Source organism: Falco cherrug, chromosome 4 (assembly GCF_023634085.1).
Source record: "Falco cherrug isolate bFalChe1 chromosome 4, bFalChe1.pri, whole genome shotgun sequence".
In the NCBI taxonomy this organism is placed as follows: Eukaryota; Metazoa; Chordata; class Aves; order Falconiformes; family Falconidae; genus Falco; species Falco cherrug.
This window is the reverse complement of record NC_073700.1, coordinates 58,424,532-58,488,537: the sequence shown is the minus strand read 5'-3', so window position 1 is coordinate 58,488,537 and position 64,006 is coordinate 58,424,532. Positions and strand designations below refer to the sequence as shown.

At 40.5% G+C, this 64,006-nt stretch overlaps 2 protein-coding genes across 3 annotated transcripts in view; one reads left to right on the top strand and one right to left on the bottom strand.

The window, feature by feature from the left end:
- Window positions 1-4,886: 4,886 nt before the first annotated feature.
- Window positions 4,887-31,767, bottom strand: ACTR3B (actin related protein 3B). The gene is made up of 12 exons (XM_055709032.1): window positions 31,574-31,767; window positions 23,998-24,053; window positions 22,033-22,157; window positions 20,960-21,070; window positions 20,470-20,565; window positions 20,196-20,303; window positions 18,749-18,892; window positions 17,968-18,141; window positions 14,675-14,767; window positions 6,745-6,870; window positions 6,209-6,292; window positions 4,887-5,603 (listed from the first exon to the last, which is right to left on the bottom strand). Exons 1-12 carry the CDS (start codon window positions 31,615-31,617, stop codon window positions 5,508-5,510), a joined length of 1,257 nt encoding a protein of 418 aa, XP_055565007.1. The 5' UTR covers window positions 31,618-31,767; the 3' UTR covers window positions 4,887-5,507.
- Window positions 31,768-54,064: 22,297 nt separating this feature from the next.
- Window positions 54,065-64,006, top strand: part of XRCC2 (X-ray repair cross complementing 2) — an 18,323-nt gene continuing 8,381 nt past the window's right edge. For both annotated transcript variants that reach the window (XR_008732001.1, XM_055708916.1), the window contains exons 1-2: window positions 54,065-54,207; window positions 58,750-58,831. Coding sequence is in view for 1 of the 2 variants with exons in the window: in XM_055708916.1 (XP_055564891.1) it covers window positions 54,169-54,207; window positions 58,750-58,831 (121 nt within the window). In the remaining variant the exon portion in view is untranslated. The remainder of the gene's footprint in view (window positions 54,208-58,749; window positions 58,832-64,006) is intronic.

The window sequence follows — 64,006 nt, the reverse complement described above, 5'->3', positions numbered from 1 at the left end:
ATAATAGGGCACCACTTCTTAAAGTGGAAATGTACGTGATTGCAAAGGCATCAGAAACTCAAGATGTATGGTGGCAATCACTCTCCTAAATACCCTCTATTTTCTGACTTTTCAAATCCACATCGCTCCTTTTGTCTCCCATGTGGTCAAAGGGTTAAGCACCTCTCACTACTGGCAGCTTTGTCACTTCTTTGCCCTAATTACAGAAGAAGATAAATTGAAAATGAGAAAAAAATCCTTCGTGATTTTCCATATATTCATTTATAAAACTAGATGCTGTGTTTGTTGGGAAATGTACGATCTTTAATTTTAGAAGAGCTGATGTAACTTGGAAGATGCAAGAGTTTCCTGGGACCACAAGCAAAGCAGCACCAAACTTCAAACTAGACACAAGTGAGAAACAATGACTAATAACATAACCTAGTTACATTCATTAGCTCAAGAGAACTTAAAAAGGAAACAGCACTAGAGAAGCAGGTGAAGTGACAGGGAGTTTAATTATTTACACATACTTATGAACCCCATGCCTCTCCCCAGCACAACACCTAGCTTTTATTGTAATGTATTGGTAGAAAAAAATTCAAGTCTCATTTAAATTCCTAAGGAATTAAAAAGCACTCACTCTTCTTCCCAATCTCACCAGAGGGAAAGCTGAAAAATAACCCAAATGTCCTATTTTATTATGACCTCTACTTCAACAATAGCTGAAGGCAGCAGACAGATTCTTCGACTGGCTCCAGAGCCTTTCATCTGCCTGGCAGGAGAGCGCTGCAAGACACAGGCACCACTTAAATCGCACTGCATCTGGAGGGGTCAAAATTTCCTTCTGGAACAATGTGACAAGTGCTGGTAGACATGAGATAGCCATGGCCTCACAGGAGCTCTGCGCTGAATGCTGTGAGAACACAGCATGGCAGCTGTTAGTGTTTCCTGAGGCACCTCTAAACTGCCGTGCTAGCACACCCTTACCTGCACGTAAGTTGCAGTTCACAGGAGTTACCCTTAAACCATTCATAAAAACAAGTAGAAAGTGTAACCAACACCTAACAGGTTGGCGCAGTTAGACTAGACCTGTGAACATGCAAGTAGGACTGCAGAGGTTGTTCATTTAAATAATGTTAAGGTAAAAAATCCTCAAGTCGTTTGGAACCTAAAGCCAGCGTAACACTCATCCTTCATCACTTTTCATGGGTATAGTGCAGTGAACTCCATCAGCCCTCCTCCTCAGTGAGTCCGCCTCCCTCAATCACACTGCCTGAGCATGTACTGTCCATAGCGCCCAAAGACCAAAATCAGGGTGGAAATTTTTTTTCCTCTAACTTTGAGCCCTTAAGAATGAGATGCAACATCTGTGTAGGCATCACAGATTTTTTGTAGTCAACTGAATGGAGAAAGCACCACCAAAGAAACCAACCTGAGTTAGATGCATATGCTAGGATGAGGTGCCTTACCCTCAGGACATAATTCTGCTACTCTCTTTGAAGCCAAAGTGCCCATGTCAGACATCTGCCCTAAAGATCGGACAGTTATGTCAGAGCAGACAAAGGCATTGTTTAAGATGCAGTCCTAAGGAAAAGGATGAGGGAAAATGCATACAGAAATGAAGTGACTTGCCCACAATGATGCAGCATGGTCAAGACTGACACAGTAGGTGTCGGTAAGAAGTGGAATCTAGAACATTACAGGTTTGATAATGCCAAAGAGAAGTCTCTTCCACTGACTTTGGGTCAGGCCCTGAGTGTCTGCAGGAGAATCATCAGATGTGAAAAAGCAAGAACAAAAGGCCAGAGAAGCAAGATACAAATACATACTGTTCTGCCTCTTTCTTGTATCATGTACATTTAGCTTGCAGAAAATAAACCTAAGTAGTTGAAAAATCACACAGACATTCCCCTTCACTAATTTCTTTCTGTTTTTCCTTATCTTTTGCAAAAATGCTCTTGCTAGAGACCAGTGTGTGTAAACCGGCTATTCCTTTGACATGGTTTTACCCGAGTTTTCATTGACCGTAACTGACAGCCACCACACAGCACTCTTTAATTGCAAAGTGTATTGCATAATATTAGGCAGAGGCCTATGTATCTCTGCTCAGTGTTCCTGGTGTTTTTAAATAAGGTTTTCACTTGTTCCATCTCCAACGCTTGTTTGACACAACAGTAATTTTTCCAGATGAGAGAGGACCCAGTGATCATAAAGAATGAATTATTTACAGGAAGATCAGTACTCCAGTTCATGTCAAGACTTCACTAATTGTAGTTAAAGTACCACACTGAACATATACACAATGCTCTTCAGGTTCATAAAAGCCTTAAGTGCTCTTAAATACTACTTTAAAAAGGAAGAGGCTCAAAGGATCAGTAGCAGGAAACAATACCTTCCACTTCCAGATCATTGACTCAAATCAAGTCAAAGTTAATCAATGCTCAAACACGTTATCTGCTAATTGGTTGATGAGGACAGCTAATCCCCTTTTCTAATGGGCAGATGGTATCATAAGCCATCAACAAAGTCAGAAGCCCTAATTATAACTATGCAGATCAGGCTGAACTTCTTGTTGCAGTTTAGCTTACCTATGCTCTGTCTTTACGCATTCCCACCATGGAAGCAATGCTGTTCACCTAGATCTTTACAGTGCTTTTCAATAGATTTTCAAGGTATTTTACAAGCCAATAACAAAAAAAAAAAAAAAATACACACCAAAGCAGAGGAACAAACTTCACAAGACTCATTTAGCAACCAGTAGCAAAGCTCAAGACCAGTTTAGGTGCGGGTTCATTCTTCTATTCAGTAAACTTGCAGTTTCACCAAATATGGTGCACCAATCTAATGGATCATTGCATTCAAGAAAACTGGGGTCGGGGGGGGGGGGGGGGGGGGGGCAGTTTTCTGCAAGGTTAAAATGTCAAAGCATCTCACAGAAGTGTCCTGTGATCACCAGAGCCTGTTCCAAGGACAAAGCAGGACCACGACTCCTGCAACAGCTATTACAGCAGCAAACTATTACACTCAGCAAGCTCCAGAAATCTGCCCTGATGCATTAGGCTTAGAGACAGCACTCTTTAAGAAGTCACACTTTGCAGAAGTGCACTCGTAACTGCTGGTGCTCCAGTGTCTGGAGGTAGACTAGACACCTTCTGGCTTTAGGTCCTGGGTTCAATTCCTTCCTCTGTCCAAGAGGATTCAAAGCCAATGCACAGGCTCCTTCTCAGGTGAGGGAAGCATTTTCAACTTGCTGTTCACAGGTCATTGTGATTATTCATTAACTGTTTGCAAAAAACTCCATAAACTGTAACTGAAAAGGCAAGCTTACTTGCCAACAAGCTTAAAATTAACCCAACAGCAGTCAGCAAGACAAAAGAAAAGGGGCTAACAACTCACATCTGTATTTGTCCTCCAACACATCACACATCTTTAATTGTTTTCTGCCCAATTACTTTTTTAAACTTATATGGTCTGTAGTGTGGTAGGTAGGTCAGCCTTCCAATAAGTTGAAGAACAGAGACTCAGCTTCAGGACATTCAAACGTCCTGTATTAGCATTGTTGCTGTCGATGGGGTTTTTATGAAGAGTGAACATGACCACATTTCCTCATTTGTTTCTAATGCAGGTCTTGCCTACTTTTTGAAAAAAATTCCACCCACCCCAAAAAAAAGGGTACCCATGGCTTGTGTCAGAATTGTTTAGCAAAAATACCACCTCCTGCTAACTGTTAGCTCAATGCCAGGCTAAAACTGGTTGCAGACCACATGTAACTATGCCACATCCCCAGCATTCCCTATTTTGTAGCACCAAGTGAGCATGCCAGTGCTTTAGCCCACACTTACTCAGTGCACAAGTAAATCTTCCTCTGAAGCCTCACTCCAGCCACATTGTGCTCATGGTTCTGGATTCTGCTGCACAGGCCAAAACCCCAAGTAGCCAGCAGTGCAGTGACAAACTTGAGACAGATTTCAATATAGACAAGCTGATGCGACACTGGAACAAGCTGAAATAGTACACATTGTGTTAGATTACCCACTTTTTCTTAGTGAGAGGATTGAGGAAAGCATGCTTCAGTGTGTTTCTCCTGAGAGCTGAGCTTTAAGTTCAAAAGCATTTGGAATCAGGCTTGAGTCGTGGAGTCCTATTTGGTTTAATTTCTAATTTATGGTGAACAAATAATTGCTTGGTCTCAATCCCTCCACGCAAGTTAAAGCCAAATTGATGCGTCTTACAAAATTCTTACTGGGCTACACGAACTGTTACAAAACCTCTGCTGAGAGATCAGAAAAATATCAGCACAGACTGAACAAGTAAGATTTCCTACTCTATTTAGGTTTAAACCACAGAACAAATGTGTCCATAACGAAAGAACATGAGCCCATGTAACCGTACCAGAGTAATTAAGCCCTGGAACAGGTTGCCCAGATGTTCAGGAACCTCCATTCACAGAAACTTGAAATTTGACTAGTCCTGAGCAACCAGATCTGACTTCAAAGTAAGCCCTGCACCGAGCAAGAGTCTGGACCAGAAATCTCCAGAGGTCCGTTCCAACTTCAGTGTTACTATGATTCCACATACACTGACATACAAATGGCAAGCTAACCTTGTGCGATGAAGTGGAGGAGTATGTAAATCAGACTACCACAAACATTTGTAAAGATGTTAACAGCTTTTATTTCACTGGTGCAAGGCCCGTGCGTCATCCACCACTCACCAACATCAAAACAAAACATCATCTTCTATAAAACAGTTTCAGAAAATTCAAAACAAAGTAACAGTGGCTATAATGAACTTCATACAATACTGTAAATCACTTTGTTTGTGTCATCCAAACATGAACACATCAGTTTCTAGCATACATGGCTTGCTTGTTTTTGTTTTTTTTTTGCCCCAAAAAAATACCAGCACAACTCCAATACATGCCTCACACCTGGAAATGTGTAACATCACTCCATGACATTGATAGCTGTTCGTGCTTAGAACTAATCATCAAATCATCCTACCGATATCATAAAATACAAAATTATATGAAAAACCTACATTTACAAAGTACAGTCCCAATCCTGCAGTCTGAGCTATTTGGGCAGGTACCTGCATCCATTCCAACTCCCCTGAAGGCAATGTGGTATTTAGTGCTCCATTGCTAAGAGACTTGATTGCAAAATCAGGGCACAAGTGGGAAAGGCTTCAATCTCTCCACAAGCAGTAAAACACTGCCTTCTTCTTCTTCTAGATACAGTTTCAGTAGTATTTGCACAACCTCCTAAACTGAGACTTACCTATTTTCAATTACCTCACATTTAGGAAGAGAGAAGGATAGGCTTTAAAGTAGTCAGCAGAGAAATGGCTTTTACTGAAGTGACTTGGGGCTGTAAGTTGTGCTTTAGTGCACGGTGGTGATCCAAAAGCTTCCAAGAGGTAACCACATCTTGCTTCAGTATTTACAGTATCTGCTGCCTTCCTCTGCATTACATGAGTTTCTTCACCAGCAAGGTATCAGCGATCTTGTTTCCATTAGACGAGCATTATGACATGACTCCAAAAACAGGATTATGACGACAGATACTAGGGCCATACTCTTCATAGTCTTTCTTGGTGTGACATACTTGGAAAAACTCTGGCTATGAAAGTATAAAACAAAACCCCTCAACAGCATAAGAATATATAAAGTAGGAAAACCAACAAACAAACGCCTTAATATTTTCATAAATTGCAGCTTTACGATGTTGTATTACATTTTTTAAATGGAGTAAAACGAGAAGTATTAGGATGTGAATACAATTAATCAAGAACAGTTTGTCTGAACAGAAGACTGCTTTTAAACACAGTAATGAGAAAACCCACTTTGGAGGGGACAGGAATTACTCCCATTTTCCTGTATTTGCTTCTCTCTCACGTTTAAGACCATTGATTTGGATCCTATATTCCTGAAGTCCTAACTAATCCCTACTGCTGACTTCAAGAATAAAGGGACTACGTTGCAATTATCATATAAAAACTACTTCAGAATTGTGTCAAGTCACAATATCCTTACTCAAGTAAAGCTCCCACTTGCCCTGTAAAAATTTTACTGAGATAAAAGTTGGGTAAGGATTCCAGAATGTGACACAGTTTAGGCTGTCACAATGAAAAGGTTTAAAACTTAGCACTTCAACCAAATATAGCCAGAAGACAACATAATACATGGCAATATAGAAAAGACAGAACAATTTTGATAAAGACTTACTGTTGAAGCCAGCATGGAACCACCGAACCAAACTGCATAACGCTGCATGTGATGTGTTATCACTTGAACTTCAACTGGTTTGGGCTAAGAAAAACAGTTTGTATTTAGTTGGTTTATATTTTCTGGCAAGATACTTACAAACAGAACATACTCAGGCCCACACATCTTCACCCTTCCATTCACATCACTATCTCACACTAATCACTCAGTTTGTCATGTTCCCTAGGAGACTAAGTCATAAAACTCTTCATGATTAGTATGCAGAAGGACACAACAGTTAAATCCCTCTTGCCTACTGCTAAAGATCACGTATCTCCTAGAAGGAAACCAGAATTGCCCTTAAAAGACTACAAGAATCTTACAGTTACTGTGAACAAAGACATATGTCATACATTGCAAGGCTACCAATGCATTTATGACCACAAACATACACACTATTAATTTTACAACACTGCATTTTCACTAGTGAGGTGAAAATTTTCAACTGTATTTCTTTCACTACTTATGTAATTAATGCACTTGAAATGCTTGCTTACTTTTATCCGACCACCACTGAGCTCTTCGCTAAGCCGCAATCTCGCGTCCACTACTCTTTTCAAATCCCTTTGCAGTCGTCGTCCAAAGTCCCTGAACATCGTGGATCCTCCCGAGAGGACCACATTCTGTGCAGAAATTAAAGACACATTCTTTAAATCCATCTTCAAGCAAGTTTTGCAAAAAGCCAACACTGCAGAAGTGACTATTTGGATTGTAACATCATTAGGAAGCTGACAATCTACACAGAAGACCTTAAGCACTGCTCAATTTCTGTAGGAGGTCCATTTTTTTTTCTCCTTTAAAGAGTTTTATGTAGAACATGTTATTACAACAGAGAAGGATTTCATTAAAACGGTGAGCTAGTACCCTACATGTGCAGAGCAGCAGAAATAAGACACTACATCAAGTTTCCCAGGGATGCTCATAGTAAGCAGTTTTAGCCCTGATACCAATAAGGCTCTAGACGCATCATATTACTCTTAGTGTCTTTCAAAAAGCTGTCAAGTTTTCCAGAATTTATTTATTTTTATTATTTTAAGAGTTAAACTTCTAACATAGCAACCAGCAAGTCCAATGATTCTTCAGAAAGATACCACACCTCCAAAGAGGACTGCAGTACAGAGAAAGACACAATGCCTTTTCATTTGTCTTATCTATACCTACTTGCCTGGTATTACATAGTTTTCAGAGCAGAATCGAAAGCCTCTTCTTCTGGACTTGGATTCTAAATAGGGGGTTTAGAATGTCCCATCCTTAATTATGATAATGTTGCAGGGTCATAGAATAATGCAAAAGTCATTTCAAAGGTGGGGCAATTCAAAACAGAAACTCTAGAACATAACATCGGTGGCAGCAAAAACACAATTCATAATCAGAAAACGAACCCTGTAAGACAAAAGTGCATGTGTGCCCTTGCATATTGATGCAATTGCAAACCAAAGTGCCCATTAGCACTTACCAACACCACTTACATGCCTTAGATACGTGTCCACAAGGAACTCAACTGAGATCAAGAGTTCATTATACCCAGGTTAAGCGATTATCTCTCAGTAATAGTTTTTGACACTACAGACCAACACTGTGCAATGTAACAAAAGAATCCCTGAACCAGTGCTTTCAGCCAGAAAGCCTGCACAGAGGTATGCAGAGTTAAAGACATGCTTAATAAGCGTTCACACTTGCAGGGTACAGAAGTAACTGCTTGGATTTTAAGCAGCAGATTACAAGTTACAAACAAGATTTTCCTTGTTAAGTGAGAAGAAAGCTGTTTTGTTTTTACAAAAAAAATTATCTCTCTGCGCATCATAAAAACCATTACAGTCAGAAAAACTCATTTCTTCACAGCTTCAGATTATCTACAGTATAAAAGAGTGCATAGCAAGGCAGGTATACTTAAAAGAAAAGCACACAATCCCCATAACATTACTGAAATATTTCCCAAAAGAAAGCAAAACGGGAACAGAGAAGAGCAAAGGAGCCATACGTATAAGCAGGAGCCAGAAACCACAGCTGGTCCTAAAATTTAAGTAGGAGGGAGATTCCCACTGTTCCCCCCCATACACAAGAACATCTCTTCCCCTGCCTCATAGTGGTCATGCACTCCACATGGGAAAAGAAAATTGCTAATGTGGGGGAAGACAGCCACCAACCTGAGTGATGAAATAGCAATTAAGGAAGATGCCATCAGAAAATATTACCTGGAGATAATGAAGTTGGCAAAGATGCTGACAGCAGTAATTCTATTAAAAGCAAATTAAACTTAAAGTGTATACTCCATAAAGTGGACAATGCTACCACTAAAAATAGATTTTACAATATACCTGGGAATAATAGTTTGAATACATCTGAGATCAACTCATGTAACTAAAGATTTAGCAGTAATACTGGGAGAATCTTTTATCATTCCAGGTTAAAACTAAGAAGTTATACTTTCCTCAGATTACGGTTATTCAAGTACTTCTAAACACTGAAATAAGTTTAACAATAATACTGGTCAAGGAGAACAGAAGCACTAAGGTATATTTGTTGAAAAGGTGAGTCATCTCATTATCACGTATTCGGACAAGCCAGGCTAAGCAGAATTTTGGATATAAGTACCTAGGTGACACCAACTGCCATTATAAGATGGTTAATTATACAGTTCACAGTTCCCCTGCTCCCTGCACTTCTTGTCAGCACTGGGCCGAATCCGTGCTCTTTAGCAGCAGGCTGCTCACATATGGGCTTCAGTAAGTTATCACAACTCAGCAGGCCAGACTTCTGCAAGGAGATCAGAAGCCAGGTAGTCCTCACTCGCAATGAAAGCGGAATCCATACACATTCCCCACCCCTCACTTACAAAAGACCCAAAGAAGGTGGGAAAAGATGGTCAGATAAAAAAAAAAAAAAAAAAAAAAAAGCACACAACAAAAAAACACCAAGAAACCACTCCCTACAGCAAATACCTTCCCTAGAATAACACTAATTCCAGTAACTACTTAATGAAAAACATAACAATGAAGCCTGCTAAATATGTCTGTGGAGAAAGCTTACGAGTGATGTGTGGACTTTCAGTCTGCCTGGGCATTTTCTGGCCTCTTGTCAAAAAAAAACAATCAAGGAAGTTATGATTTAAGTATCTGTTTCCAGCTGATTCCTTTAAACAAGACTTCTGATCTTACTCGGCTCAAACACACTTTGGCTGGTTTAACAGCTCTAAGCAGACCTCAGGTTTCAGAGCTAACACTAATTACCATATCATCTGATGGAAAGCTCCAGCTGATTTCTACTTTGATAGCTAACTGGCTGAAAATTTGTTTCAAAAGAATGTGTTCCCTTAGAAGAGAGGGATGAAGACCTTTCCACACACCTGAAAAAGCTAACCACACTAAGTAAATAATGAACGTAGGCCATTTCTGGAAGGAAAGCGAGGGGGGCAGTGGGGGGGAGGTAAACACCACAGAGCTGGCAAGAAATTCCTCACTTCTCATCCATCCCCTTTGCTTCTCTTATGAACTCTAGGATACTGAGTTTCTCTCCATACCATTTCTGGTACTATGTACAGTGTAATGCTGCAGAGATATGAAGCTACCTAACCAAAAAAAACCAGCTACGGTAACAAAAATCTCTAAAGTTTACATTAGAATTCCAAAAAGTAAAATTAGCTTCTGCAGAGCTCATCTCCACCAAATACAAAATGCAGAACTGGTATGTCCATCTTTACACCGCATCTGGTAATGTGGCATAAGCAAACTCTCAGCTGGACACTTCAGATTTCACAGCACCAAACTAAGAAGCATCCACTGCTTTTGTGATAAATATGAACTTAAACAACACATCCGTTTCTCTTCCATCCAAATGCTAAATTAAAGTTGTTTAACGTGACACAACCACACCACCGCAGAGATTTAATGAGAACAATGTATAACCGTTAATAAAAATTACTATGGGTAAAAACTGGAATGTTCACAAGCTGAGCATGAGCAAGTGAATCAAGGTACATGCCTCTTAATTTAGTTAAAACAGGGCAAATATTTCCTAACATTGTATGGAAAGCACAATGAGAAATACTATACATATCAAACAACAAACATTATTAAGAAGTAAATTTAGCATGAGAAACTTTAAGTAAGTTTGACTTTTAATGATGAGGAAACAATTTCTGTTTCTTTAAAATCATCATTTTCCACGTTCATTTAAGAGTTTGAGTAACAGCAAAAGATCTCAGCACAACTTATGGTTACGCTGTTCCACAGAAATATGCCTGCACTCAAGACACAAAAGTAACCATGGAATGCTGCAAATGTACTGAGCTACTGTTAAAGCAGCTAGCACAGCTAATATTACAAATTTAATTACAGCCGGGACAGGAATAAACAGGGCTTCTCCTCAGTGCTCCTGTGCTACACCAACAGTTAGTTAATCACTTGGAGCGTCCGCTTGAACCAGCAGGAATACCGTTGCTTTCCCATCTCTTACATCAGTGCCGGTATGACGCAGATCCAGTGGCCCGGCAGTCTCTCCAACCTTACCTCCCCCACAGAGCCTCCCCTCTCTCCGCTTAGTAATTACTAGCAAACGCTGTCATTCTGCTGAAGCGTAGATAAGCAAAAGTCAGTTGAACCCTACCCAGTCTTCTGGTTGGGGATACCTACAGTTTCAGAGAGGAAAGGCAAGAACCGATCCAGCAATAAGCCTGCCCCCCCCGCGGCTCCGGGCGGCACGGCACGGCGGTACGGCCCGGCACGGCGGTACGGCAGCGCCATCTACTCACCGCACAGCGCACGTGAAGCTGTTCTCACGCACCCGATGTACCGGCAACTTAAGGCAGAAGCGATAGTAAAGGAATATTTACTATTCCTTTAGCCTCCTGCACCCCCGAGCTCCCCAAGCTTTAAGGATGGTTCGTTATAAGCTGGGCAGTCAAGCTCAGCCTTCCAAGGGAACACCAGTACAGCAAGCGCAATCCAAATCCTAACTGTATCAGCAAGCTCAAAAGTTCACTGTCATCCACAACAGCCACACACCCAGCTAAAACATCTCCTCCTCTAAGGAAAAGAGCCAACATAGTTAAAATCCTGTCTCCACGCACCTGTGTTTCTACTAAAAGCCTGGATGATTTATCTACAATAAACTACCACACTTGCCAACATGCTACAGTCCCCACCTCAAGCAACGTTTTTCAGCTTGAGAAACTAGCTTAAAAGTTTGAGGTTGAGGGTATTCTAACTTGATCCACCACGATTTGCATCATGAGTATTTAAATATGCTTGGCTAGGATCTTACAGAGGTATTTCTGAAAAAATTTGCCTGGTTTCAGATGTCACTTATCTCAAACTCTCTCAGCCATGTATTTGTGCCAAAAACATAGCAGAGAAAATTGAAAGAAATCGATTGTTGGGACAGCCCATGACCCTACACTTACATCCTTTCCATCAGTAGAAGGCACAGGCCTCGTAACTGTCAATACTGTTCTCATCTCCTGTTACCACCTGAACTCTTGAAGTATCTGGGGACAGGCTCTGGATGGGGAAAAAGGAAGATGAAGTAGAGTTTGGAGAAAAAGTGACAGTTTTTGAATCTGTTACCAACAAAAAATACCATTTACTAGAATATCAAACAGTTTTTAGAATTTCTGAAAGCCCTTTGTCTACCTTCGAAGCTATTATTACCATCTTCACTAGGTGGCGACTTAAATTCAACTACTCTTTTTTTTTTTTTTACATTAAGTGTCAGAAATTCATGCCCTAACTGACAAATGTTAGGACAAGTTTCAGAGCATTTCCAGGTTGAAAAGATACTTTTTAATAGCATCTAGTATTAAAAACATCCAACACTAGCATCTGTTGTGGCTGTACCACAAAACACGTTTCCTACTGATGCAAGCTAGGTGTGCATTAGTTACACCGTGTTTAGTAGTATGCTCATAGTAACCTGAAAGCTGGGGGGAAGGACTGTGTTATTCTGCAGACCATAGTCACCATCATGCTACTTCTCTCTCCCTCTAATTTCTCAGCATTTCTGTGATATCAGTTATGCTATGTGTTTAAAGATAAGTGTAAGGAAAGGTGTGGAACAGTATTTTAAGAAAAAAGGAAGCTACAGAATTCTTCCAAAAAACCAGAACTAGACAAACCACCCACCATTTTTCCCAAAGAATGCCAAGGGTGATGTAATGCCTCACAGAGCCCCACAAAAGCATGGCCACATTTCTAGCTGCACACAGGATGGCTCGCTTTTCAGTGGGATTCAACACACAGGAATGATCAATATTCACAAGGATGCCAGATTATTTCAGCCATGTGGCAAGACCCAAAATTCCTGCTCTACCATTTCACCTGAGCACTCACTGTAAATTTCATTCCACTTGCTGAAGATTTGGGTTTGTTTTAAAAAAAATACAGTCCACTTATTTCTTCAAATTTCAATGCAACTCCCTTGGTTCCAAACCCAGCAGCCTACGTCTCTTCTTCCATTTTAGCAGAAAGCAGCTCATCCCAAGCAATCCAGAACTCTCAACTCTGTGTTACAGACACAGAATAAGAATATAAATCAATTCTTCCAAGCAATCACATTAAGATGGTGTAATCCTAAGAATTAGAAGTGTGCATTGCTGGCAACCACTACATAGTTACAAAAGGCTTCATCACATGTGAAAGAATGTTTGTGCCTGGTATTGAATAGCTACAGGCTATGGGGTCTGGCTGAAGAAGTCAGTCTTCTGAAGGTCTTGCTGGTCCAAACATCAACATAAGGTAAGATAACTGGCTTCATAAGAGAGACGTTGATTAGACTGGGGAACAGGGATACTGGCAATAGAACTGAAAAAGAAACACAGGACATCAAAAGTTGGGTTATGAAGCAATGCTTCAAAGGCTACCTACCACATATAAACTGCAAGGATACTTGTGGGTATTTTCTGGATGAACACTGAGGAAGAATCCAAATACATTTGGTGGAAACCCAGCTCCAAAGCCCAGGGTCTTGGCTGGCCACCATGCAGCACAGTGGGCAAGTGAAATTGATAAACCACAGAAAGCAAGAGAAAGTGTGAGTGGTTTTCTGCACCTATATACTTCTAAACAATGAGAACAGAGATGCTCGAAGCTTTGCAGTGAGCTTGCTCAAAGAAGACAGTAACTATTAGCATTAATAACTACTGACATCTATCATTACATTCAATAGATAATTGTGTAACACTTTTAATTAAGCAAGTATAATGAAAAGCAAAATGGAAAAACAAAGTCTCATTCAGTGGTAAGCCAAAGGAAAGTTATTTGCCCACTGATTATGGTGAGGAAAGAGTAACGTAACCTCAATTTTTAAATACCACATTTCAGAAGCCAGTACTAACCCCTGCCCTACCAAGCAGTTAAGCTATACTGTATGGCAACTTTGGTCTTTCAGGAAAAAAGCACAGACCCCAAGCACAACCAGACACTAAAGAGTTTCCTATAACCTTCTGCAATACACCTAAGCTTGAAGCCATTGAAGACATCTACTGCAAAATTCACCCCACATACAAGCCTGTTAAGTAGTTTAACTTCCCGTTTTAAACTGCTCCACGGATTTGCTCTGAAGCAAATGTCTCCTTTGCTATGTCTCATTCTAGATTACACAGTATGTTTACTAGACAAGTAGAACAGACTGCAAAATTGTACTAGTTATGAATTACCCTGAGATACGATTTAGTTGGAACTTAATACTCATTCTAATAGGTGAGGAAAACTACCACCTTTTACATGAGCAAGCAAACTTGTCCATGCTATTACTTTACACTGTGATTTCCAAAAGGATGCTGCTGCACAAGCAGAGAACAACCGGGAAGCATAGGATGTGCTGCCAATACAGAAGGAGCTTGCCACAGGCTATGTCTGTCAGTACCTACCTTTTAATTCCTTAAAAAAATCAGTGACTGAAAGTACTCTCTGGACTACACCCCAGGCAAGTTTAAGCAGGCCTAATTATTGTCTCCTAAAAGATTTTAAGCCTTCATGTACTTTAATACTGGGTTCAGTACCTGGCTAAAACGGCAGAGAATGAACAGATACAAGTCAAGACCATGAAAAAAATAAATGTATTTGAAACCACTGCTTGATGTAAGTGGGGGGGTGGAGGGATGAGACCATGATGTAACCCTTAAACAGGCGAAAGCCAAAAACCTTAATGCACAAGAACTCACATTACAAACATCAGATACAAGTAACATCTGTCTGCCTCAGTTCCTCAGGGATAATACTTCAAGCCACCGTCACAGATAACCCTTATTTAAAAAATAAAAAGCAGCAAATACCAAGTACTCTTCATTCAGAAATGGCACCTTTTTTAACCTGAACTTTATTTCTAGTCAAAGTTCACATTTCTCATAGTGGGCGAAGTGATAGCTATGCATATGCTTCACGATGATGATAGTTTTCAAATAAGTTAAATCTTACAACAGAAAGACCATACCTTATATAATGGACGTCGAACATCAATAGGACAGTTCTGTATAACTTCATCAACTACATCCGAAATGGATTCCATAAAGTCAGGATTAGCAAACTAAAATGAAATAGAATAGGCATTAGATTTTCCACCCAAAGAATGGAGAAACAAAAAGGCAGAAGTGAGACTGCAGAGAGATTTTGTAATAGCACTTTTAAAGGGAGCAGGTGCAAATCAAAGGCAGTATTACTACTGCTCACCACTTATTCTACATTATAACAAACCCACTTCTCTACACAAGAAATGCGAATTCCTTTTCCTGCTGAGAAATTCAGATTCTCTTCCTTGGTCATAAATTCACTGTTCACGATTTATGTACTATGGACCTACTATTGCATGTGACATGAGTGAGTTCTCCTGAAATATTAAACATACCGTTCCTTTGCAGTGTGATCCTGTCTTTCCTTTTAAGTGAAATCAAAAACATCAGTGTGCTAATCAGAATGTTCCCCTGGAAAAAATTTTCAACCCTACTGAAATAATTCTGTTAAATTCCCACCAAAAAGTTGTTTTTCTCCTAAACACACAAAATCTCTAGTATTCAAAAAGGCATAAATACTCCAAGATGTTGAGTGGAAGCCCCCATCAATGCAATCAATACAGTGCTAATGTAAATTTCTGCATTTATACATACGAGAGAGTCAGAGTTGCTAAAGCTGGAAAATATTCTTGGACTAGTGGCAATTTTCCACTTAAAACACAAGCTTTAAAAAATAAAACAGTTCATAGCCTAGGGTTTGCCCTTTCAGAGATTAAAATTTGAGAAATTAATTATTGATACATAATAATATATTATTATTTAACTTTAAAACTTTCCCAAAGGTCTAGAAACTATTTGGGATTTACAACTAAACAAGATAAAGTATCTAACTGGATGAATAACAAAAGCCAGAACACAAGTATACATTGAACTGAAAGAGAAATTAGCAAAGGAAGTTGGCTTGGAGATCAGGAGCCATAAGAATGATGTGAAAAATCCCCAAGAATTCAAGCTAACTTCCATAGTAAGAATTAATCATGCAAGAAGCTAAAACATGAAGCCGCATAAATTAAAAGAGAAGAAAGAAGCGGTGTTGTTTCACACAGAGTTCTCATCCGAACAAGCTACAGCTTGAAAACTTCTCCCAAAGCCCTGTATAAAGATATTGCTAAAACAGCGTGGCAAAAGGAGTAAGTAGAAATGAGAGTTATGGCATCCAAAGCAGAGTAGAACATGCTCCAAGAATGGGGACAAGAGAACTGGCATGTGAAATTGCAGTCTGCTACCATATGGTTGGAGAATAGCAAGTAAAATACCTAATTTTAAAAGTGGAGAAATGATCTGGATAACTACAAACCCCAAAGCCTAACTTCAAGAACATTAAAGACTTCAGAACAAATTTTGTAAACTAAAAATAGGAAAAGATTACAAGACAGCTTTACCAAAGGCAGTTTTTACCTAGCTAACTCGATACCCTTTGAAGTGAGGAGTTAATGAAGTCCAGCGAGAAATTCTCTTTGGATGCAGTACGTATCATCTAGTGTTTTTCTTGTCTAGAAAGTCAGTTCAGTGTTTGGTGTTTTGTTTTTTTTTCAATACAGAGCCAAGAAACTATCAAGAAATGAAGAAAATGGAAATTAGTCCTTTATCCTGTTCCTAACAGTCTTTGAAGGGACTATGGAAAGAGGAACCATTAAAATGACATCTGACATGGGATTCAATGCCTCCCTGTAAGATCACATCGGTAAACAGCAGGGAGCACAAACTATATAGCCCAGAGGTTTAATGTTGGCACAAGATCAGATGGCTACAAACTGACCACAAAGATATTAACAGTGGAATTTAGACAAAAGGTGAAAGAATGAGGGTTTTAATACTTTTCCAATAGAAGGAGGGTAGACAAAGGGAAAGTTCATCAATGTTAATGGTGGATCTTGATTAATTTTTTTAATAGTATTACAGGTTATGGGTGCCTGCAATAAACTCCATGGACTGCACAGGAATGGAGAAAACCTTTTCTGCTATGCTGTAACATATTAAAAATGGACTCTTTCCTCTCCCACAATATCACAATAACCTGAAGCTCACTCAAACTGAACTACCAAAACCCTGACAAACTAGGTATTGCAATGTTTCCCAGAATGTTACTTATGTACCACATCACCAGAAATTTCAAAGGACTTCCCTCAAGGACAATTTTAGCATCCATGCTTTAGAAATTGACTCAGTATCAGAAGTCAGTGTCCAACATTTAGATTATCATCAATGTAATGCTACCATGCAGAGTAGTGACCAAAGGGACTGGCAACATAATCAGATACACAGTATAAAGGCATACTGGTTTAAACCAACGCTGAAAGAATGAACAAAAATACTATACAAAACCTGTAAGTTCAAGCAAGTTCTCAATTTTAGGTTGCCTTTAAAGAAGCGGAGGAAGATGTTTTAAATGTTACATGGGACATTAAAAAAAGTATTTGTTTGTACTGGTTTTGGCTGTGATAGAGTTAATTTTCTTCCTAGTAGCTGGTACGGTGCTCTGTTTAGGATTTAGGATGAGAATAATGTTGATAATACGCTGATGTTTTTAGTTGTCACTAAGTAGTACTTACCCTAAGTCAAGGACTTTTAAGTTTCCCGTGCTCTGCCAGTGAGGAGGTGGACAAGAAGCTGGGAGGGAACGTGGTCAGGACAGCTGACCTGAAGCAGCCAAAGGGCTATTCCATACCACAGAACACCATGCTAAGTACATAAACTGGGGGGAGCTGGCTGGGGGAGGCCCCTGACCGCTGCTCAGGGACTGGCTGGGCATCAGTCACCAGGTGGTGAGCAACTGTATTGTGCATCACTTGGTTTTTCATGAGTTTTATTCTTCTCTCTCTGTTTTCTCCCTTTCATTATAATTCTTCGTAGCAGTAGCAGCAGCAGTATATTTTACTTTAATTATTAAGCTGTTCTTATCTCACCCCACAGGTTTTACCTCTTTTCCTGATTCTCCTCTTCATCCCACCAGGGGAGCGGGGCGGGGGGGAGTTAAGAGAGCGGCTGTGTGGTTCTTAGCTGCCGTCTGGAGTTAAACCAAGACACTGCCCGGCTCACATTCTTCTGTGCTTAAATTCTCTGAGGCTGCACGGGGCTCACAACCGGGAGACTCCCTGAAATCCTTACTTCCACCTGATGGCGCACTGGCACCAAAAATGATAGTGCCTCCCTCCCCCCTCTCTTCACTCCCATAGTAAAGTTTCTATAACTTAATATGGCTAATCCCTATTCTTACCTCAGGATGAAAGAAAATTTCAGGTCCAAGGAACCTTTCATAACCGACATCTATAACAAACTTGGTTTTGTTGATTGCATTGATGCCAGTATACTGTTTGATCCATTTCCGAGGATCTCCATCGTACTTGGCAAATTCTTTCACTATGTCAGGGCAAATGTAACAGTACTTCTCCTGTTAATAAATACCATCCATTTAAAAATGTCAAAAAATGATTCCATCATTAAAGCATAACGCAGTCAAAACACAAGAATTCTCACCCAAATGACTACCGAAGACTCAACCCTACAAGACAATGCACATTTTTTTGAATTTGTGAAATTCCATTGAAATTCAAATTCATTGAAAAAATTAAACTTTTGTTTCAAGCAGATCACATGCTGACTCATCTAGTCTCTCTCAAAATGAAAACATCGCAACCATTAGGTCTGTGACGATAGAGAAGTTTAATGGCAAGCCTTCGTTGCAAGATCAGACCCACACAATCACCCTACTAACATTACATACATTTATTATATTAAAAAGCAAACTTTAAACAAATCTAAAGCTTAAAATGCTGATTTAATCTGCAGAACATACTCACTCTGAACAGTCTAGCATGAAGATTTTCTTCCTCTTTCTCCTTCCCCCGCACTTGATTGGATAAACTAACAGAAGCTTGTGTAATTACAATACACTGCCTACATTTGCATTTTTAAGAGAGCCACTGGCAACTTACTAAAGCCAAAAAATTAGCTCAAGTTTTATTTATGTATTTATTAAGAGATAAAGAAGGGTGTACCTTTATGGCTTTTGCTGTCTCCAGAGATTGTTCAGGAGGAATTCCCACCTCCCTTTCCCTTAGGAGCTGTTGAATAAAGTAAGTAATATCTCTACCTGCAATAGGAATATGTTTGATGCAACTTCCAATTACGTAGCCTTCTGCCTATGTAGGAGGAGAGGAAAAAAAAATACTTAGGGAAAAACCTACCATGTATCAATCATTAACAACAAAACTAACACTCATTTTTATAATATTCTGTTTTCATTTTTAATTAGAAGTAAAATCTTGAAACTGTATAATTACTCTAAAAATGTGCAACCCACTGCAAAATGGGTATTATTTTTATCTAAAGACCTTGACTTCACATATAAAGAGATATTATCTAATAGATACACATGTGATAAGACAAAAAAATCTTGCACATATTAGAAGACAGTCTGATCAGATGGTTTCTTTTAGGCATAATCTGAAAAACAAATGTAACAAATACATCACTTGTGTCCTGTTTGAGAGTGAAAATTAATAGGAAAATGTATAAAATTTATTAAAATTCTCAGACAAGAAAACCAAAATTAAGTAGTATCTAATTATAAGCACAATAAAAACCTAAAAACAAGAAATCTATTTGCGGAATTTTTTTCAAGACACATTTACTGAAAACAATGATACCACTGAGCCAACATTATTTCCTCCCTTGCTTTTTTTTTTTTGTTTGTTTGTTTATACTTTTCAGAGTTTCATACAGTAAATGCTGGTTTTTTCCCCAGTATTTCCCATATGAAGAAAATACTGAGACCAGGTTAATACCAAAATGCAAGACAGAGTTAAAGGGAATCAAATTTTCATTTCTAAAATAACTGATCATTCAAGCATACTATATGCTTCAGAAATACACGAAATGACATCAGCAGAACAGATGTCAGTATGCACAGATAACTATATTTTTAACATCATAACTTAATTAAGCTGTATGAGATTAACCATGTGTATGAACATGCATCTGTACAAGCTTGTACTCGTTTCCACACAAACAGAGTTCACTAACTTCTATGGTACAATAAAATCATATAAAAAGCACACGTTATCAGCTATATTAATCAAAACGCAGGACATCAAACAGTTAGGACATTTCTTGTCAGATGCTGGTGGCATGCAGGAGATCCAAAACTGTGATAAACATTATTACTAAACTAAGAAACCACAGTAACAGAAGGCAAAGTTTTACATAGAAATAGCCTTTGAAAGATGGCCTGACAATTCCTTACTTGTGACCTTTCTATAATGTGCAAGCTACATCAGCTGCATAAATAAGCTCACATAATACATACTTTTCAAAACATCTCATACAACCAAGCAACACTAAAAATTTAAAGTTTCATTTCACACTACTTATTTAAATTTATAGTAAATAAACCCTGTAATTGTCCAAACCACTAATAATTTTAAATTGCACCCTGCTACCTACCACAGGAATTACGTGGGTCACTCCATCACCACTATCAATGACAATTCCAGTTAAAGTACGTTCTCCAACCTGCCGTGACGTCCAAGAGGCTGCTAAGGCCAACACTGCCTACATGAGAAAGCGTTTATATTTAGAAGAAGGCAGAGTGTGCTAATTTACAATCAGTAATATTTACAAACAGAAAATACTGTTTCAAACATTTTAGATGTGTGCCTACGGACTATACATACTGCAGCCATACTGTTCTTTAGAAGTATGTATTTGCTTTGTTCACCTGAACAGCAATGTAAAGTCCTGGTATGTTAAATGATTCGAACATGATTTCTGCAAGATACTCTCTGTTTTCTGGTGTGTTCAGCGGAGGCTCTGTCTAGAAGAAAAAAAAAAAAAATTAAAAGGGAGTTTTGAAAAAGCACCCCAACAGAGTCCTAACAGTTCATGCATTGATTAGCTTGGCATGGTAATCAAGCTTCTAAAATTCTCAGTGCACTCAAAATAGAAAATTTCAAACAGAATTTAAACTAAGTGACTGAAGCTTCTCAAAACCAAAATCCAACCTGTAGCAGCATGCATCGCAAAATGAACGAAGTTTAGTTATAATGCAGCTTCATAAATTACATTTTTCTCCCTCTTTTCACTGCTCCCCCCAGCTGCTGAAGAAATAAAAGACAAAGAGAAAAACTCTCCAACAGAGCCTTGCACTTGCAGTATTATTTAGTTATCCTCTCACAAAAATATTTTCTTGCCCAGGCTCATTAACTCACCATTAAAAAATAGTGATCCTCAGGTTCAGCTCGTAGGTATTTAAAAATGACCTGCTCCATGAATCTCTCCATGAGGTCCCAGTCTTCAACAATACCATGTCGTATAGGCCACTACAGCAAGAAAACTTGTCAACACTCTAGGCCACACAAGGATAAACAAACCCAGACATAGGAACAGCCTAAGTCCCCAAACCCTTACATCTTCTGCAAGAATGAAAACACCTCATCTCATGGTTATCTTATCAAATACTCCATTTTAATTTTAATTTAGAGGTACTATGAGAAGTTATCTCCTGCTCCCAGGTACTTCAAATTGTGATTCTATCTTACAAGACTAGAAGCCAGAATCCAGACTCTATTCCTAATACTGCTATTGCTCTATTGCAGCACTGTTTTAATCTCTTTTTGTATAAATTTCATCATTTATAAAGTTAAGAATCATACTTTATTTCAGTACACCTTCCAATCTATTAAAAAAAAAAAGACCATATAGGCTATTTTAAATTAAAATTCTCGCAGGGATAATGTTTACATTTTGTTCAACGTTAAGAACACAGCTGACATTTAAGTAATACAGTAGGATGTATAAAATATGATTTCTTCCACATAATTCATAAGCTGGTAACATTTTGTAAGCTCAAGAAGTCCTTTACTAAAGCATGGAAAATGTGATTCACAGAAAAGCTGCATTGAAGACAGCCCTCCACAAAACAATTGTGACATTCCTTGAAGCAAAAGCATCCAACACATTCCCCAGTTCATATGCTGTGTTAAGAGGATACACTTTTAGCAAGATTTTAAATATTCAGTGTTTATGGCTGCACTGTATCAATGGATGTTTACACAAGGGTTCAAGCACCAATCACACAGGACAGCACTACTAAAACAGACATTTTTTTTTAAAAAAAAAAAAAAAAGGTAAACCCATGAACCAAATCAGATGGTTTTTTTTAAAGCAGCAAAAAAAGTAAATGTTTTAAATGGTTATCAAGAAGTTTATCAAGAAGTTCTAGAACATTATATAATAAAACATGAAAATTTGGAAAGACTTCTTGAAAATACTCAATGCTTACCTTTGTAGCATAGGTAGGTTTATCTATGGCTTCATCTCCTATGAAGAAGTCCAGATCATCAACACCTTTCATCACCCTCCTCTGAGCCTGGTCACCTACTTTGGCTGATTCTCGGATTGCAATACCTTAAAATAACACACAGGCCCCAAAATGAAAACAAAATTAAAACACCTAAATACCATGCAATGAATATTTATTTACTTCAGGATTTTTTCCAGAAATAAAAAATCCGGATATAGAAAGCATACTTTGCAGAAATTATGTAAGTGATCTACTGACAATCCAATATAGCAGAGTTCATTCTCACTGTGTCACACAGGATTCTGGTCACCCATCCCTCATTCATGTAAATAACTCTGAGGAAAAATAGTCTTAAAAATGTGTTATGTTCCAGACTACAGCAGTCACTAAACCTGTGCAAGTGCAGCGCTCCAGGAAGCAACGTGATTTTCTGAGTTTCAACTCTAGAGTCAAGAGAAAGAGCACAGGTGGAGAAGAAAATAAACTGTACTTCAGAAAAAAAGTATTGGAGTCATTATCCTGGTTGGTGAGAAGGAGGAAGTGGGGAGGGGAGAAATCAATTTCCAGTGCTACGAGAAATCTTTGGAGACACTTATGCTTCCCATTAGCAAGCTGCAACTATCACAGAAATTATTAGATGATGGCTGCTATAGGCAAGAAGATGAGACAGCAAAAAACACAAATCTGGGGCAAGCTATAAATAAAAAAGGAATAAAGCACTCTTAAAACATAGCCTTATTTATATACAGTTCTCTTTTAATGGGTCATAATCAGGATCCAAATAACATACAGTAGAAAACGCAGACAGGCATCATCCACAAACACACCAAATACTATCAGTGTCAAAAAATTACTGACAGGCAAACAATTCTTTTGGAAACACATCTAAGCCCCAACAAGTGTATAGTTTTACTAAACAGGATTTATAACAAATTCACAGGAAATTCCTGCTAACCAACTTCTTTAACATAAGGCATTTAAATTTTTACCAGTGGTTTAGGTTTTAATTTTTTTAAAAATAACTTAAAATAGTAAGACTGTAACCAGTACTGCAGCTACATCTGGTAAAGAGCATGTCCCCCTCCCCCTCTCTGGCCCTCAATGACCTTTATTATTTCTTTATCTTTCTACCTTCTACTGTGAGTAGCTACAAGGCAGTCTAGATGCATTCATAAGGAGATAATTGGCAAAGCTTATGAAAAGTAAAAGGCAGTGTTTAACATTAAGTAGAGATAAGCATGAGATAACAGATGACATTATAGATGCAAATATGTAGTCAGTGCTACTATTTATAATTATATATGTAGCATGTGAGAGAAACTATTAAGACAACAATTAAAATCAAGAACACCAGAAAGGTATAACATTTTAAACAAGTTTAACATACAAAAAGAAATTCAGAGTAAATCTGCTCAACAAAACATGTTAAATATGCAAAGTCATTTTAATGGATAAACGCACACCCAAAAAAACATTTTCTAATAGGAACAACTTTCTTGAATATTAAACTGTCTACAGTCCCAGACAATGTAAATAAGGCAGACACCACCTGCACTTTAGTGCTTAATTTGACAGGAAACCTTCCCCAGATTATCCGGGCAGTAACCATGGTGTCAGGTAGACAGGAGGTAAATTACATTCTGTCTACTCAAGAGCCCTGGCAGAAAAATAATGGAGATAAAAAGGAAATTGGACTAGAGTTCTCTTCATCTTTGTCATAGCAACCAAGAGCTGATTTAAGGAGCAACAGCCCTAGCTAACTGCAAACAAGGAGTTCTGTTTAGCTACGCTGTAGCCAAAGATACTAACGCAATGAGTATCACTTGCCAGAGGGACCAGGGGCTAGGAAGGTGGAGCTGGGAGTTGGAAAGCACATCATTCCCTCATGGAGGTGTTCAGTGATAGCAGCGTACACTACAATTTGGAGGACAAAAGTTTACTCACATGATGGGATAATGAACTGAGGTTCTGTATTTCCTGCATAGCCAAGTTTCGTATACCTAGAAAAGAAATGATCAAGAAGTTATTAGATCCATTTAGACTATGGGAAAAAAAACCAAACCACTTTCAATTCACTACAGCTCTTGAAGCGAAGGCCAAGCAATCACATACCACATCTACATTTTCTGGGTTATGCTTTCAAGTGTCATCCTGCTGAGAAGAAAGCTCAGAAGTGGTAAATATTTTAAGGGGTTATTTATTTTTCAAACACCTTCAGCTTACAAATTTTTGTAGTATTTGAAAAGTGAAGATTCATCTCTTACTTTCTCAATCTTGTTGACCAGCTCTGACAAAAGACAGGCAGGCCATATTCCACCCTTTTGTGCAGATCTCATCTTTCAGAAAGCTACCATGACCAAAGATGTCATTAGACTTTGCATATCTGTTTAACATTGTCAAACATAGGAAAAAAAGAAGTGTGTCTTAAGTACAAACCACAGTTGAGAACTCCAGTTGCAATCCTGATACAATTCCCTTTTGTGCCTTACACAAACCACTCTGTCACAGGTACAGCATCTGTGTGTGGTAACATACATACTACACCAACACATGCATTGATAAAACGCTTTAAAAACGGGCAGCAGATGATATAAAGCATTTTCCATGTCTTTCAATATATATGTAATATATATTTTAACCGGTAAAGGATGAAGAGAAAAAAAGCAACTGGTAACTTGGGGAAGAAAGAAAGAAAAGGAATTTTCACACAAAACCTAAAATCTCTGCATGGTGTTACTCACTGGAAGCTGGTTCAGGTCTTCAGCAACTAGAAATAATTAACATCACACACCATAAAAACCAGCTCTAATTCCTGGGGGGGGGGGGGGGGGGGGGGTGTGCAAGGGATGGGATGGGACACAGACACGACAATCACACACACAGACAGAAGCAGACAGAAGGATACACAACAAAACAAAACACAAACAATTAAGGAAGAAATTCAAAAAACAGGGGAAAAAAACCCAACAAAATTAACTTAATGGTTGCAGAAACTGAAGTCTTTCTCTAGTATTGTAATTACACTGGAATAGAAGTCCAATAAACAGCGTGATTTGAGGGAAATCAGCATTACTCACATCCATTTTTACCATGAGAACTTAAACCCATGAAATTCTTAAATGTCATCACTCCATCCTAAAGTATATTTAAGGTCTCTGTCTACATCCTACACTCAATATTTGCAAACAATATTATACCATCGATAAAGCAGAGAGTTGCTTCTTCATTAACAGCTTAAACAGTAAGTACCCCTTTATGAGAACATTTGGTATAAAAACACTCATTAAGAATCAGTTTGCTTAGCTAAAGGAATTAAATCAAAACTGATTCAGCAATGACCTCGGAATTTAAATACTGTATTTTCAACATCTCTTCAAAGCTATAGCTTCAACAGACTTCAAATAATAGTTTAAAAAGCCATTTTCCCCAAGCATAAAAAGATGAGGACTGTGTTTTGGGGGCAAGGGTTTATTATATTTTTAATCATCATTGTATGGGCATATACTTTCAGCATAATCCAAAATGTTTATGCATACTTTCTGTGACTCTCAAAAACTTATAATCAGGACATTAGACCGATTTGTAAGAAAGCCATTACTATTAAGAATTCTTCTTGTGATTATTATTGCACAGCTTCTTCCCCTTTTAGAATGAGGCTTACATAGAGAATATTATTAAAATATAACAAGCAACAACAGGAGCTCCACTGGGATTCAAGATGCATTACAGGATACTTCCTCTTCATTTCTCTCTCTGAAATGAGTTTTGCTCAAATACACATAGTGAGGACCAAGGAAACCGTTTTTGGATTCAAGAGACCTAGTTCTAAAACTTAGAAATGGCAATCAGGCAGACACCTCGTGAAAACAGCCCTTCAAACCCCAAAGACAAAAGCCAAAGTCAATATATACATATACATGAATACACCTAAGCATGTAAGTATGCACATATACTTTTTATACAACTTACATATATGTGGGTGAGCATATATATATATATAAAATTAAAAGGTTCCTGCAATATAACCAGAACTCACTTCTTAAATTAGACTCTGGCCAAGAGTTTAGTTTGCCATTCCCCACCCCCAGCTACACGCATGCTAAATTCATACCCATTTATTAAAAAGAAAATACCCTCTACAAGTTAGCTTGGGCTATCAGTCTGCAATAGCTTTATCTTCCCTCTCAAGCAGGGATCAGATCCCTTTACTACAATAACTTATAAAGTTACCAAAGGCCTACAGCTCAATATTTTACAGATTTATTTTTTCACTAGGTGAATTAATCCCAGTTAAAGCTACAGGATAAGCTTATTTCTAAGTATCAGTGAAAAAGTTCTCTTCAAAGAACACATCTTACAGAAGAGAACATCTGGGAAGATTTCTTTTGCATGGCACTAATCCATGGAGGATTAATACTAAATATATTAATAACTAAATTCTCAGTTCAATGTTAAGGCAAGGAAAACAAAGGCTGTTCAAAAAATAAATATCTATTTAGGATCAAACAAGAGATGGACTCTAACAAGCTGTATTTCAGGTGTTGTGAGAAAGCCAAATAGGAAACTCAAACTACTCTCAAAACCACTGAGGAAGAGAAGGAAAAATGATGCAGTTGCACTTCCCTCTCTTACCCAGTAGCTTATTCACTCAGGACATGGCAGATTTGGTCCCAGATGTTTCTTCTGCCCAGCAGGACGCAAACACATTCCACCTTCCAGAGCCATACCCAGGAGTACATTAAAGTGTTTGGGTGACCCACTTCCAGGACCTCCTACAGAATTTTTTCCCTTTTATACAAGATATTTAAATATTCATTGACCTGAAAGGCTCTGGACTTAAACAGTTAGAGAGGTTACTACCTGGTCTCCAGTCCCTTCTCCAATGAATATTTAAGCACCTAAAACATGGGTTTCTTTCTCCTGGGTTACAGCCTAGCAGACTAATGGTAAAGCAACATCTTGTGATCTGTAAATTGCAGAGACAGCTGTAGGGAACATGTAGATAATCAGTACTCCAACTTAATTTCATTATAGGTAGCAGATTTATTGCCAGTGAGATGGGAACCTACTGGAAACTCTCCAAAATACAGGATACCAGAGGCTGCATCAAAGATTAGTAGAAAACTGATCCAATAGACTAAGGCTATTTCATGCAAGTGGATTTGGAGGATCTACTCATCTTTTTTTAAAAAAAAAAAGAATCACTGGAAATTATACATTGTTGAAACAAGGAGTTTCTAAAAATAGTGTTGTCTCCTACATACTATTTTTCCCAGGTGTTTAGTTAGTACACAAATCAGTTTCACTAGCTTTTGCATGAGGAATAGGTCATCCTAACCCTGTTCTCTTCTGAAGTCCTACCATGGAAAGACAAAAAACAAAAAAAAAAACCAAAAAAACCCCCCAAACTTATGTAGGAAGAGGCCTGCAAAAATATACAAATGGACAAAACTTGGAAGCAGATGCTGCACCCTCAACCACTTTAAAGAGCAGAGATATGTTTTGGAAACTTACTAAAGCACAAGAACAACAAAATTTAGGCATTTACATTCACAAACTCAGGTAGTTGCTTTAGCCATCTCAAAATACCAGACATCCAAATTTTCTCTGGACAAGTATGTAAAAGACCAAAGCCCAGCTGTGAACATTTTAGCATTTCTTCAATTTCTTTTGCTTTTTGGTTCAGGATCTTTAAAACAATGTGTTACACCCACACACACAAAGAAAAAAAAAAGCTCTGAAAAAATAGATACAAACTGACTGAAAGCAGCAAAATACTTTAAGAAAGTCCTATAAGCAAACAAAAAATAACCTTTGTAAAGAGAACACTTTCTCCGACAGCAAAGACGCTAAATAACTAAGAGTTATTACTGCCAGAACACCTCTGATGCAGTGCTGCCATAAACAGACTATGCTATCATTATTACAAATATGCCTGAGAAACTATAAAGAAACAAGTTCTTTATAACAATATGGAAAGGTACTTTTGAAAGAAGGATGTGATGAAGGAATATGAATGAAGAAAGAAGGTATGAAGGAGGAAATATCAAACAGAAAAAAATATGTTTGCACAATTTACCCAAAAGCACCAGCAGCCACTATAAGAATAAAGCGTACATTAGAGCCAGTGGGTTTTTTTGAGAGTCTAGCACTTTACAGGGCTGAAGCTTGTGATTATAAACAGCAGTTAATTAACTCAGGCTCCTTGGATCCAGAACAGCAATTACAATAATGCCTGTTCACAAGCCTCACATGTAAGAAGCAGCGGTAATACTTGGCTAAAGCAACTCATTTAGCATCAGAAATATAGTAAGAGAGGTAAAAATAAACATCTTCTGAGGTTCCAGCTATCTTTAATAGCCCAGCAACAACAACAAAAAAACCACCTAAAGCTTCAAGTTTTAAGATAAGTCCAGCTCACTTCTCCCAGAAATCAAGCGTTTACCTCTAAACTCACCAGTAAGATTTTACCAAAGTAATTTTTCTTTAGTAAAAGAAAAATTGAGCGACTTCAATAAAATACACCCAAAATAGAAGTACTCCTTAGCGACTGCAAATACACACTCTGAAGGGGAGAAAGATATTTTAAGACAACTTTGTTCTGCACACCCACCTATTAGCATTCTGATGTCCCACAGCTAAATGCCAGTTAATAAAACTAGTTACAAAGTTTAAGCTACTTAAAACAGCAACAGCAAAAAGGCCTGGTAGGCCTTAGAAACTAAAAATAGCATGCCCTTCTCCACAAAAAGACTGATAGCAATGTGTAAACTGATCACGAGGAAAACCTCATGCAAAGAAAACGAAGATGTGCATCAAAACTGAAGTAGGACAAGTTATTTGCAAATACTAATGAAAAGATGATAGCAAATTAGTATCACTTTATGCAAAAACTGTGACTAAAGAGTGAGCAGTTTGACAAAGGAAGTTCAAGTCATCTATCCAATAAAGAAATGTTATCCTGTCCTGCTACAATGATATGTTTCTCATTGAAGATCTATACCAATTTTCCATGTATCTGTCATTGCTTTTTTTGAAAAATTCCATCATTTTACAGGACTGAGGCCTATGGTAAATTAAACCAGGCTCCTTACACACTAACAACAACAGTCTTTTTACAAACTTCTTAAATCCCCTTATGCAAAAAGAAGGAGGATTAGTGCCTGGACAAAGCACCTCATTCAGTACCAGGGATGTAAGCAGAAAAATGTATTTTATATACACAATGTTCCACCATGCACGTCTGCATATACCTTCTCCTTTCCACTATGCTCTCCCAAGGTTTTCATCTGAAAGCCTTTTCATGAATAATTTGAATGAATTGTTTGAAGCTTGTAACCCAAAGTAGATTCATTCTAACAATAAGAAGGTTTTCAGCCCACACAGAGGAAAATTCCAGAGATTGCGTATCAATGAGTCAAGCTACTTCTTCTGGCTGCTTTGGTTCAAACTCTCATTTCTTCTTGAATTCTGCAAGATAAGTTATCTCAAATGCAGTAATATCTTTACTGAAAAGCCTTCCACATTTGAGTGCCCTGCAGCAAAGCCAAGCAAAAGTCCATTCAGCAGAGACATTGCATCGTCTCATATGATTTAAGATCATCTGGAGGCATGGAAATGCAGTCGCATCATTTGGGGACTGTCTGAACCCTTCCCAAAACAAACCGATATACAAGCCCCCATACACAAATTCCACCAGTTTTACTCATGCAAACACTAAATAGATTTTAGAAATTCTACTTAAATTATTATTTCTCTGAAAGGACACAATAAGCCATTTTCTGTCCTTATTTATTTTGTACAACTGTTGGCCAACAATATCTACTGCTAGTGCAACACTGCAATCGCTCCACACACTGAGAGGAAAGGAGGTCTCCTGCAAAAGACAGATGTTGCATTTTATGCATTTTGTAGTTTATATTGTAGCCTTTTTAAAGGCTACACCTAGAGATCCCCATTTCTCTCCTTGAAAAACTCTTCAAAACCGTCAAGTAATATTCCTGTAACACCAACAGTTCTGTGGAGAACAGGTATTTAAAATATCCTCAGCAAATAATCAGAAGGAACCTGGGAAACTACCAAAGAGTATCTAGCGCATAGGCAAAATTATATGCAAGATGGAACCCAGTCTCTATTCTACTCCCAAACTTTCCAGACATGGACTCCAGTACTCTCCACTAAGGGACAGAGCTGATTTCTGGTAAGATAAGGTATAAACAGAAACAAGACAAGGGACCTCTAAAAGTATTGTGACAGTTTAATACAGATGTACTTCAAAATACGAAACACTTTTTCAGGAAAAGGCCGTGTGACACCACACCACTGAAAAAATGATTCCTCTGATTAGCTAAGGGGTCAGGATTTTTGGTTGGTTGGTTGGTCTGGTTTTGGCTTTTTTAAGATGACTCAGGTTTGGAAATTTTAAAGGTAGCTTTCCAAGCATTAAAGAAATGGAAATAGTGCTGTAAATTCACTGCTGGGAAAAGGTCTACTATTGCAATAAATTAATGCAATCAGTGACACTGAGGCAGGGCCTGACAAGTAAAGTTACTGGCTGAATAAGTTACTCATGGACTGGCGTCTCCTCTCCTCTTCAGAGCTGTCCATAACTGTTGGGCCAAAGGAAAGATATTAGCAAAAGCACACCACACGTTCATTATCACCTTCATTACAGCTCCCTCTGACACCTCCCACGCCTGAGGCACAGCAGAACTGGTCTATCAGATGATGAACGGGTCTTCTCTAGCTACAGATAGGTAGGAAAGACCTGTTCCTGAACCACCCAAGCACAGCCTCTGCAATTTAGATTCATCTATCTTTAAATACCTAAGTTACAAAACTTGTGGTTTGGCTAAATGTAGAATAGACCTCACACTGCTCTGACAAAGGTGAAAAAAGGATGACCTAATGACCAAGAAAAAACACTAGTGTAAGTCAGGCAGCTCCCATCCCATTGCTGCCCAGAGGTAATGGCTGGAAAGGTTCAAGGAGATGGACACGCTGTCTAGAGGCACAGCCAGATGCCATCCAGCTGGAAACACCTGGCCCAGGTGCACGGAAACGCCACAGCCCAACAAGCACACCCCACCTGCTGCCGGACCAGCCCCGGGTCACAGACCCCAGGCACGCGTGTCCCCACTCTCCAGGCTGCCGCTTGAAATACCCCATCCCCAATTTTAGCACTTTAATCATGCTATAGTTGAACGTCAGAGAACACGAGCAAAAATTGGACCCAAGAGGAGAAAAGGGCACATGGAAACACACCGCCCCCGGGGCCACACGGCTGCCAGCCGGGAGGAAGGGCAGCAGGAGGGTGCTGGGCGCAGGCCCGGAGCCGAGGGAGACCCTCCGCCACAGGGGCGACAAGCCGAGAGGGGGCCGGGACGCAGCGAGGCCGGACCCGTGAGAGGGGAAGGGACCCGCCGCTGGGGGCCCGCACCGGCGGCACGGCGGGGACGCGCCCCCCCCGCCTCCTTAGAAAAGGGACGGGCAGCGCCGGTTCCCCTCTCCCCGCACTCACCCGGTGCCTCCGTCTATCACGCAGGGGGGCAGGTAGGTCGCCATGCTGGGGAGCCGGCAATACGGGCCCTACGCCACCATCCAGGCCGCCGTCGCCGGCTCCCCCGGCGCGGCGCGGCCTCACTGCATCGGCGGCGAAGGGGCGGCGGGCACCATGCAGCCGCCTGTCAGCGCCGCCCCCAGCGCGCGTGCGCCGCCCGCCGCCCCCACGTGACGCGGCCTCCGCCCCGCCCGCCATCTTGGGTCCGGGCAGCGCGGGGTGCTGCGTGCGGCTCCGGCCGCTGGCATGGGCACAGCGGGCGCGTGGGGAAGCTTGTCAGAGGTCATGTGTGGCCACAGGGTTGTAGCCTTGATGCCGGACTCGCTTTCCGGCTTTCTGAAGGGTGTGCCTTCATCCAGGCTGGTGCCTCGGCCTTGTCAACCAGGGCTGGCCCCAGCAAGGGCTTGCTGGCCAAGATGGGTTTCCTCAGCTTAAAAGCTTCTTAAAAGCCATGTGTGTCTACAGGGACACAGTGCGGGAGGGGGGGTGGGGCGTGGAGAGAAAGGGTTCACTGCCCCCCAGCAAACACGGCAGATGCAGCTGCCCTTCAGAGCAAGACATGCCTCACAGTTCGGGCAGCCATGCCTCACAGTTCACGTTTCAGTGAAGGTGGGGTTTGCCCCAGGAAAAAAGCACCAGCATTAAACCAGTCAGTTGTAAAAAACACAAAAGTTGTGTTTCTCTGGGCACAGGTGGCCACGCTCTAGCCCACAAATCTTCTGGGTTAGCTGTAAACAGGCCCAGAATATAACCTAGTAGTACGCTTCAAGTGCTTTACAAAAAGAAAAAACAAAAATAGATGGCAACAAACATCACCTGCAAAGCTGTTGATACCTAATTTACATACAGGATAATGTGGCTCAGCCCTGGTCATCCTGCAAATAGGTGGTGATGTGAGAAATGGATCCTCAGTGTGCCTGGGCCCAAGCATGATCCATGGGAACAAACATGTTTCCTATGAGGGGGGTGTTTTCTATCACCTCTCCCAGCTACACCAGAAGCTCCTGCAGACCGAGGGCCTGTGGAAGAAAATTAATGAGATGTATCCTCTGGTCCTTATACCCGACACTGGTGTGATTGCTATAGACTTTGCATATGCCCTGCGTGGTTGTACAGCCATTTACTGCAAACTGAGCACACTTGCTCAACATATTTGTTCACTCTGTTCCCCTCAGAGATTTTGGAAGGGAGTGTGGTGGGAGACAGCCCAATTTGTTTGTTGGAAGGGCTCACTTATCGGTGGGTTAAAACAGCTAACACTCAGACTCCAATAAGTAGGCTCCAGAACTGGGGATTGGAGCTCAATAGAAATTTGCCTGCTCCCCTCTTCAGGCCAGTCAAATCAAAACAGCACGTGAAAGGCACTTGCTTCAGCATCCAACAGATAAAAGAAAGAATATGCTTTGACTTTCCTGGCCAAAATTTCCTCTCTCTCATGCTGTTGCACAATATGCTGTGCTGGGCTCAGAGAATATCTGCTCATATGCTATACAGGCACATCATTGTAAACTTTCTTACAGTTCTCAACTTTTTTTTTTAAGAAGTTGCTAGCTGTTATGGCTGAGAAGAACACCTCATCTGCAAACAGAGGTAGTGCCATAGCTCACAAGCAGCCTGCAGGCTCTATGTAGACATTCAGTTTGCAAGCAGCTGCAGAGGTTTGAAACGTTTGTGCCCTGCCCTTCTCTTCTCAAGCGGTTTATCAGGGTCCCTCGGGCATTGATCCCCAGTAGCTCTGCTAGCTGTTTGTGTGAGTGCTCCCTAACCCACTTCAAGCAGAATCAGCTGAGATAATTCAAACAGTTTACATAGAAGCTATGCACTAACTCACTTGATTGTGCCTGAAGTGGGTTAGGGAGAACTCAAATAAGTTGCTTTGTTAGCAGAAGTGAGGGGAGGGGTAAAGCATAGTAATGTTAAACTGTTCCAGCTGGATTCAGAAGAGGACATCTATCTGTAGTCTAAGTAACATAGAGACAAGTCTGTGGAGAAGCTGGAACAAAAATTGTGCCATGAAACTATGATAACAGACATCAGCTGACGGTCTTACAACAGCTAGAGATGTGAAAACACTGATTCATCCCAGTGATACATAAAGTATCTAATGATTATTTAATTGACAAAAATGATAACTAGTTCCTTAAGTAGAAAAGGAAGGAGGAGATACCTGAGCTATACAACTTACTGAATTATAAGGTTCTTCTGAAACTATCATCATGTGGCACTTGGAGGATATATTGGCCTCTCCCTCAGAACACATCTGTTGTAATTATTGTTTCATCCTTTAAGCCCACAGGGATCATCATGTCCTTCTGCTCTCAACACCATATAGGCCACAACAGTTAACCAAATTTAAGCTATACTGAAAGGCAAATGATCATACATAACAAGAAGTGTATGTTGTCTCAGTTTGACTATCTGTAGAGCCTGCCATGAGTTACACAACTGAAGCAATGCTGTTTTACATTGGTTTGTCTACACCCCTTTTCACCACGGTATCCAAATACCTTCCAGGAATATGTTAAGTGATGTGGCTAATATCTGCCATTCTTTCATTTCAGTCTCAAAGGGAGAACTGTGTAGGCAGGAGAGGACTGGTCTTTTTACTTTTTATTTTAGGGGTTTTATCTTAAAGTGTTGATGCTACTGCATGTTTACAATGAGGAAGGTAATCTAAAGAAGTAGAGGGTGGTGTAGTTTTGATAACCCTTTACTCCCATGAGAGTTTATTCAACAGTAACAGCAGCCCCCAAGAAACTCAGATAACTTTGAAAAAGCGAGCCTGCACCTAGCTGTGAGAAGCCAGTATGCAAGAAGAGAATGTTTTTGATGCATTTATGCTAGCTTCATGTTATTCAGATGAACTGCATGTTGTGTTCTAGATCACGCATCTTCAAAGCTGGTAGTGTCATACCCAGATATATCACGTTGCTATTTCAGAGAAGGGGTAATGGAAACCCAGCTTTGGTTACATATGTAATCTGCCAGGAAGAGACAGGGGTTCCTAAACAAAATGCCTGCACAAGGTTAGTGGCAGCTCAGAGTCCAGGGCCATCACCAAATTAATTAGCAAGTTAACCAATTGTGTTTGCACGCCCTCAAAGAAGTGAGGCTACAAAAAAGGCTTGCTTTGTTTACATAACCTCTCCCTTGCTTGAGATCAGCTTCAGTCAGCTTTTTTTCATTGCTGAGCTGATCTCTAAAGGCACCAGGCTATCTCAGTGGTACTGATAAGACCTAAGATCTGTGGAAGGACTGTACTGCTGGCATTTAGGTTCACACTGGGTGAACAGCTTACCTTCAGGCCACATGTTCATAGTGAATTCTAGTTAAAGGAATAGTTGTAAGGGTATATTCTTCCATCATTCCTTATTTAGTGGACACCTTCATAGAGGCCCGGAGAACATTCTCCTGCACCTCTGCCTCCTCACAGAGGGGTCATCAGTGTCTTGAATCAAGAAATACAAGGGTAAAACTTCACATCCCCTGAAGTTTCCATTCTGTACAGCTGTCATGCTCTATCCAAAATAATTTCAGCTATGTTTTTTTTTTTTTTAAATTACTTTAAAGTCTAAAATGTCTATCTCTAGGTAAGTGGCTGGTCAGCAGTCTTCCTTTAAACTTTGATTTTTGGTAAGTAGTGGAGAACTGTTATCAGATCATATACAGTTAATTACTTTTGAGTTAGATAAACTACACCCTCTGATTTTGTTCATCTCAGCAGCCAAAGCCAGTGCTTACATCTTGTTCACAAATACATGATCGGAGTTTCACCTTGTTTTCTGACTACCAGAAATGATGACAACATAAAAAAAGACTCAATTCAGAAGGTCAAAAAGTAGCAGCATGAGAGACAGGTCTTTAATCCCTTGATCATCTCAAACATGAGGCTAGTTTAAGGGCAGCTGTTAGCAGTTGTCATCATACAATCACTAGGAAAGGTCACCAAGTAATGTTCACACACTAGCAATCACAGAATATTACTCAATCACTGGAAAGTAAATTGCTGGAGAAGCTAAGCTTTCCCCTTGGCTGCAGACGAAACAAAGCCAAAAGAAGCAGCAGCAGTGCAAATTATTCATACAAAGACCTATCTGTGGAGTCCACATTAACCTATTGTATATTCTTTATGTCTACATGGACCTGTACACAGCTGTTTCCAAGACCATTCTTCAGCAGGGTACTTCAGTCCAACTGCAATTTAGAGCACACGAACAGTCCCACTGAAAACAGCAGAATTGTCTGTGTCCCTGAAGTTGTATGTCCTTTAAGTAAGATTGCAAACTGGAGTCTAAACAAGCTTTAATTCCTACCAAACAGTGGACCTTAATATATTGCAGCAGAAAACTACAAGCTGCTTATGCAAACAGACTAAAAAGTACTCGCTGTCTCTAAATTATATTGGGGTCTTATGCTACAAGACAAGTTAAAGAGGGTTTGGTTGACAGGGGACAGAGATGTGTGTCTTTTGCAGAATAGGTGACTTATTTCTGACCATCTTTCCTAGTTGTGTATCCTGCTGTTGTGGGATCCTTTATTTGCTTCATGGATACATGGGGGAACATTGCCATTTCTAAGCACCTCTGTTCAAAAGAGGCTTTTGTCTCCCAGGCAAAAACCTTTCTGTGCTTCTCAACTTTCTAAAACATCTCCTGTGTCTGCTTTTCCAGTGCTATGGTTGAACAGAATCAGAATCCAATACTGCTGTTGGTACTGTATTACAAGCCATACTGCCAGCTGCTTCCTACCTTCCTATTTCCATAAACCACTCTAGATTTACTATTGGTGTGTATTTTCTTAAATTTTGCACAGCGACTTCCTACCTCTCTTTTCTGAATGGCCACTGTTAATTTAAATCTACTCAGAAACATCTTGGATTCTATCTAATCTATTTTCTATTTATACCACGTTCATCACCATGGTAGCTGAATGTCTTAGAAAGTATCTTTGAGGTAGAGGCTATGCAAAGCTTATTTTAAACCACTCTGATTCTTTGCCTTTAAAATTGAATTCTAACAACTTCATCTTACCCCAGCTGAGAAATTACCCTTTTGCACTTTGCAAATAACAGTCTGAAATTTGAAGCCAGTCCAGCATGACTTGGGACACAGTTTTAGCTGAGAATATTAACTGCAGTAATTGACACCTATGTAAATAATACTCTTTTATTTTGATAGTTCTCTTACTCTAAAGTAAATGTTATGATACAGCGTGTTCATAATTAGTGAAAGCAGCAGCTCCTTAAACTCAAGCAAAGCCAGCGGACTTACAGTAAACTCTTAGGCTTTCGACTAAGCTAACATGCCTGCCTACCTTGAAATCTGGTTATTATTAACTATACAGTCAAACTCGGCATATATATGTATATATACAATGACATAACTGCAATACATGGTTTTAAAATAGAACACAAAAATTTGTTCCATATACTCAGTTCTATGTACTTTGTGATGTTGCACCATGGAATTTGCCAAGCATTAACACCTCTAATTTTAAAAATAATACACCAGAAGCTTTGTTTTTACATCAAGGGATTTTACCCCTGCACTTCTGAAGTGATCTGGAAAACAACAGAAGGTCTAGCTAGTCCCTAGGGAAGGTCTGAACGACTTCATTCATCCCTATCTTCCTAAACAATACCAGCGATACAGTTATGAATTGTAAGATTAAGGGGGAGGAAAGAAGACGACTGTCCGTATTGAACATGGGAATAGCATAGTCAGCTGTGTTTGTCAAGTTTTTATATTAATTGTAGTATGCACTTTCACATTCCATCTTTTGAGTTTTCTGTTTGGTATTCTTAGGAAAAAAGCTTGTATTATCTGACAGTTTCTTCCCTCCCTCCAACTGGAACTCACTGGGCAACTTCAACCAAGCTTGAGTCAAAGATAGAGGCCTGAAAGATGTAAACATTTCCAGTAGTTGTGCAAGGAAAACAGCCAAGAAGCTTACAGAGAAAGGCCAATATCACCCTCACAGAGAGCCTGCAGCATCAGCACAGCTATATTACTAAATACAACAAATTAACATGGCAGAGGCAACTTTACCAGGTGCCACTGTCTAAAGGACTATTTGCTTAATTTGCCCAAAACAGCCACAGAAAGCCAGCAGAGCAGTGCAGAAAGCAGCAACACAGTGATGGATTTGTCATTGTTGGAGCATGTATAGCCACCCAAATCTTTATCTGCTTGGGAACAGATGCATTACAGCCAGTTCCAAAAATGGCAATTCAGGCTGTTTAGACACACCAAAAAAGAGAGAGATTTAAGGTCCTCCAGGGGTGCTCCAGGATGCAAACAATAACCCAGCTCCACACTATACAGAACCACCCCCACTATAAGAAGCACGTCATTCAAAAGCAACTGCATGCATATGTATGTGTATAACCTCCTATGCAGTGGTTTCCATCCTTAAATAAAATTGCCTGCAGATTAAATTAACCCTCTATTACTCTCGCTTGAAAACTGCACATCTCATCTCCTGTGCACTGAATGGAATGTTTTCTCCTATTGCTGGCTGAGTCATTAAAATACCATTCTGATAACTTTTACACAATGTAGTTTTTATCAACATCAAACATGCTCAAGTTTCACGGTTTTGCTAAGTTTCCCATAATGTGCTGTTCATAAAGCATAGATCTATTTGTCACAATGATGCCATATGAAACCTCATCTGAGGCCCGGAAGAGTTGATGGTATACAGAACTGATTTCTTCATATGGACCATGAATCAAACAAGAGATCACAATAAGCTGATGGGAGACGATCTTGATATCCTCCAGTCCAGCCTACCTACCTCTGCAGATTTGTCAGCTAGACTTGTTTGGACAAGTAGTTTGTTGTTTGTTTTCTTTTAAAATACATCAAATAAGTCAACACATCAACAAAGCAGCAACATATTTTTCCAGTTACTAAATGCATGTGTTAATCAGCCAAACCAAGATATCAAGAAGCCTCTTCATGGAAATTAAGTCTTTGGTTCTCCAAGTCTCCACAAGCACTGTCACACACAACACAAACATCATTTTGATCTTATCAGGCTTTAAGAAAACATTTATTGTAGCTGAATACAGCTGTCCAAAATCACAGCCATCCCAAACTGCCTATGGCATGATCAACCCCAGAGGCACAAAAAGGGGTCTGACCAAGCCTTGCTGCAGGAGTAGGGCACTAGCTGGTCTGAAGCACCATTAAAAGCAACACGCCATTCCCCGTCTCCTAAACCCCTGCTATTTATACCAAATATATTTCCAAGACTCGTTTGACTTTCTCAAGCAGCAGAACTGTTTTTAAAAAAGGCTTTTGAGGAAAATCTTGTGAATTTTTCAGGTTGCAACAAGTCACACACCAGAAGGTCTCTGAGGCTGGTACTGGCACACAGTACTTGGAGGTGGAAACTCAGCCTTCCACAGAGGCCAGGGGCTAATTCTTTTCAGCAATACAAAAATCATGGCATATTCTTTCTGCCAGCAGGGGAATGGGCTGTTTCCTTCTCCAAGGAAAAGGAAAATCCCCACAAAAAGATACACAAAAACTGGAGCTGGACCTTACTTCTAATTCAAACAAATATACCTTTATTGGGTATTTGCATATTAAAACTGATTAAGAATCCTCAAAATCTCTAGTCGGACTTAACTCACTGCAAATATGCATCCATTTAGCAGTAAAAAATGCTGAGTATGGGGTGTTACTTTGACTCTAAGCTCACAGATCCAACAACCAACAGCTGTGACCTGCTGCAGAGTGCTCAGACCTATGAGCAGTAGTTGTCCTACTGACCATTGATTTACACTTTTTTAGCTTCTCTACCTCAAGCACCATAAAGGTTTATGCCAGCCTCAGCATTTCTAAGTTATGCCAGCTTAGTCGCTATCAAAACCTAATATTTCTCTACATGAGATATCACAGGAAAGCCGTCTTCCCAAACCAGTATTTTCATCATCTGCTATATGGAAAAAATTTTCTCAAATACTCTTTGTTGCTTCTTCCCCCTCAGCTCCTGTATCTCTGCTCATATCTCCCTGCATCCAGCTCCGCTTATTTGGGGGGGCTGAAATATACACCAACTAATAGACAAAGTAGGTCTTTTCCATGAAGTATGGAATTTTGCTAAAGAATTACAAAATTTTTGATACTACTACCATATAAAGACATACACCCCACCCCATGTTTCAAGTCTCTTATAACATCAGCATTTGTGAAAACAAAGACTTCCAAGTCTGTGGACACCTGGTTTCACACAACACCTTCACATACACCACAAAGCAACACATCAGTTCTGCAACTGGAAAAAAAAATACAATTGCAGCACCTGCAACCATATGCAAACTGTTCCTAATCTATATATCTCAGCTATGGGTAGCAGTGACAACACAGCAGCATGGAGTGGGTTGTGGGTGATTAACCAAGTGGGTGGCTTTTCCATTGATCTCTTCACCCTGCTTGTTTCCCAAGCAAAGTAGATTAAAGTTAAATCAAATGTATTTAACCACACTACAAGCAGACCCCCAGCTGAGGCAGACATGCACAACCACTCCACTACTCTGTGAGTCTCTGCATACCAAGTTTCCTCTTGCCTATACTCCCACTCTGAGAAATGTTAAGGTCTGTAACAACTCTTTAGAGCAGCTAAGGAAGAAGTACTTGTTTGCTACTTGTGTGGGTGCCATGCCTTCCCTCAGCTGGTTTTGTTTTGTTGTTGTTGTTGTTGGAGGGGGTGGGGTGGAGGGTGCATAAAGTCAGGATCATTACAGTAGCTGAGACTATCACATCATGAGGTTGAACGTAAGAAAGACAATCAGTAGATGCAAGCAATGAAGTGAAGATTCAGCACTAATAATCTCAAAGCCTGACAACAAGAAAGTGGGTATCACACACTGACAAAATAAGCAGATGCAACCAAGCCTCTGCACCCTTTACAATAGAGCAAGTTTTTCATCTTATGTTTATTGCAGACCCACTATTACTTTTCCACTTAGCCAGGTACTCAAACTACCTCAGGAAAGGTGTGGAATTGGCATGAAAAAAATAAGAAAAATGTATCTGATTCACAACTTTATGGATGAAATATGAGATTCTAATGTAATTCAGGAGCTCAAAGTTACACAGAGCAAGGCAATAGTTTAAAGATTATCCAGCAGTCACAATCTGCCCAGCACACTGCAAGAACACAGCTACTGCATCATCACTTTGTAAACCCTTATTCACTTTTTAATGACAAAGTCATGGCTCATCTCTGTGCACCACACCCCTGTCCCCAGCCACTCCTGAGAATGAGAAAATAGCAAAACACAAGGGGCTCATTCTATATTGTACTTCTCTAACACAACTCAGTTTAAAAAAAAAAAAAAAAAAAAAGAGCAAGCCTGACTGATTTAATAGCCAGAAGGCTAGATCCTCCTACCTACATTGTCAGCAAATCAGCCAGTTTGTGGGAACTCACTCTCAGGTTGTAATTCTGACCGCTTACTGTACTACCAAATAGCTCCCAGAGGAACTAAATGTATACATATATATGTGTGTGTGTGTATATACATACATATATATCAACTGCTGTCATCGCTTTGGAATACAAACTTACCTGAGGTCTGAAAAAGAAGAAAGATGCTGAGCCCCTAAAGGCTGATTCAAAATTGCTGTGAAGATTTTGCCTTCCTGCAAAGCTCCCTGGGGAAAAAAAAAGGTTTATCTTGGTATAGCCAAGAGAGTCTTACATGACAGTGAGATCTTCCAGCCATCAGAATATCAAATGCTCAGTCCCACTCCCATGCATGTCCTACCGCAGCGCTGAGCTGCAAAGAAGACAACATTCAGCAGGCCACTAAATATGAATCTGACTCCTTACTAATAAACATCTCCAGAAGGCAAGAATCTGGTTCTCACACAGAGACTGCTTTTATTTTTCTATTTAAGAGTCCACTTATCATTACTTACCTTCCTAGAGCTCAGTATTCTTGATGTCTAAGGGACAGAGACATTCCCTAGGCAGTCCCAAGCCAGGCACCTGGTCTCAGACACACATCTTCATCCATCACTTCTCACCAGCTAGCCCAAGAGCTTCTGCCTCAGCCAAAGGCTTCATCATCCCATAGGTTCATTACACAGAGAAAGAGAGGTATTGCCTCTGGCTCTGAGCTGTCAGTCTTCACTTACTACATGGAGACCCACAGGACTTGGGTCAGCTGCTTGGAATCACTGCCTGATGGCCAGGACTCAGTTGTGAAGCATTATTTCACTTTAACCCAGTGCCTGAAGCTACTGGGGATATTCATGTCCTCAGTCATGATTTCTAAAGCACTTGTGCACCCTCAGATCCCCAGGGTAACTCTCAGACCGACTCATTGAACATGCCCTCTACAGCCTCCAGTTTTCTCTTCAGGCCAAGAGGTAAATAGGATTGGGATATAAAAGAGGGGAGGATATCTATCTGTATGCACATAATGATAATATTTAGCACTACAATAAAAAAGCATGGAAAGATATTTTACAAATTACATAAACCATGAAGTTTCCAAGTACAAATGAGGTACTCCTGGATATAAACCAAGCAGACGTTTCCCTTTTGGTAGACGATTCTCTGATGGTCCACTGGTTTCTCTTATCAGTGCTTTGAACTAAGTGGCACTTCCTCTGTTTGGAGGTAGTGAGGTTCAAACCATGAAGAGCTTCACTGAAAACTGTTATTTTATACTGAACTATATACCAAACACAAATAGGAAAGACCTTGACTATCACTTGACAGCTTCTTCTAAATTCCCCTTCAATGCCCAGTTTGGCATCCAGCACTTGTGAGCGGGTTATTTCCTCCCCATCCTCACCAAGCAAACTGTCATAGGGCTCTTGTCTCCTTGCGGGTGGCAGGAAGAAGTCAGCACAAGAAGGAAATCCTATCATAGCCTGATGAGCATTACTTTCAGCAGCTTTGTCTGCTTAAAGAGTTCCTGCTCCTACATCATTCCTCCTTGTACCTCCTAGGTTGCTGCAAATAAATCAGAGCAGTCAGCTGAGCTGGCTAACCCCCCACCCCTTCTTTTTCAGCCAGGATTTTTTCAGCCAGATTAGCTCTCCCTTTGCACTTCACCACATGCCCAAATGCTTGTGCCAGCGTAGCAGAAGGAGGAGTATGGGCGTGGGAAGGAGTGGCTGGAAGTAGGAGGAGGTGAGGGAGCAGAAGGGACCACTTCAGCGGGTCTGAGGCCTGCAGCCTGAAAAAGTAACTGCCTCACTGGGATCAAGTGCTCCTAGGGTGCCCTTGTGAGGATGGACGTTCTCTCTCCCTGAAATGCTTCACCTGATAAATCTTTGTGTGCGCTAGTCAGTGTCTAATTCACTGTAATGGAGATCTACCACAGAATGTGCTCATTATTCTCCAGCAGGGACATTACCTGCTAACAGACAGAGGGTTTCAGGCGAACGCTGCCAACATCTCCTTCAGTGTGTTAGCCTTTGGGCATTTGGATGCCTCTAACTTTGTCTTAGGGCACTAAACAGATTCTCACCTAAAGCAACCCTGCAGGCGGGCGTACTGTTGCCTGCAGATTTCGCACAGCCTACAGTGCAATCACAGAACCTGCAAGCAGCTCAGATATATTTAGAATCCCACATTATCATTACTTTCATCCTGCAAAATGGAGGCAGGGGGTGGGGGAGCACAGGAAATAAAGAATAGAAGCAGATGATGCATGCACAGCTGGAGAATGTCAGCAGGCATCTCAGCACCGGCTGGGCCTTGTTCTCTTGTTTAACTGAAAGGGAGTGGATGACCCTGAGAAAAAGAAAATCAACATTTATTACTCTTGCTGTGGTCAACACCTGACTGCCCCTGTGCAGACTGTGTTATGACAACCCCCCAGTCATCCTTCTCTGTGCCAAATCACCGCTGCCACTGAGGACTGAGCATGCTGGTGGAAAATGACACAAGTCAAAGAACTGCCTGTGAAGAGGGGAGCATCCAGCTGCTACCTGGCTTGAAATACCCCACAGGCAAAGCACAGCAAGACAACATGCCATAAGGATGAAAGGGACTGATCATAAAAGGTGATAAAATGATACATGAAAGCAGTGCTACAGGAGTTCATCTAGCCATACAAAGGTCAATGCATAGTCATATGTAAGCAGACATGCTTGGAATTAATGTTTTAAATCACAGTTGTTGGCTGATTCCTTTGGATTGTGAAATGTGATATTTTTTCCAGACAGAATCGCAAGAGAAAGAGGAAGATATTGAAGGTACAGATGAAGTTTGAATTCTACCTCCAATAGATACCTCCACAATTGTTCAAACTTATAAGGACTGTTTCCTCTTCCTTCTCCAGGCCCCTAATTTATGTCTGTGTTAAGACATCAGCAGAGTCGCTTCCAAGGAAGTCAAGCAAATCTATTTGTATTCCCTTTCACTGCCCCTGAGACTCCTCATCTATCTAGCTTTGTTTAATTCCTCAGAGGCACCTAATTTTTTGAGGTGAAGAACATTTACTTATACAGCCTTCAGGGTGTAATAATGGGTAAAATCACACAGATTATACTTTTTTTTTTTTTCTTTTTACCTCCATGCTACCTTTTAAGTTAATTTTGGGGGCTGGGGATTACACTGGTGAAGGCTTTTGTCTGTCTGGGCTTTGTTTGCCAATGTCAAGAGGGAAAGGAGAATGGAGAGAAAGATTCTGGGTACTTTATTTAAACTGAAAGAGGGGAGATTTAGATTAGACATGTAGAATTTTTACTGTGAAGGTGGTGAGACACTGGCCCAGGCTGCCCAGAGCAGCTGTGGCTGCCGCATCCCTGGCAGTGCCCAAGGCCAGGCTGGACGGGGCTTGGGGCAACCTGGGCTGGTGGCAGGTGTCCCTGCCTGTGGCAGGGGGGTGGGAACTAGATGGATGATCTTTAACGCTCCTCCCAACCCAAACCATTCTGTGATTCTCTGACTCCAGATTACAGGGTGAGGAAAGCTTTTCTGGGTCCCCATAACTATGTAATTCCCTAAATAATCCATATTATCCTTAAATTCAGGAAAAAAATCATCAATATTAGTGGCTGTTGTGTTCAATTAGAAGCTATGGTGTTAATCTCAGAGGCCTAACCATATCAGCCCAAATTTCTCTTCTTCTTGCAAACCAGTCCCATTCTTTCCCAGTCCTCTGCTCTCAGCATCCTTAGTACCATTCAAACCAGTGGTTCCCCTTAAGTGATGCACATATTTTGCAGATGTTTCCATGCTTCGTTCTCTTACAACTGCATCTCTTCCTAAAAAGCAGATCTTCCAGTTAACATAGACACAAATCAGCTTGTGGGATGGCAGCAGCAACAGAAAGATTTTCTGGAAACTGCAACTCTCAGAAATCCAGGGACCTTTGTTGATAGCTATAATGTGTCAGAAACCCTGCTCTTGATGCATAGGATCCTTGTAGTAATTTTTAATATTGTGGGTAACTTCTGAAATGCCACGTGGACATGGAGAGTTTCTCAGGAGTCTGTGCTCATGGGCTGTGCAGCTCCCACAAGTCTGCTACTACTTTCCAACTTTCCACATTGTCTTAGATCATCTTCTTCATTATTGACCATCTGTTTAATAAATCCAAGCCAGTGCTTGCGTGCAGGTCTTTGGGAAGCATCGTAACATATTTCTTGCTGCAGTTGCTACGTTGGGTGAAATCACTCTTGTTGAAACTCTGCTGCCACCAGAGGATTTATACAGAATTTTTTTTTAGCCTACAGATCTATTGCAGTTCCCTCACAAATTAAAGGGTAGAAAGTGCCCTGTGTTGAATCAGTCACAAAAACCATTTTGGATCACGTCCAGATGGCCTAGCAACAAGGTGTTCTCTTCTGGATGCTTCATTTTGTGCTTCAGAATTGCAGGCTTTGTTTTTAAGCCCACAAATTTCACAGAGGAGAAATTAACCACTGAGATTAATCAGTGCTTTGAGGTCTCCCTGCAACTGGCTCTGTAGTCACTTTTGGCCAACCTAAATACACGCTGCTGGCGTGAGGCAGTCCTGCCCTCTCTCACCTCTGGCTTCATGTTGCCATCTCCACATCAGGGAACTGAGCACCCAAAACAAAGGTAGACTCCTTCCTCTCACCTCCATCAGCCCTCAGCTGGGTCGCAGGGCAGAGCTAGTTCACTACACAACCACCAGCACAGCCCAAAGGAGGCAGCAAGAATGGACAGCCCAGAGAGGGATCGCGTCTTGCAGGAGCAGCTTGAATTGATGTTGTTTTAAAGCAATCAGGCTATTGCAGCCTTAGCCTGCACATTGAAAATCTTCAATTGTGCATATTTATTTTACTGAAGTGATTAATTTTCACAGTTAATGTTTCAATACAACACTATTCACTGCTGCGCTATTTGTCAAAGATTACGGCAGTGAAAGAGGTGACCATGTTTTCATGATCTACATAATCTGAGCATGTACATCAGAAAACTACATTTGCAGAGAAAGAACATTATCATATACTTTTTTTCTGCAGAGGCTACCATGACCAAATCTCAGTTCTAACCTTTTTTTCAAAATTTTCTGTAAGAAGTCTCTTTTTGTAACCTATCCCTCAGCAAGTTTGTTATAAACATGCACCATCAGAAAATTCAGGCCATCGCTGCTTAGGTGAGCGCACAGATCATACAGTTGATGAAAAAATCTTGTAATGTACATATACATCTGTATATATTTAGAATTCATTTTCTGCGGATATACTTGAATGTTCACTTACAAATTTGCTGCTTCAGTGAACATTCCTACCAGCAGCTTATTGTGAGGACATTTGCAGAAAATCAAGCATTGAAATAGGTATGAACACAAGCAAAGTGTATATACATTTAAAAATTAGAGAAATGCTACTTATCCCAAAGTGACTTTTCGCACTAGTGTCAAGATGCACTGAATATAGGAAATCAAACTGCAGGATGGTGTTCCCAAGCCACAACAAGGCTATTTTGTGCCACTCTAGCCTAATATAACATAAGATGGCTATTTTCTTTATGAAGAGGCTTCCCATCCTACAGGAGTTTTGGTATTTCAAAACCAAAAGGGCAAAGTCTTGTACTCCAATTCACCAGTGAGCCAACAAGAACATTTTTCAAATGTTTCATTTCAGCTGTGGCCCTTTTTAATTCAAATATCTTAGTATAATTACCTTTAAGATCTAGCAGAAAAATTGTTTCACAGGTCAGTTCTTAGATTGAAATTGCTAACTTATGATGTCTCAACAACTTCCAAAAAAATTCTCCCTGAAGTTTTGAAGATGAGAAATCCAGCCAACCCATTTTCATTCAATCAAAAGAGAGTCCACAAGAACTTTTGGGTTTTTACCAGCCTGTATTTTCTGATAGGAAAACTAGGGATTAGTAGACTGTTGACTGATTCAATTCTATGTCACTGCTGTGACCATCTTCCCTCATCATGACAGAAGAACCACAAGCATGCTAGATGAACATGGGTGCAACATGCTCTCCATGGAACACTCCACATGTGCAACTTCCTAAGAGTTACTACATGTTGCCCTACACAACAGAATCTCTGAGGCTGATGTAACATATGTCACGGATGATATATCTTTCCACAGTACCAGAAGATAGAATGGCTTCTGACAAAGCCAGTGCAAAGCCATCTTTGGTCTATGCCTGTGGTCACAGATGTCCAGTTTGCACAGATGCAAGAAACTTCTAGGCAAGAAAAACCTAACAGATCTGGGGACATCACAAGCAAACTCACTTGTGACTCTTCTAGCTGTTGTGTGGAAGCAAAGATTACAGAATCAGAGAAACTGGAATAAGCTCCTGAAGGCCATCTGAACCAACCTCCCACTCAAAGCCAGACTATCACCAACTCTAAATCAAATCAGCTATGGCTTTATTTGGCTGAGTCTTCAAAACTTCCAAGGACCGAGATTCCACGACATTTCCACATAATGTATTCCAGTGCTGTACTGTCCTCCTACTGAAGAAATTTTGCTAATGTCCAGTTTGAATCTCCCAAGATGCAAACTGTGGCCCTTACCCTCAAATTTGCCCTCAGCTTCCAGTTTTCACAGCAAGTTCCCAGTCTGTACTGCTGCATGAGGTTAAACCTGCTCCAGGTATTAAGCTTCACGCACACCACTGAATGTCTTAAGGTCCAATCCACAAGTGTTTGAAGATCCCTCCAGACTGAAGCTCTATTGTTCAGGGTGCAAATAATTTCCCTTAATTTAGCATCACACACAAGTTTTCTGAGTTCACATTCTCACTGATCACAGTGAAAATGCTGAATTACATCAACCCTGGGGTACACGATTACTGAGCGTCAGGCCACTGATAATTGTTCTTCAGACCTTGTGGTCCAGGCAGTTTTCAACTGATCTGATGGTCTATTCATCCAAGCTATACTTCCTCAGCCTCCAGATACGAATGCTATGGTGTCAAAAACCTTATTGAAGAGAAGATATAGTACATCCATCACTCTCCTTTCATCTTTTTAGCCAGCCATTTCACCATAAAAAACAACCAGGTTGGTCAAGCATGATTTACCATTGGTAAATAAATTCATCTTCACTCTCTCTTGTCATTACCTTCTTGTCATTTGTGTGTTTGTAAATGGATTCCAAGAGGATGCGCACCATGAAGAGCAGACTTAAGCTTTAGTTGCAGTGGCAAGACCAACATCATACAACGTCTACATTTATTCACAGATATCCAGATATTGGGGTATGACTGTTAAAAGCACAGCAGTGCAGGTGTAGTCAGGTTAGCTCAGACCCTACAAACAGCGAACCCACAGCAGCGTAGACGAGGCATTCCTTGAATAAGGTCTGGGGTGTCATTACTGAGATGAAAGTGTGGTCTAGCTTGAACAAAAGTTTATAGCCTTCTATAAAAACATACCTTTTGGATTACTACTGGCAGCGGATCTGACAGCTCTTATCTCTCTACTTATATTTTATGCTTCCTAATTCTAACATATGATGGCACTTCACTTCCCAATATCCAATTGACATTCTTTTGATGTATCTTTTGGGCTAGTGCCTAAGCACATTTGCAAATAGTTTAGTGCTCAATTTAAGGCTGAATATATTCCCAGAATTCCTTTGGCAATCAATTATTTATTACTTACAAGTGTTAAGATCAAAAAGAAAAGAAATAGATGTATATTCCACGCTGACAGGAGGTCTGTGGGGATTACAGAAAACAGAAACTTTAATGCTAAATTTGTGTAAAAAGAGTAAAATGGGGATTCCCTAGTCAGTTTTTAAAAAAGAAGAAAGAAAAAAAAAAAGAAATGGCCTGGTTTGTACAGTTATTCTTCCTGGGCTTTATCTCATGGTTAGAAATGCACACTTGAACTATACCATTAGTTCTTTGTACCACAGGGGCAAATCCTGGTTTGCTTTTGCCTGCCAAGGAATATCGGTCAGCTTAAACTTGGTGCCAGTTACCTGGATGTGTCTTCTATCAGCATATCCAGGGTGGCATACATAGCTAATTAATTAAAATACTGATTCATTCCTACTGACAGGCCTAGGATTTGTGTTAATTTTTCAGCAAGGTCATACTGCCTGCAGAGCTTCTTTGTAAAACCTGGGACTTTTAAGAGCATCAACATTCAAGCAAAGGGGAACTTGCAAGAATAGAATTTAGAAAGATCATTTATACCTCACTGAACAGCTCTGTAGAAGGCAGAGAACATTTTCACAAGCATGTTTGACTAGGGCAATATTTGCATTATTCCTGTCAGTGGGACAGGAGCAGTGAAGGAGGTTCATGAGGTCAAACACAAGACTTCTCCCTCCGTAGGCTGCAGGCAAGTGCTCTTCTCTATAAGCCTTTATTTATTTGTTGCTAACCTTAAACTGTGCCCCATAGGCAAGCAAGAAAACACTCCTGGCCAGGTCACCAATACAAAACTCGTCCTTATCTGGGTGATTAACGTCCGAGTAAGAAGTATCTGGCAGCTTCGCAATGAGCCACTGCAGAATTACTCAGACAGGACAGAAGAAGCAGCAGGAAGAGAACAACATGGTACAAACAAACAAAGAGTAATTCCAAGTCAGGAATACAAGCTGATAAAAGGCAACCTGCAGGAATAAGAAATCTAGACATAAATACAGGTGAATGGCCTCACAGAGCAAGTTTATTCCTGATGTAAATCAGCAAGCTGAAATGTAAAGCAGAATAGCCAGCAACCAGCTACGGAACTCTATCACAGATGCCAGAACTTAATAACGACCTGGACTGTTTTTTTTCATGGCCAGCAGTTCATCTACTAATGGATTAAATTTTTTTCTTTTTGTGTTTTTTTTCCAGGTTATGCAGCAAATCTATCACCTTTTCTGAGGTCAGTGAAATTATAACACCCTTGTCATTTAAGTTACTTATTTCTCAAGTAAACAGATAAATTAGACTACCATAAAAACTGAAATGTATCTAAAGAAAGTGGCAGCTCTCCAGGTAAAAAGAATCAGCCATCTGCTCTAAAAAAATCTAATAAAACCCAGTGACAGATCACTTCACTCACTGAGAGAAACTTGGAACAGTGGGGCTGAAATCAGCAATGCGAAATTGGAGGAGTCACACAACAGAGAGGTTGCAAATAATCTGACGGGCAGTTCATCATTTCCTTTGCCACATACAGATTCAACGTCTACCTTAAGTCTTAATTTTTACTATTATTATTAATTCTTAATTTTTAATCCCTTTTGAGGTCTACCTACAACTTTGAGACGTCTTATGCTGGTAAACCTTTTGGGTTTTGAGCATTACTACACAAAGGAGTCAGTATGACAGAATTAGGAAATGAGACCTTTCTATTGCTTGGACTGAAGTTCTGCATTTCTCTCTCATTTCTTCTGTTTAATGACTTTTCAGATAGTCAATTTGTCACGTTTGGACTGAAAGTATTTAAGAGCATAGAGGTTAATTAGAAAAACAACAGCTGACTTTAGTGAAAGGGTTTAATTCAACTCTATGAACAGAGACAAACTGTTTTCAACCTAGAAGATCTGTCTGGAACTGGTTTTTGCTGGAATATCACCCACACAAATCTTGCGAGGGAACATTAAGTGACAATATGCTCAAAATGATGAAGCTTATGTTGGAGCAAAATCTCTGTGGCTGGAAAAAAATGCTTCAAGGAGGAAACATTTATATTCCAGTTTCTAATTTAGCTATTACTTAATCAAATATAAAAGTTTGGTGTATGTTTTTGCAAGCATCTTCACACAACCTGAATTTCTTGTCACCACATTGGTTTTCTTCATGCTTTTCCCTTTTGTTTAAGGTCTTACCTTCAGCCTTGTTCCAGGATAGGGTATTAATTCTTTAGGCTGGCTCTGTACTGTAGACCAACTGGCAATTTAAAGTTAGGACTTTGCTTCTTAAATAGAAAGTAAATGTTTTTATAAACAGTAGACTCAGTTCTGTACAGCCCCAGGGTACCTGGGCTAGCCCTTCCTTCCCCGGAACCCAGCCCAGTTTCCTTCTGTTAGCCGAGATTAGCAATGATGAATGTATGAACTAGCTAATAATAATAACTATAACAATAAAAAATAATAAAAAATAATTTTGCTCAGGACTGCAACTGCACTTTAAATACCTTCCTCTCTTGCACTGTCATTTTTTAATAATAAACAATATAACAAACAAACATTATAACAAACAATAAAAATATCAAAATAAGACCTTTGATGAAGGTCTTAACATGTGCAGTGGAAAATACAGAATCTCAGTGTAGAAAATGTTCAAAATCAAGACTGGAAAGGAGGAATTTTCTCCACAATACACATTTCATAAAGATGGAGGTGCACACCCCTAGAGTCTGATCTTTCTGCTATTAGAAAAGTCATTGCTCTCGCTGCTGAATTGCTACATGAACAGTGCCTGTGGCTTGAGGGGCACCCTCAGGCTCCCCACATGCCAAACAAAGGAAGACTAATTTTCTGCCTGTAGAAACAGGAGTGCTGGGGCATACAGTCCCTGGATACTATGAGCTACTTATAGCTATACTGCATTAAGGAGGACTCTGCATTAAGGAGGTTTCTGCTATTTAAGAAGGAAGAGTAAGGAATGGGTAGGATCCTTTACTCCTGGATCACACAGTATCACTCAGAAATGCTACAGAGAAATATGAAAGAATGCAGACAGAATTTAAAAACAGAAAAAAAAAAAACAAACCCAAACCGCGCAACCACCACAAACCTAAAAAGCAGAGGGTAAAATCCTGGCTCTGCTGAAGCCAATGGTGAAGAGTTTTCCTACTTACCTGTGTTACTGTTTTTCTCCAAAGGAACAAGGATGCAGAGCTTTACTTTGCTGGCAGAAAACCAAGAATATTATGAATGGATGAGAAATACATAAACAGCTTCGAGAAAATATTACAATATCATATTTGGTAAGATGCCAGCAATGCTGACTGCTGAAGTGCAGAGGGCAGGGGTTTAGATAGACAGAGATCTAAATAAGTCTGGTTTGGGGTTAAAGTTTTAAGTGTGCATCATCACCAAAATCTAGCTTTTGATCTGCAAAGAAAAGAGATGATAGTACAGACAAATAAATGAAAAGAGCAGAAATGTGAGTCTGTATTAAAGCAGAATGCTGTCAAATAAGTATCAATTTTTTAACTTCATAATGCCAGCCACACTGTATGGAACAAATGAATGCAAAGGCAACACATGAGAGGTAGTTACGGTAATCCACCTATCAAGGTGACCAGTGTATTTGATTTACACATTTCTGTTATGTAGTAAACATGTCAAGCAATTAAATATCCTTTTTTTTTTTTTTTTCTACTGCTCAGGTGAATTCAGTGGTTTTAGCTTCTTGCTTTTGAATCTTTGTTGCTTGATCTCCACTGAACTGTGATACTTCATCTTGCATTAGATTGTAATACCAAAACTGTGTTCACCCATGCAGTAGAAGAGCTCCCATAGGACCCTACTGGGATACAGGCAGTGGTGAGTGATGAGGTAGGAGTGGGTTTCAGTCAACTGGCATTTATGTGTGCTGTATATTTTATGTCTCTGAATTCAAGTAGCAATCACTTCTTAAAAATGAGTGCGATGGCTTTAATTAGAGGAGAACAGCAACAAAGAACCTATAATTTTTTAAAAATATATCATGTGGTTGATACAGTGAGTAGTGTCTTTGTCATAAGTCACAGCAAGTCCACTCTACTTGTGTTAGGTTCAACCAGCTTCAAGGGCAATCACTTCTAATTAACAAGTCTTTTGAACTCTTCCAGGGAATGTGGCCCAGACCTCTAAGGTGCTGTAACAGACAGGCAGCTCTTAAGGTCGTCTATGCCTTATGGTGACTTGTTCTAAAATGCAAGGCAGCAAGTCCCTTCAACAAAAATAAACCAGTAGTATTGTAGTTGCATTTTTGTGCCATGCCCCTCCCCTGCAGCCATCCAAGTCTTTTTCCCCAGAGAACCATCTTCCATGCTCTTGATAATTTTGCAGGTGTGTCCATACTACTATGCTACTATCCATACTACACAGCTACTATGGCTGTGCAAAGAGACCATGTCCTTTCTGTAGTTTAATGAGCAGTGATAGGACACTAAAAGTAGTGGTTCAACCAGGTGGGATCTGGCTGGCCTTGCGGAGGCCAGCAGCAGCCACCTACAACCTGGAGTTAAGTGTCAGGTGGCAACAACAGGGTGTTTTCAATCGGAGCTGCGTATTTTGGGCTGAAAGAGGGTTGAAAGAGTAAACAAAGGCACCGCCTTGCACCTGAGGTTAGATTTTTCTGATTTGTGGTGCATTCAGGACCAAGCTAGCAGAAACTCTTTTTATATAAACATTATTTCTTTGAAGAAACAAAGAACTCCACCACCTGTTTCTCCTCCTAACTGTAAGAACATGAAGTATTGCCAACAACCTCGCTAAACCCAAAGGGACGGTATCATGACTGCTCTTTCATACGCAGATAATCGGGAGTAGCTACTTTTACCTCAGTGTTTTTAAAAATTTGTCTTATGGAAATGGCCCTGCCACTGGCCACCTCCTGCCCTGCAGCATCACACGCCACGTGGGCCCAGCTCGCTCAAGGCCACCTAGAGTCAAATATTCCGTTCCCCTTTCAGTCTGAGCCATAATGGACAACTGGCTTTTGCAAAGAGCAGTTTCGCAGGCGTCAAGACTTTAACCGTGGCCACACGGATGAGCTTGCCCTGAGTCACATCTACCCCCAGCGTCACGGATGAGCATCCCTTGAGTCACGCCAAGTCAGCTGCCTGCCCCAGGGAGAGGGGGGGAAAATCTCATAAACCTATACAAAGACAGGTTCTTTAAAATAAATAAACACACACCCACTTCGCGACAGTGAGCGGTCCCTCGGGAATCCCAAGCTGCGCTGGGCCGGCGGGCGCGACACGAGCCCGGGGCGGGACTCGAACCAGGGAATCCACAGCACGGGGCCGCCACCCCCGCCCTCCCGGGGCCCGAAGGACGCACGCGCAGAGCCGCCGGCCGGCCGAGCGGGGGCGCTGGGGGGCGCGGGGGACGCCCGAGGCAGCGCGCCTGCGCAGTAGCGCCGCCGGCCTGGAGGAGGAGCTGCGCGCTGCTCCCCCCGCCCCCAGCCGCGCCATGGCTGACGCGTTTCGGCGGGCGGAGTCGGGCACTCAGGTGAGGCGCTGCTCCCCCCCCCCCCCCCCCCCCCCCCCCCCCCTTCAACCCCCGCCGGGTTCCCCTCAGCCGCGGGCCGCCGGGCACCGCCTTCCCGTGGCGGGCCGGGGAGGCTGAGGCGAGGCCGCAGCCCGGGGAAGGGGAAGCGCCGGGCGCTCCCCTCCGCCCGCCCCCGGTCGTGCTCCCTTCCCCCACCCTCTCGGGGCGGGCGGAGGGGAGCGCCCGGCGACCGCGGAGCCTCCCGAGGGACCGTGTGTGAGGGAAGGGGGGCCGCGCCGCAGCGCCGCGCCCTCCCGCCTCCGCCGCCCTTCCCCCGCCCGCCTGCCGCCTCCCCGGCGTGAGGGGGAGCGGGGCTGGGGCCGGGAGCCCGGCGGGGCGCCTCTCGCTGAGGCGGGTTGCGGGGGCGGTGGGAGGCCCCCGGGTGTGCAACCGCGCCTGAAACACTGGGGCTTTGCTGGCGGGTTTGCAGCGGTGGCTGGCGGCGGGCTGAGGCGGCCGGCTCGGCCGGGGAGGGGAGCGGGGGTCTCCGGGTCGCCTTGGGGCCTGCGGAGGGAGGGGGGGGGGCTGTGCAGGTGTGCCCGTAACTCCTTTATAAACGTGTTTCCCCCCTCCTCCCAACGCTGGAGTGGATGCGGTAAGGAAGAAGAGCTGAGGGAGGTTTGGTTTAAATCAACAGTATGGAAGGTGGAATTGCTTTCCTGTTCTTTGGGGAAAATGGGTTTGAGTTTTGGGATTTTGTTGGGTGCTTTCCCCCCCCCCCCCTTTCTGCTGGATGGTTCGTTTACTAGTGACTTCCCCTTGCAATCAGCAAGTTAATTACTTGGAAATTTGTGTGTTACTCTATCAGAATATGCTGAGTAGTGCACATAAAAGCATAGAAACGTGATAATCAGTATTTATTTCCTGTTAAAGCACCCTGTTTTTTCAGTGGGGACTTGAGTTCTTAAGCCCTTTTGATGCTGGAGAAAAAAATAGTAGCAGCTGTCTGCTATCAGGGAATATACACAAATTAAGAACATGAGTTGTGTTCTGTGTTCAAGTGGGTAAAGGCATTTATTTGCTCACATGAGCTGTGCCAAGACAGAATGCATATGGCAGCAACTACCTGTGATGGAATGGATAACCGAACCTCATTGAGGGGGGAGTTGATAACTGATGGGTTAAGAAAGGTTAACAAATGAGTACATCATGCAGAAGAAATGTTAAAAGCCCTTTAAACAGAAAATACTTCATTTAAAACAATACTTCCTCAAATAGCCTCATACATAAGATCACATTTTACTGAGAGTTACACTGAGACCGCAGTCTTGTACTCTTTATTATTGAATGTAATTAATACAACAAATTAGAACTTCTTGCAAAACACCCTTGGTATATCACAATAAAATAAATGATAAATTGCTTGCATATGTCTTTGTGCCCAAAGTTTACAGAGCGGTTATAGTGGTTGAAAATTAAATTTTGTCTCGTACTCGAGATAGGTTTGTATGTGTAAATAGCCTGTAGGTTAGCTCACAGCTTCTAACAGAGCTGGAGTATTTAATTTGAATTTCTTTAACATTTTAATGAAGTAATATCTCATTCCTGACAAGACCTACATGTATACTTACATTTATGCATAGCTTCATTGAAACCAATATAGTATAAGCATACAATGTACTAGTCAGTGGGACTGTCTGTATGCATATTTCTTTATTATAAAAGACATAGTTGAAATATTTGAGGCCCATCAGCCTTGTCATTAATGAATTTCAGTGCAACTGTTGCCTAACTCTTGCAGTATAGCTTGTTTTCTACACGTAACTGCACATATGTGCAGTTTCTTGCATAATTACACTTTTGAAGAACATCTAAGAGTGAAGGCCTACCACTAGCAGGTTGCTAAAAGGTGGTATTTTGTGTAAAAGAAAATAAAAAGAACATTATGAAAGAAGAAATGAGCATCTGCAGTTAAATTATAGAATCTGAAGTATAGTATACCTGATTTGAAATTGGTTTGGCTTCTTTTTTTCCCCCAAGCTCTTCCCACTCAAAGGCTCTCTTCAGCAGTGCTGTGCTGCTGTGTTCTGTATGCTGTCCATGACAAAGCTTGGGACACCTGATGTCCATTCATATTACCCTTTAAATGCTGTGGATTCCCTCCCTCTCATTAGAGAAGAAAATGTGAGAAGGCAAAATGGAAATGCCTCCCCTGGAACAGAGCCAAGTTGGCTTTCGCTGATTTGGAAAAACTCGTGTTGTCCCTGTCTTTTTAATACTGCAGAGGTGGTGAGGGATGCCTGTGTAGTGTGTCATCTCAGCTTTGCTTCCATCACTTGTGCTGTAGTGTGGACAAACCTTTGTTAGATTCGAAGGAAAATTGTTAGCTCTTTCTGCCAGGAACCCCGTTGCTCCCAGCGTGACACTAATGAGGCAAGTGCCTTTGGAGATTCTGCTTCAGAACTCGGAAGTAAATACAAGTTTGATAAAAACACAGGTGTGCTATCAGCAGCGAATTACCATAAATTACCTACATGAGCAGTGCTCAGAGTAAGCACCTGTAGTTATTTAAAATGAATATATAAACTTGTCGTTTAAATAACTGCAGATTTGTATTTAAACGATAGCGATCAATCTATCGTGTATTTCCAGTGCTGTAGCAGTAAGCTTAGAGGTGATAGTCTAAGAAGAGATGGGGGACATAATTTCCACAAGAAATAAACTACAGAGGATGTATTCATTAATGTACAAATAAATTTGGGAGCAGGAGGCTGCAGAAATGTGTTTATACCAGCACTAGTTGTGACTCCTGGTCCCAGCAGCGCCCATAACCGAGCCCCCACGATTGCTGAGTGGCAGAGCAGTGCTTCCTTTTCTACGAAACAAGGAGCATCAGAAAGCAGCAGCCTGTGGTGGTTTTCCTGTTTCTCTCAACTTCCACTGCCAGGCGAGGGGATGAGGGATTCCCAGTCCTCCTCTGAGGTGGGTACAGCCTCTCCTCACTGGGGGCCAGGGCCAGGCGCAGGCAGTTGCTTGCACAGGCAGGCTGCGTGCATAGGGTCTGCAATGGCCCTCCTGGTAGTTGCAAGCTCCTGGTTTGTGCGCCCCACGATCCATTCCTGTATTCTTGTGTGCATATGTCCATCTGGATTTTTGCTTTGTCCAGGTCACAGAACCCTACTGGTTCCCAGAATATTCAAGAGTTCACAGTCTTGAGTGTGTTCTGTGCTGCACAAATGCATTAAATGTAATGGGAGGATCCGCAGATCCAGAGCAAGGTCAAAGTGTTTTTATGGCCCTTCAGTGGACATGTCAGAAAATTCTCCTGAATACGTGTGAACACACAAACGCATTGACATTTTATTAATGGAAGGGAATGTTAAAATGTTAGTGAAAACGTCATACTTGGGTTCCTGTCGTGACCACTTGAAGTAAATTCAGGGCCATTTAATGGAGTTTTACTCTGCTATTAAAGGCAAACACACTCACGCACAACTGTTTAAACAACTTTTAAGACAATTCAGCACAGATGTTGCTCGTTGATGCAGCAGGGAGGAAAGCAAGATAAGTGAGTGTGTAAAGGTGTGTGCTCACTGTTTGCTTGGTGACTGCCTTTAAGGAGGACAGGATAAAACAATGGGATTTGTTTCATTTAAATCTTTAAATAACAGCTGTGTGTCTTGGAGAATGAAATATCTGGCACCAGGGTACCTGCTGTGGCAATGCTCTGAGCATCCTGCTCGTGTCCTTTCCTCTGTGTGTTAATACGTGTAGGGAATAACAGTTCTGGCATTGGGTGAAATGTTCATTCTTGGTTTATGGATGTATGCCAGAACTACAAATAACACAAGTTATGTGAATACCTGTCTACTTGCTATGCAAATACCTGTCAATTTAAGAAATTGTCCATGAACTTTGGACTAATTTGTTTTACAGTGGACTTGCTTTACAAATTCGAGCTTGCTTTAGAAAGGTTCTTGCACAGCCACTGGTGGCTAATTACTTTTCATCATTCTTAATCCATACTCTGTTTGAACAAGTAACTATGATGATACGGGATTGTAGTCCAGAAGAGTCCTGTATAACTTTTCAGATGAAATGTACATGGTTTCACTTACACTCAGAGGAACTGACTCAGGAGACTAATGAGGGGTAATGTTTCACCTCTCAACCAGTAGTTTGTTGTGGGCATGATGGTTATTACAAATTATCTTCTTTCCCTTTGTTCTGTCAAATGGCAGTGCTGCTGTATACCAGAGGTGATCCCTCTTGCTGGTGTACCTGTGCAGCTTTTTCTTTTTGGGTTTTTTTTTTAGCTTTATTTCGCCTAATGTATATATACCCGTTGTTACCATTGAATGTGTTTGTAAAGATGGAACCTACTGTTGCTGTAGTCCAGACTATAGCTTTCCAGATGTATTTATGAAAACATTTTCAAAATCAGACAAATTTTTTGATAAGGCTGTCATGGAAAACTCTCAGTTCTTAGAATCCTTTAAATTTGATTCACAAGGTCCATTATTTTGGATTAACAATATGTCTCTTTTGTCTTGTCTTTAAAAGCTACTTGCACGACTTGAGGGTAGAGGTTCTCTGAAGAATCTCGAACCTTATCTGTTTGCCGAGGAAGGATCTCCTGTTCATGGTAAAAATGTGTCTTTACCCCATTTATGGAAAAATGTTCATGTAAAATTATTCTCATAGCAGTATGGCAGAGATAAGCGTACAAGTAGATCTTTTTGCCCTGAATTCAGAATTTTAATTGTTGATGTAGTTTTATGCAAACTAGATAAAATGAAATAATGCAGTCACCATTCCAAACATTATTAAATGGACTTTAAAATGTACTTAATGCGTATCAAAGCACAAGTGTAGGTGAGTAAATACCAACCATGTTGGTCTGTTTCTAGTAGTTTTTCAGAAGTTTGTTCTAGATTCTGTCATTTAACCTCTTCATTTTTTCTTTCTTTTTTTTAATCCGTGGTCTAAAAAAACCACCCCAAAGTCATAACTGCAGAAATTTGCAAAGAACTTGAGGTTCAATAAATAGCAAAGACTTCAGTGATATGGACTGGTTTAGATCATTTAGAAAAAGGGCATGAGCAAAGAGGATTTTTCAATAAAGCCAAGTCATCAAGCCATTCATTGGCCTGAAAAATCCCAATTATACTTAGGTGGCACTTTGGAAACAGTTCCATTATGAACATAAGTACTAATCAGCTGAATGAGTGTGCAGTGATGTTGGGATTGAAATGGCTTATATAGACCTTTAGTGAACAAGTAAGAATTTCAAACTGGAGAGATTGTGCCACCTCCTAATGACACCAGTACAACAACTTTAAGGTAGATTCTTCTAGCAGGAATTTCTAAGATCAAGACTGCATGCTTTAATGAAAGAAATTACTGAGCTAAACAGAAATTATCACACTTAGTAATCCCTTGATTATTCAGGAAGTCGGACAGGTTTACCAGATCATATGAAGTTTTATGGATTTCAAAATGGAAGAGAGTGCTCTGATTACGCAAAGCTAGAAATACATAGTAAAAAAGCCATATAAATAGTGAACTGTAAGGATCATGCTGCAAGGTACTATAGTTGAATGTATGTATGAATAAATGGATTTCATATGAAAAGTATGTGGCTGCAGTGGTTATCAACATACTTGTCTGCAGTTTGAATTCCCACAAATTATAGAAGGTTCAGAAGAAACAGCAGAAAAAGCAATAAAAATAATCAGGATAATTGGATGAGAGATGATGCTTAGTCTATAAATGCAGTCACTGTGAGACTATTCATGTATTATTTTGCAGCACTTGAGAATACGTTAGGGGTTTAGCAATATCTGATTCCTGCCCCAGAAAATTTCAAATACAATGTAACGGATAAAGGGCAGAGAAATACTGGTAAGCCAGTGCAAATGGAGCAGAGATTATTTAAATACACCCTCTAATTCTGAACTGCTGTGTTACCCACAAGAATTAAGAACCAGTAGTGAAATTGGTATGTACTTCACAAGTCTCCTGAATTCCTAACAGTTTTTTTTTTTAAGAGATGTACTTTTGTTTTTAAGAAATGCAGCAACAGAAAACACTGGTCTTTCAGTCTGTTGTTTGGGGTTTTTTTAAATGAAATTTACACACAAGAAACAAATGTTTGAGACTAAATTGGCCGTGTTCTGATAGACAGACTGTAAGAAGCCTTCCTGAGGGTCAATAATTGCCCTTGCTGTCACAGTCCATGGTGTTACATAACTCCATCATCAATTTATCAGCTTTGATCTTAAAGCTATGTAGGTTGTTCTTGTCTGTCCAAAGACTGTTCCAGAGCCTCACTTCTAAGATGGCTGTAAACCTTCTAAATTCATCACTGGTTTCTCTGTGTCAACACGGTCTTTGAGTTTCTGAAGCACTTTATTTTTCTTCTGCTTTTAACAAATGACATCAGTTATCCATATTGGTCGTACTTTTTGGCTGACATTAATGAAGCCGCCTAACATTAGAACAGATCTTCAGCTATATATATGTAAATGAACTTCACCTTTTATTACATTTTTGCTTTGTCTTCTAATACAACAGTCTTAACTGAGTCCATGTGTTATTTTGATGTGTGTTCTCATTACTCAGTCTTAAACCTGTGTTGAAGACCTACCTCTCCATTTGTCATGAACTTGACTTTGAGTAGGTCACTGTGGAATACTGTAATATATTGCCCAGGAAGTCCGTATGGAACAGCTCTTAGTCCAAAATGCTGTGATTAAAGCAATGCAAAGACCTAAATTACTGTTTTTCCTGATGCTATTTGAAATAAATAAACATATATATGAAGTTTCAAAAAACTATCCAAAGGTTACATTGTAGTTAAGTGTTCTTAACATGTATGTCAGGAACAGCTAATACAGGTAATGCTGTGATATTCTAGTTACTGCTTTTAATTATGATGGACTTGCATATTTAGGAACACATAAGCATATTAATTACGTACCATTTAAGCTCTTCTGGAATGGAGCAAAAGTGACAGGAGCTTTAAATAATCTTCCACTACTGCCAGTCATATTTCTCCTGTGCCATTGGTATGAAGGTGTGTGTGTCAATATAAAGCTCTGATGTTCAGCAATAGTATGACACCCAGGATTCCCTTGGAATAAATATTAGGCCTTTCTACTTCACTTATACATGGTACAAATATTAGTGACAGCTTCTGAACAGTATCGTAAATTACTAGTCCAGTAACTTCAAGGTATCTGACGATGTGAAACCTGCAGAGTTATTGCTGAGTATTCTCATAGCCTGTTTGTAACTGCAGTGTCAGAAATTAAGTGTAACCAGTGTTTGCTAGTGTAAATGGTTACAGACAAAACTTGAAGGCTCTTCTCATTCAAAAGATAACGCTGAATTGGTGACTAGGACTGAGCACAGTGTTTCAGTTAAAATATATTAGTGTTAGTTGAATATTTACACTTAGGCAACATCATTTAGTTCATACTGTGTGCCACTGAATAGCAGTGGACTGTTGTAGTCTTCAGTTTGCCCATAGTCTGCCAGCTCAATCTACCATGGCCAAGCAGTGTGTTGGTTGACTGCTTAAAACGTACTTCTTGAATTTCAGTGCTGCTTTTCATGTGAAATTATTCTCCTTATCCATCTTGATCTGTTAAATTTTTGCACTTAAGTCTTTATTAACCCAGTTACATTTTCTACACATTTTGCCAAGCTAATGGAACTTCGTTTACTGATACGTTTAACGTTGGGCAATTCTAATAGGAAAATTTCCCATTATCTTTCTTCCATGTTAAAGTGTCGGCTCCAACTCTGCCTCTCAGACTGTTTTCATCCTGTGATAGGGTCTTTTTACTAATCCTCCTTTCAAAGTTATTTTGACATTAATGATGATGCCAGTACTGACAACTAAGTTTCTTCCGTGACCTATTGTGAGGGTGTCAGAGGCTTCTTGCAAACATTGCTGGCCACAGTTCCTCCTCTGCTGTGTCATGGTTTGTCCTCTCTGATCCAGGAGGATGAATTTTCCTTCTTATCTTACTGTAACAGCCTGGTTGCTAATTTAATGAAACCCTACATTTATAGATGTTGCTATAAATGGCTTCTGTCTTGCATCCGTTCTTCTTGTGGGCAGCCTTTTTGATAATCATGAAGGCACAGAAATCCCCAGTTCTCTTGGGGTTTTCTTACAGTCTAAACTGTTAACTCTTTTCAGATGAACAAGTAATGTTGAAAAAGCTTTGAAGGGTGCTTAGCTGTCTTGCTGTTAAAGTTTATAAACCACGACCACAAAACCTCCTAAGAATGATTTTTCATTCAACTTAGAGTTTTTGCTTAAATAAATCTGTTAGTTCTGCCAATAGAAGCTCATCGAATGCTGTTCTGTAACACACGGGCATCCTGACAGAACATCTTCAAATGGATGAAGTCAAGCATTTATTTCACAGAATAACTCTTTTTAATTATTGCCAAACAGTAACTCGGATTTGCCCATTGCTGCTTCTGAGTGGCCATATAGCGTTGATGGTTTTTGTGAAACAAGTCCTATTTTGCTGTAAAGGTAGGTGAAGTAATCTGTATTGCATATTGGCCCGATTCAGTTACTGGTCTGGATTTGGAAATGCCAATTAGGGTGGCAGAAGTCCTGTGCCGAAGGCAGCAGCAGACAGAAGCTACACTTTGTTCCTTAACAAGAGGTGCCTTGCACTATTGTTCTAACATATCTAAGTAGACAAAATATGAGGGAATGACCTACCCAACACATTTAGGAGGAGTTCTTCCAAGCTGGTGTCTTATCCTAACAGGGTGCAGTTACGTCACTGGCACAGTCTGTGACAGCAGAGCAGCTGCTGGCTGCAAGTGGCAGAGTTGAATGAACATTGCAACCTCTGAACAGGAAGAGAAAAGGAAGATTTATGTCATACAAAGTGTAGTCATCTTTCTTCTCAAAAGTGGGGAGAGCCATTCAGAACAGATAAGGCTTTGGGAGGCAATCAAGCTTTTTAATAAATTTCAAAGTATCAGAAATTCCTAACAGCGGAACTGCAGTTGTGGAGCAGCAGGAATTTCATTATGGAGGGGCAGGCAGTCTGAGTGTCACTGAAATGGATAGAATTGTCACATCAGGTGTAAATTGCTTTGAAGTAAGAGCTTAGTTTCTTCCCCACCACCCGCTGCTCCTCATCCCAAGCTGCATCTTGACATTATACGCACTTATGAACAAGGACATCCTCTGGAAGTTGAGTAATGACTTGAAAAACCCTGTTAACTCAGGCAGGCACAAACATGTTTAAGTAAAGTTGCAATTAATTCTCTACTCTTGCATCCCCCTTATGAAAAGCTGTTATGCCATTTGCACTTGCCAAGACCATAAAAATCTCTCACCTTCCTGCAGTTACAGTTGTGTGATTCTCCTTACTTCATGCCTTTACCCTTCTGCCTAAAACACAAAATATCATAAATAAATAATCCATTTTCTAAAATCAAAGATTTATAAAGAGTGACTAATAAATTAACTTTTTTTAGAGTCTTCCTCTGATAAGAGACATCAGGCAACTTCAGAAAAGACTTTAGAGTATCTCTTATTCACGTCCAGCAAAAGAACTGGTTTCCTAGTGAGGCACAATGCTTTTTTTAATTAACATTCTAGATTTATGTTATATGTATTTACTTGATCCACATGGATCAGGCCATTAGGCTGAGTCCATTTGCGAACAGAGATCTTTTGCTTCATACAGTAGAGTCATTGCCTGGAGTTGAAGGAATCTGTGAGTCCCCCTTGTAAAAAGAAGCAGTTTCATATTGTGATCACCACAGAAGAATA

Coding starts and splice junctions, on each gene's coding strand:
- ACTR3B (XM_055709032.1), bottom strand. CDS start 31,617: ATGGCGACCTACCTGCCCCCCTGCGTGATAGACGGAGGCACCGG. Junction 22,158..23,997: donor TCAGTTCATTATCCCATCAT/GTGAGTAAACTT, acceptor TGTTATTTTAAG/GTATTGCAATCCGAGAATCA. Junction 5,604..6,208: donor GTTCCATGCTGGCTTCAACA/GTAAGTCTTTAT, acceptor ATACTTTCATAG/CCAGAGTTTTTCCAAGTATG.